Below are 72,089 nucleotides of genomic sequence, written 5' to 3'. Positions count from 1 at the left end.
TCATTCACGTTACTTCACTGGGATTCCAATCTTGTCCGTAAATTAATTTGTTTTTTATATTAGAAAAGAATAAGTCGATATGAACGTGTACTTAAAAGATTTGTTAAACACGAGTTCACACGGATATAGATATAACTTATTATCGTTCGATCAGTTTAATTTCAAGGCTGATAAACATGTACTTCTGTCAGATACTGCAAGCTGTGAAACATAGCAGCATTAGCACTACCTGTCTACAAACACATGCCTCACCATACACATAGAGAAATATAGTATATAACGACAAAGTTCGACAACCATCTTACTGACAGCTTTCACCTTGTAGTCGGCTCTTCAGGTAAGGTTTATTTTCAAAGGACACCCAACCCCAACCCCCAAATAGCCCCCATCCCTTGCTATTTTAGATACTGTTTCATGATTGTTCCAAGTTAACTTTAATAACAAACAATATTGATAATCCTTTCCTACAACTAACCATGGGTTTATCAATAGTCCGAGTTTCCTCTGTCCCTGACACCATGTTCGGGGGCCGCGGTGGCCGAGTGGTTAAGGTGTCCCGACACTTTATCACTAGCCCTCCACCTCTGGGTTGCGAGTTCGAAACCTACGTGGGGCAGTTGCCAGGTACTGACCGTAGGCCGGTGGTTTTTCCCCGGGTACTCCGGCTTTCCTCCACCTCCAAAACCTGGCACGTCCTTAAATGACCCTGTACTGTTAATAGGACGTTAAACAAAATAAACCAAACCAAACCATATTTGTACCAGACATGATGTCAGGGCAAGAGGAAACTCGGACTAGAGTTTGTCTTTTCATATCCCGCTAGTTTGGTTTTTGCACTGCCTTACAGCCCATCCACAGATTCTTGTCCTGTCTCGCTAATCAACGCTACCTCACCCTCTCATATTTAGTTATTTCCATTTGCTGTATTAGTTAACACACTTATCTTATTGCCCACTGTTATTGCTCCGTAACCCTGATTGTACCTTACGTCTATTATAATGCTATACCCGGCGAGGGCTAGGTAACTAGTCTAGCTATTTTTATTTAAATTAGATTCTTTAAAAAAGTAAAAAAAAAAAGAAAAAAAAAAGATTTGTTATTATTCGGTTGGTACCAGTGTATAGAAATACAAATGTAAATGGATAGTTTCTTAAAATCCTTGTACTATAAATAGAACAATGTATGTTGATTACGCCACGATTTAGACATGTTGGGGTTTAAGTATACACGTGAGATCATTATCCGAAAACGCTCTATGGTAAAACGTGAATTACTGTAACAATAGCGAGAGAATACTTTAAAAGGTGTTTGACATTCTTTAAACATTGAAGACACGATTTTTATTCATGCAATAGATATAGACAACAATGTATTCAGTAATACCAAAAATATTTTTAACGAGTGTGGCTAATATTTTAATATATTTCACGAGTGCGTAGCACGAGTGAAAATATCAAAATATTAGCCACACTAGTGGAATACATTTGGTATTACTGAAGATACTGTTAGATATTCTGTTTATTACTGTTTATTACATTTTATAGCAGAATATACCGAGACAGCTTAATTAATATCTCCCATAATTCATTGCGGTCCCCTGTCAACGGCTCACAAATATACGCCAAATCGTGACGGTATGTATTCAATCTTGCATTATGACGTCATATAACATGACGGAGAGCTATATGCAAATCTTAATTTTCCCCATTGTCGTTGTTACAGCAGTGTTCTGATTGGTCAAATCAATCAAAGTGATTTTTTCACCTGTAAAAAATATCAGAAATAGTGATATTTTTCATCAGTAAAACAATCACTATTATAGAATGAATAATTTTCGATATTTCACAGGTAAAAATGTAATAAAGTATTATATTCTTTACATTACTGGCCTGTTCTACCATGTAATATGGCTATTCTTTTCTTCTTTTTTTTTTTACATTTTTACCAGTGGAACATCGAAAATTATTCATGCTATAAAAGTGATATAGCACTTTCTCGGATTGATAAATCATCGCATTCATCTGAAAACAGATCGATAATTGTATAATATCGTAAATACCTGTGTGATAACACCACTTTTATGACGTCACAGATGATCTATGACGTCACAATAGTTATATGTGTATGGTATCACACGATTTCTCTTTAGAAAAAAAACCCCATGCTATTCGTAGCAAAATTCGCAATTTGAACGTTTTCTCATAAATTCTCACAGATATGAGTTATTTGATACAGGTTTTCCACAGTTCACAAATCAATTCAATCAATACCTTGTAGCCACAACAGTAAAGTAATGGCTGTAACAGAGACTCAGAAGATACGACCTTCCTTTTAACTATAACACATCCATTTCGCACATCTAGAATACATTATTTAAGGATTAACATCAATTATTTTTTCTGCTGTACAGTCATAACAGAAAAAAACTGGAGTGTACTCTAAATAAACCGCGAAGCGGTTTATGAAGAGAGTACACTCCAGTTTTTTATTTTATGACTGTATAACAGAAAAAATAATTAATGTTAATTCTTATAATTTAATTTCGTCTTATACACACCAAGATATTTCACTTTCTTTGGCGAACTCTTTTCTGTGATAAATTATTACGCAACGTCATCAGCCAATCAAAAATGACGTTACATTTCGCAACGTCAAAAATTTTGTTATGGAAGTATAACAAAATTATTTCAGCCAATGAAAATGCGTGTTTCATACAAAATTAAATTATAAAGGAGAATCTATATACAGTAAATTCTTGTTTGTGTGGCATTTAATGGAACACACAATTTGATATTCCTGATTATAGAGCTGCCGGTATAGGCACGTAGAGTTAATTACAGAATGTACCATATATACAGCTTACACCGCCGACTATTTGTATACATAAATCCCTTACCAGGGTTTGAGTGACAGGTCTCGGTCAGGTGTTTATTTGTTTTCACTCCCTGAAATTGAATACGGATATGAATTTCATCACCCAAACCACACATGACATGGGCATACTGTACGTGTATGCGAAGCATTCTATGAAGGTCGGTGTAGAAAAATACACCGCAACAATGGCTGTTACAGGTCTAGTGTGCCTTTTGTTATTTTGTATTTTCAAAATAAAATCATCATATCCATGACAAGATATAACATACAATCTCAAATTGTTATGACTCGAACACGCCGGTGCTAGTTTTATCACTTTTTAGCACCAACATATGATTTACAATTCTCGATAAAACACCGCTCTCTCGCCAGAATGTCCATGCCCTTAGCACCCTTCTCCCATTCTTCATGATTTTTGTCATCATGTTCAAAATAAGACAAAGATGTCTACTAATATATATATTTATAAACAAATTAAATTACAGCTAAACTAGCACAGGTGTTTACCCGTCAATGACATATACACGTGTATCGTACCCGCTTTCCCACTCAGAAATGCTCGGCACTTTCCGCCACCCGATACTCGCGCGCCACACGGCGGCCCTCTCCGAAATAGATAAAAATCATTCTTATTCATTCTATTCAAAAGACTGAAATTGTATATCTGTATGAATTTGTAAATAAACTACATGATACTGGTCTTTCATTCCGACCGACTGATCAGCAATACCGGGGACCAAAACTGTGGAAATCCACAAAAATATATTACAAGCAGTGTTGAAGGGGAGACGAAATACTGCAAAGTCGGTAATATTCACGAGAGGCTTAATTTCGTTAAATTCTCGGTCATCACGTAAAGCGCGAAAATAATCATCCAGCCCATATTTATGTACACAAACGATTGTATTTGAGAGTTTACCACAGACTCTGTATATGGTGTGGTTGAGCGAAATGCAATACAATGTACATTTGACTTACTTAATTTGTAGCATGTCCGATTTCGGTAACCGTTTTATAATACCTGTACCCGCTCAGGGCCCCCCATGCAAATCTATAGTTCAAGTTTGTATTTTGTTTTATTTTGTTTTATTCTGAATACGAATAACGGTTTTGTTATTTTGTCGATGTTCTCTGTTATATTTCAATATCATGTACTTTAATACATTGACGGGTTCACTGGTGGTGTGTGTGTTTTGTGTGTGTGCTTTTTTTTGGTATAAAACATTTAACCTTTATTCCATAGATTATAAGGCACAGCAGAATACGGAGAAAATGGCCGGCGTAACATGATTGTAGTTTAGTCAGGTTATCGGTATTGATGGCTCCTAAAGTGTTCGTACGCAAATATAAATGTACATTGTTGTAAGTGGTACTGCATTGTTATTTTCAATGACGTTGGAGCATTGTCACCCTCCACCGTGACATTTTTTCTCTACATGTCATTCATGTTTGTTAATACCAAAGTCCTTGTCTTATGGCCATTGTTCTGGGTTTAGTTTTGACACGATTTTCAAACAATGTCAAACAATGCGAGACATAAATTGAATACGTGTATACAGCTGTATTAAATTATTTTTGAATGGAAACTTTTTATTGGAAACGTCTCTGCATATATTGACCGACAATGGATTGACAGAAGTCGTAACTATGACAAAACAATGCCTTTTGAACTATGATTTGATATAATTGGATTTTTAGTACAAACTATTGTTATCATATTAATATTAATTGATGAGTGTGTCTAATTTTTTAGACTAACATAATAAAACAACTTCCATAGACTAGTATCGTCATACTTGATACATTGTATGCATTATGATAATAAATGTATAGCATGGAATCATATCAATATTGTGTGATAATTGTGCTTACTTTGCATATTGCTATAACAAAATAACAATAGAACTGTCATAGACTAATATAGCAAAGGCATGCATATTTGTATTTATAAGTCTTAAATATACCATAACTGTAGATTTTTTACTCAGTGAACGGTGATTTCCCCTAAAGATAACAGAATTGGTTAAAGATATGATAATGGCCCCCGCCATGCGCAGAGCGAAAGTGCGCCATGCGAAGAGATATAGTGCGCCACGCAAACAAAATAATTGCGTAATGCAAAAGCGACAGAACAAAATTGTCGCCCTGACGCATTTGCAAGGTAATTGTTGTCGCGTTGGCGGAGTTCTTTGTCGCATGAAGCATTGGGGATGTTCGTGTGCAAAGATCGAGAGTGCGCCAATCCAGTAGCGGCAATGTGCCATGCAAAGAGTGACAAAGCGTCATGAGACACAAGTATCTTGCCAATGCGACAGGGCGAAAGAATTTTTATTTTGCACTATCGCGTAATTTTGTTGCAAGGCGCATGCGCAAGGTACATTATGACATTGGCGCAATGTGACAGTGCGACATGGCCAAAATCAGCTGTCGCTCTTCGTTGGCGCTGTGTCGCTCTTCGTTGGCGCTGTGTCGCTCTTCGTTGGCGCTGTGTCGCTCTTCGTTGGCGCTGTGTCGTTCTTCGTTGGCGCTGTGTCGTTCTTCGTTGGTGCGGTGTCGTTATTCGTTGGCGCTGTGTCGTTCTTCGTTGGCGCTGTGTCGTTATTCGTTGGCGCTGTGTCGCTCTTCGTTGGCGCTGTGTCATTCTTCGTTGGCGCACTGTCGTTATTCGTTGGCGCTGTGTCGTTCTTCGTTGGCGCTGTGTTGCTCTTCGTTGGCGCTGTGTCGCTCTTCGTTGGCGCTGTGTCGTTCTTCGCTTTGCACATTATCGCTCTTTGCTTATTGTCGCTCTTCGCTTGGCGTACCGCCCCTCTTCGTGTGCAAAGAGAGACAATATGACGTTCGATAAAAGTATCCTACCAACACAACAAAAACACCTTACTAATGTCACGTATTTCTTTCGCATGCCGCGTTCATTTTGTCTCATTGCCCGCAGTCGCTTTTTGCGTGGCGGGGGTGCCATTGTGACAGTGCCATATGCCATGACCGAAATCAGCCAACATTTTATTTATAGCGATACATCGTAAATGTGGTGCTTTAACTTTTAATGTCAAACCGATCATTGGTAATTTACACACGATAAACTTAATGTTATATATAATGATAGTTTTGGTGAATAAAATAATCGCTTCTATTATATCATTACCAACCAATTTTGTGACATGATAGCTCTTGTCCTTGATTTTCCATTTATAATGACTTCACAAACTGACATTCCAAGCTTTGTGTTTAAATATCATTAGTAGATTTAAGTTTCTAGTTTGTTACAATGTAACTGTTATGTTTTACATACTTTATCAAATCATCGGGCGACCCGACCGCGTCAACTGTCGCGAGCGTTGATGGTCGTTGGAGATTAGCTATTATTACGGGATCACGGGTACGTCTTTAACAGAGTTACATTTTAAGGTCCCTACATGTTAATGTTACTCCCTTGACACACAAGAGATCAGAAATGCATTACTCTTAACCATGTCACATTCGAGGGTTTGTATTTCGTTGTCAATTTTAGGAAAAGTAGCTTCCATGAAAGAAAAAATAAACAAACAAATTGAGTTTATTGTACGTTTTGTAAAAACTGCAGAAAACGTTTCCTTGTAACCGAGAAAATCTCATCCAGCGAAAGTAACACAAAATGCTCCTTAAAATCATATAGATGATTGTTTTTTTCCCAGCAAACTGAGAAATGTATTTTTTTTTTTAAACCCAGAAAATTTTCTCTTCTGTGAACAGCATCTGGTCCATTGCCAAGCTTTTATTTCTGTATCGTCGTTAAAATTGACAGTAAATATTGAAATTCGTTTACTGCTGGTGATATTCGCGGTGATTTTATTTCGCCATAATTGTGACTATTAACTCGCGAATATACTAAATGCCTAGAAGTGTTTATAAGGCGTTTTTGCGCGAAATTCAATACCCGCGAACTAGGTCCGCTTGGGGACACGGCGAACCAGGATCACTGGACCTAAATACGTCTTTGTCTCTTGACTTATTTACGTTTTGGCAAGGTGGGTATCCCTGGTGTTTCTGCTGTTGACTTTCTATGCACATATTCGCAAAAGATAAAACCCGCCCTAGCACATCGGTTGATTATCTAAGAATAAAATATCCTTGCGGCTATATGTAAGAACTTGCTGAACAAACAACAGGTAGACAAATTGATATTATTCATGTATCGCAATTTGTTTCAGTTTTTTTTTTTCATTCTATAATTCTATTTATCTTCTTTATATTACAGTTGAATTAACGATAAGAGAATTTGGCCAAGCTTGAAGCCTCCTTAAGATAAAGGTATCAATGAGAAAAATCATTACACTGTATTTGTCAATGTCAGGGTCATTGTCTAGAAAACTGTTTAGATATTGAAATCATATGACGTAATCAACCTTTCATGTTTTTTTTTTGTTTTTTTTTTCCATAATATATGCTTCTTTAAAGAAACTTTTCTGAAGAAAAACCTTTTCTGCAGAAACACATTCATTTTTTACCGTTTGATGAAATAAGTTAATATTAACTTAGCAGCAGACCATAACTGCATACTAACGGACACCATTGTTTCATCGGTATTGCACAAATGCATGAAAGGAAGAAATCCAAATCTTTTAGGCACGCTTTTTCTTTTATGTACACCATATTTGCTGATAAAACATATCGGGTGTTCGAGCATTCTTTCATCTTAACTATGATGACCTCTAAGTTCTATTCATAAGCTAGGATCTTTAAATATTACAATAAGACTCGAATTTGTCAAGTTGGAACAGCTTCATAAAACATAAATAATAAATGGCAATTTGAATTAATTATTCAAAATGATCTTAAAATATTTTATATAACAAGATTTGAAATTAATTTTAAAAACAATTATCATTTGTGTTCCTATTTGTTTTAATGATTTTATTTGATATATATATATTATCTTTAAGTAAGGTGACAATGCTGTTATACTTAAGACGTTGAATGTTTTCGTTTTTATGGAGGTCCAACCAAATCAAACAAAGCCAGCGATGACGTAGGAACACTTGGCATTTAAATATAATTACTTATAGGCAACATATTCATAGAGTCACACCAGACTTCATACATTTGTACAAAGTGCGAACGGAGTTAGACCGATTAAAGAACGACATAAAGATGGAAGGATATAAAACAATTCTAATTGTGCTCATTATTCATTTAGCAGGTAAGTTCTCTTCATTATTTTATTACAACTATTTAAGATATAAGCAATTTAAATAGGAAATCAATAATCAAGATGAATGACAGGCAGAATTAAAACACATTGATCTTGATGCCCTTTTTAGTTTCAGTCGCTGTAGCATTTGATTATTGTTACGTCGTTGTCATGGCGACATGAAGATTGGCGTATATACAAATGTACATTTATGAAGACGTCATTACTAAACGGTATATTTTTTCCATTGCTCATATGAGGAAATAAATGTCTTTAATTTTACAATCTTTGGGTTTTATCTTAAAAAAACTACAACAAAAGACGTCGTTTGAGTATCGATTATGAATTTTGTGAATCATTTTTTAGACTGACCTCGCATGAAGTGAATATCACTTTCTTTTTGTCAAACTATTACTCATGATGTTACAACATACACAACATTTAAAGTTTGAGAGTATTTCGATGACGTTAAGAAATAAATTGTTTCATTATCAATTTATTAGCATCAATGTAGATTCAAATAATGAGCGTTTTGTTGAATGTGAATGTATATTAACCTAAATATTCTGATATATAATATTTATTCCGATCTTTGAAAGAGATTATATAATCACCTGCAGTTAAATTGCGTGCGAGAGATTATGGAAAAATCTGCGAAATGATTATATCTGTATAATTTGTTATCTATGGCAAGTAATACCCGTCGTATTCAGTGTGACAACTTCATCTTTAAAGTATGGAATCGAGGAATGTTACCACAAAATGGTTGTGATGAGTATTTTTCACTCAAATACCTGATTATTGATATCATTTTTCTTAATCTTATAAGTTTTTACAAAAAATAGGGTCGGCCATTTATGGGTACAGCGATCTGGTCAACAAAATGAAATTATTCCATCAAGGAGTTTCCTCTAATTTGAATATCAAAATAAACCCAGCAAATCACAAAATTTCATCGCATTTTAATCTAACGAATAGAAACCCATATCGTTTATTCGTTAACACCTAACACTTTTCGAAGAGTAGAAAATATGTATCGACTGTAGAAGCTATTACGATATCAGTTTGATTCAAAAAGCTACATTACTACGATTCAAAAGACTAGATTTGATAAAAAAAAAACCACAATCTCATAGAAGCCGCCGCAACTTTTCATTTTAGTCTGAAAAATCAACGACCTTATTTTTTGCAAGCAAATGCTTTGTACCAAATAATATCTGGTATTTGCTTGCTTAACGATTTACTTTGTTTAAACCTTATTAATAGAAAATTATTCTTCACTTTTCCATATTTGGTTGTTAAAAGCATCTCGTATACGCAATAACCATCCTTTTACGATAGTTCAAGGTATCACGTGGGTTCAACAGTACGGGCATTTTGATGTAACCTTGTCTCTGCAGCGCAATTATTAACTTACTTAAGAAAATGTGTAAACTCCATAAAGAAGTTAATCTTCAGACCATGGAGACCGTTTTAAGATTTTTTTCCCACCTTTGCTATGACCATGCTAGCCATGTCTGAACTAAGGGTCATCCCGATTGCCAGCCACTTGATATATTACAAGCCTATCAATCGTTTCTATCGTGCAATTTTACAGAAGTAACTTGATCATGTGTAAGAATTATCATGGCTCGCCATAGGCTTTACCGTTGACATATGTAATTTGTTATTTCTTAAGCTTGATGTATTTTTGATAACACATGTTAAAAATGCATGGTCCAGGGGGCTCACAATTGCCTCATGTGTAACAAAATTTTGACACAAATAACCATGTTGTTATGTAATGCAATTGACACAAATATGACACATCAAGAGGCATTTCAAATATAAAGCCTACTCTAATAGTATAGTAGGAACTCTGAACATGGCAAGAAGTTTGATTTTAGGAAAATTGTGCAACTGCTGAGATTAAGGTAAAATATTATTTCTGAAAAAGCCCCAAACTCCACTGTTAAACTATTTGTCTTGAAAATACTCATCTTACTTTGATCAGATGTATTAACCGTACCCAATCGGAGCATTTTTTATCAGTTGAATTGCCTTTCTCTATGCCCTATTGTTTAATATTACATATATTTACAATCGCCATTTACATTTCAAGGTCAAAGTAGTGTCAGTGTTAATGAGTATGTCACGTAAAATCCGGTCAAGCAGTTACTACGATTGTGTGTTATAGACATTTGTGAACATAACGGACTGGCTGTTTTTCTAGTTTGATTATTTTGTATGACTCATCAATGTTCGCTGCTGCATCTTTCAACAAACTAACTTTACAGAGGAAACGACAAATTATTGATGATTTTGAGAAAATTGTGTTCAGATAATGTTACGATATATTACAAGAAAAGTTTTATTTAAAAATATTTTGAGTTCAGCATTATTTTCCAATATTGTTGACTTTTATTATGTACCATCAGAAGTGCCCTTATGAAAGCCGCTTTAGATTTTGTTAAAGTCTTTATTTGAACTTCTCTTCACTAAAGATTTCTAGCCTGACGAACTACCTGCATGTTCAATGTTTATTAATAATTTGGCACAAAGGGAACCTGTCATTATATTTGTATATATCTACTTGTTTGATGCCGTTCACACCCATTCGATCGTGTACACATGCGGGCGTCGCCCCTAGCAAAGCAGTGTAACAAAATATGTCACCAGCCCCCATATAGATTTAGACCGTATCCACAGTACAAAATCGCATGTTCAATTTTAATACTAAAGCTGTTAGTTGTTGGTCAAGCTTAGGGGTCAAGGGTAGGTAGCACTTGACCTCATTTAGGTTGGGCTGTAGTGTGTCATATGCGAACCCCTGCTCATATTTTTGTATATTATTTTGATAACTTTAAACATGTCGTTATGAAAGCGTGTTTCTAAAAAATAAAAACCAAGAATTTGCACAAAAAATATTAATGTGCATGTATGCAACGTTGCATTCGATTTCAAGGCCAGTAAACCGTGAAATATCATTAATATATTTTTTTCAACGTACTTACAAAATGATGCAATTCATAAAATTTATTTATTTTCAATACACCGCTAGTTGGTCTAAAGAAATATCATTCTCTAGAGAATATATGTCTATAAATGCACTACGTGACATCTTGGTATGTGCTATCCTATAAATATCTACAATCAGTCTAAACATGTAAGTACCGCTCACGTGAAGATACGTCTGTGTGGTGGAACTAGGCCGGGCCGATCACCGGCGACCATGTAACTCAGTCAGTAGAGAACTGGCTTGTGTTCTTTCAAGGTCCCCGGTTCGAGCCCCGGTCTGGCCGTGCATTTATCTAATCCTCTTACATTCTATGTCTGTGACCAAATCTTTATTCGTGAGAGATGAATACTTGACAAGGGGATACCCAAACCGTGGTTTTGAGTTGTTACGTCTTCGGGGCTGAACACTTCAAAAAGGAAGGGAGAGTGTGGCGGAACTGGACCGGGTCGAGCACCCGGCTAGTGTTCGAAGGTCCTGGGCTCGAATCCCGGTCTAGCCGTACATGTTCTACTCCTTTTACATCTGCATCTACATTTACGATTTTTATATGGCTGTAATGCCACATTTGATATGCTTTAAAATTTCGTATTTGTCTCGTTCAATTACACACCTATCTACTATAACGTCACTTGGAGTCAGTTACTGGCATGATAGGCTAAACTTAATTGTTTGTTTAATGCCATAAAAGGTAAATTATGTATTTTATTAAACGCGATATATCTAATTCTAAACGTTTTTGTTTTGTTTGGAAGCGACTTCGTGGCACCGTTCCGTGTACTTTGGGCAGTGTTGATTGAACTCGTGGCGATTTGTGTTTCTTTAGAATCCAAGAAACTGACCTGTCTGTGTGGTCGTGGTTGTGTTGTTGGGTAATTAACACAGTCAACCGGGAATATGTTGACACGTTGTTAAGTGATAATATAAGATATGTGCATGTAAGGTAGTCACCAACTACTACAAGGAAAACGTCGCCTCCTAATCAAAATGACTTTGACTGTTCACGGGGGATAAACCCAGCAAACCAAAATGAACTTTCTCCGATACCTCAGTGTTTTCTAATAAAGCAAAACAAGAGCATACTACCGTTAAACGTAATTATAATTCTAGCTCTTAATCGATAAATCGGCGGAAATATGAGCAAAAGATGAAACCGCCTTAAAGGAAGACAAGTCAATCTTGGTCACATTACGGTGATGTCAGGTCCTCATAGTGAGAACCAGAGCCATAACAACGGAGCTTTCTCTGTTCGTATCGTAGTGCTCATTTACATAATATAAACTTTGAATTTTGGGCTTACATAATGTAATTTTCAACCATGCCACCCATTTTTGGATGCGACAGAGGATCTTAACGCGATTGGGGATCTTCTTAAGTTTAAAAGCACGAGGTTTTCCGAGGCAGCTTCCCGTCTTACTCAGATGGTTGATGCCTCAATGCCTCACCTCAACCCAAAGGATGAAAGATCTTTTTCTCTCTACTGTATCTAAAACCGACGGTTAAACAACCATGCTAATTGCCTATCACCTAATTGTTGGTGTGACGCCAACGTATTTTTGTCCTGACTTCATACAATGGCTTAGAAAGTGCAAAGAGCACATGGGTAAGATCAGATATTCTCCCACCGATAAAATTGTGAACGTCTCTGTCCAGGGTCAGAGAAAACATGATCCAAGTCCCTGTCATGTTGCTATGTCAAGGTGAAAATATCATTGAATGACAAATTTATTTGATCTCACATTATCACTTAACAACGTGTCAACATATCCCCAGGTGACCGTGTTAACCACGCTATAACACGCATGTGAAAATGAAAATCTGGTGGGCGGGTATTACGGATAAATATTATCTCTATTTTTATGAATAAATACATAAAAGGATCGGTCATATCCGAAGTTATGTTTGATCTTGCTGCAACCTTTAGCTAAGATACGAGGTTATTTCTTAAATTGCATAGAATACAAATGTACATATAAATAACATACGTGAAGGATTATCACCAAGGATGGGCTGGGTTTCTCCTACTGGGTTCAAGCTTGAAGTGGGTTAACGTGACATTATACCTGAATTCTTTCGAGCATGACTTCAATTCGATTACTTTGCACTATATGCTCCTAAACCACCGTATTGACAAATGCAATGTACATGTCATTGAGAAATATGTTGGAAATTCCAAGTCATTCATATTCTTACGAGCGGAAAAATCGAAAGAAAGAATAAGCGCATGTTAGATTTCTTTTAAGTAATACTACAGGTATTCGGTATATTTTCATGAAAGCAAACTTTGAAGCATAAGCGACTTTTAACAGAGTTGATTTGTTATAATGTGTAGTGCCCCTTTCAATCAAAATTACAGCTTACTAGTTAATTTGTGATAGATTTTACATTTCATTGATAAAACAATGCACATAATGTTATAATATGTTTGTGTAGATTTTGATCAATAATGATGTCATCATTAGATATTTTAAGTTAGATTAATACTGTTATATTTCATATATTGAAATTTTTGGATAACTTATAGTTTTATTTATCTTCAATTTCATTTCAATTTCAAAAAAATTGAAATTGAAATATTGAAATTTTTGGATAACTTTTAGTTTTATTTGTCTTAAGTGTACTATCAAATTAGGGATTTGATTAACAATCAATATCAAATATCCTTATTAGATTGATGTACATGTATTGTGTTATATATGTGTTAGTCCATATACATTACCATATGTAGATTATATATACAGTAAATGTACCTAATTAAGCGTATTCGGAATTTAAACAAATTATCGCTATGATCAATATTTGGAACCGAAATACTTGTTATAGAAAACAATAAAAGAAATAGTTATTGGCCCAATCATACATTAACGGAATCATTTCTGAGCAAAAAATGTTAAGATAATATTACTACACATATTTGTATGTTTTCAGTATTGCTTTATTGATATTTTCGGTACATATTTGTAATGGAAACTAAACCCTTTTCAAAGATGCTATATTAAGTTTTAATTGACATTTGATATCATTTATAATGGTATATTTAGTGTATAGGAATGAGTAATGATGCAGATCCTTTCGTATTGCTGAAAGACAATTATCATATAATTCGCATTCTACAAAAATATTAGATAGCCGAAGAAACAATCGATATCAATTGCTAACGTTATTTTCTTTAACTGTTTTTTTTATTATTCAACTACATTTGTAGATATATTGCTGTGATATTATTCGAGTGTTAAAAAGCGGGGCTACAAATCTAAACTGATCCACTGAGATTCATCACAGTATATGTTACTATCCACAGACTGTCATGAGGACAATGTTGGTTTAGTTACCACTAATTTAAAGAAAACAAGGCATTGTGTATAAAGGATTTATTTTCCACAGCATGTCATCCATTCGCCCATATTATACTATAAAACAAGATGAAAGATGACAGTGGGATTTCTGACTCTGGACACTGCTTAAACAATTACTAGAGAGAAACAAAGGACAGAGGTGTCAAATCTCATCTCATACGGACCCAGAGGATTCTTCCCTCATCCTTATGTTCCCGCGAACACGACATTTGTGTTAAGGGACTCAGAGGTGTAAACAATTGTAAATGTCCAAATCTACATATTACTGATTGTCTGATCCATTCTATCGTTTTGTCCTGTCTATGGTTACACATTGATTCGATCGATGCTATTTTTTTCTATTGTTCATCGTAATGACTTACTGTTTCATAATTATTAATACGGTATAGTTAATATAGAGTAGTTAAACATCCTTAAACCATATTTCATGGTTCTGGTGCAATACGACTATTGGCACACCGTTTCTTAATATGGCATAGTTATAAGATTTAAGATTTAAGATTTTTTATTCACTCAAGACAAACAAAGTGTGTAACAAGAGGTCAATATCACAAAACAACGTGCAATGCTTACAATTATATAATAAAATTATAACTACATAAATAACGAGTTTAAAAGGAAAGTAACGAAGTCCAGTATAATACATTGTAGTAAAGCCACTTATCAAATTTCTGTATTACCCAAGTAGGTCACTAGATATATAAATAAAGATAAGATAAATAAGTGGACAATGATGTTGTAATAATATTTACTCTGATGAAAAAATGTTCATGGAATTAATCTTTTATTATGAATTTGATATCGACTTTTTTCGTATTACAAACGGAATGTTCAAAGACTGACATCTCAACATGGCGATATTTTAAGTGGATCAGTGCGGTCCCATCCCGTCTGCATTCATGGCGTAGGATCTGTCAAAAGGATTTATCAAAAACTGCGTGCGAATTAACCCAGGTCATACTTTAAACCGCTTTCACCTATAACAAGCCTGGGGATAGGTCAACAGAAGTTGTTTGCATAAAAATAACCTGAAAAGCAAACCAAATATTTGGAGAACAAGGAGGCAAAAACTTAGTTAATACCTAATTTTATTATTTTCATTAAGGTGGTACAGATCTGGTTTCTTAAAATTGTGTTTGGTTTTAGTTAGAAAATTATTAATGAATTCTGAGTAAACATTTATTGTTTAAGATCTTATTTCGAATTCCATCGGCACGGATGATTCGGGTTGGTAGACAATATTGCGAAGGGAGTCTGCTATTGGTAGTGAATACATCGTTTATTTCAAACAAACATGCATGAAAACTCGCTACGTCTGATAGATATACTTATATCACCTTGATTTTTATTTGACTCTTTAAAAAATGTCGCTATTTAATCTAAATATATATCATGTGAATTTCGTTGATTGTTTAAAATGTTTTAAATACAATTAAGGCATGTTTAACACGGATAAAGAGCCCTACTATTGGCAGAGAATTGTATGTCTGATTTGTCTTATAAGGTGTACAATGGTTCATGCGGCCGCGGTGACCGAGTGGTTAAGGTGTCCCGACACTTTAACACTAGCCCTCCACCTCTGGGTTGCGAGTTGCCAGGTACTGACCGTAGGCCGGTGGTTTTTTCTCCGGGTACTTCGGCTTTCCTCCACCTCCAAAACCTGGCACGTCCTTAAATGACACTGGCTGTTAATAGGACGTTAAACAAAAACAAACAAACAGTGGTTCACATACGAATAAGATATAAAATAAATATTGAGTATTATAGTGATATTATAATGAACTTTACAATGAATATTATAAAATTATAATGAGTATTATAATGAGTTTAAAATTAAGAGTTTTAATGAGTAAAATAATGAATTTTATTATGAGAAAAATAATGAATTTTATTATGAGTTTTATTATGAGCATTATAATGGGTATAATAATGAGTATTAAAATAAGATCAAAGATGGTCACTTGTTTGGCAAAAGCAATAGTTTTCAATTCTTTTATTTGATTTGTTAATTCCGCGAAACATAGAAATCAAGCAAATATCTCAACAATGTAAATTCAATTGATACTTATATGTTAAAATGTTCACATTAAAATAAATTGAAATTCAATGCCAACAAACAGCAAAATATCACGATATTTAACAGCTATTCAGTTTTAACTTTCAATGTAATTTTTGATTTGAGGATTTCGTTAACATCTCACAGACATGTCCAGTAACAATTATTCGTAATTTGAATCATACCAGCTATTGAATTAATACGGCTTCAATTCGAAAAACCTTTTGATTAGCGATTTTTTTATTTGCACGTAACACGTGGTTTAAATACTAATTATTATACATTGTACCTCTTTTGAATGTGATGGGATGTAAAGTTAGCTGATTAATGCTTTTTCGAATTTCGCTTGATAACTATTCAGTAAGTTATTTTAAAAGTATATATATATATATATTGAAGATGCACTCAATTGAAAAATACTCTATAACAAATATTCAATTTAAATGTGTCTTTGTATTTTTTTATAAATGGCAGTTCGTGATTGATTCACAAAAGGGCCACTCAATGACGATTATTGATGAATAAGTGTGTACTGTGTGTATTTGAATTTGTACCTATTCAGCACATACGCATAATGGTATATCCCTAGCCTTTCATTATCGTGTGATTTTCATCATTATGCTACTATTGGATATAAATAACTACGGTAGGGGGGATACTTCTATTATATTAATAGGGAAAGGTCCTACTTTCTCACCCAGATATACAGATTGCGCTGAAAAAGATGACCTTCCTTAGGTGACACAATGAATCCAAAAGTGTATCAACACACACCTGAACAATGAAAAGAAAGACATTTCCGTATCGATTTCCTGTGCTAACCCATTTAAAATCACACAAACTGAATACCTCACCTGTCAAACTATCTTAATAAAGGAGCTGTATTAATGTAGAAACTATTTAGAATTCAAGATTTCTCTTTCGTGTAAACTCCATTTGTAATACCAACCATCTAATTTCTGTATGTCGTCCGAGAGTATGATGTTCAATATAAACGTAAACTGCAATAGAAGATTGTAGCATTATGTAGACACTGTCATGTAGGTAGGGCGTAAGAATTGTGTATTGCATGATTTGTAAATTTTTTGACCTTATATTTTCCTCCTTTTACTAATCAACTTCATTCCGGCTAATGTCTCCTTTGTCACTGTCTTGCTTTTGACCTTTAGTTGAGCGTTCGCCCCTGTGAGGAAGGCTTTTGGTTCTGTCCCCTAGCCGAGACATACCAGAGTCCTAAAAAATGGTAGTTGCTACTCCTGCTTAGCGCTCAGCATATTTGGAGTGGGACGACTGGTTTGCCCGTTGTCAGTATAATGTGACCGGGTGGGATGTGCTGCTGGGTGTCTTCGGCAATATGCTTCAGTGAGGTAGCACTTTAAATCGGCAAAAGTTCCGGCCTATCACAAGGAGACTTAACACGAACATACCACAGCCTCCCAAAACACACATACGCACCCACCACACACATGCATGTCGCACGCACAGGAGGCCGTCCTTAAATGACCTTAGCTGTTAATAGGACGTTAAAGAAAATAAACCAAACCAAACCTTTCACCTTGTGTGGAAGGGTTGGGTTCTGCTCCCTAGCTGTCACATACCACAGGTTATATGGCATTTGCCACTCCTGCCTACCTTATCAGTAGTATGCTTCAGTGATCATAATCATGCAAATCTGCAAGGTTAATTAAGGAATATGCGACCTTTGACCCAATCATGACCTATCGCAATGAAAATTTCCCAGGAAACCACATGATGGACTAAAACAGAGTTATACTGGTATACTGGTCATAATCGTTATGACCTCCTTATGGGGGTAACATAAGGGGCGTAATGTTGTGAGCAATTTCGTTCTGTAAATCTACGTCGCCAAAGCGTTTGCAGCGGACCTCGTTTCACTACAGTATACAGTGATTATCACTAAAATGTCGGGATCCGTTCCGCGCTACTACAAGGCGACACAAACTTTTCTACCTCCTCCCAAAACACAAACATTCATCTCGCAAACAGCGGTGGCCATCTTTAAATGACCCTAGCTGTTGATACTATAAGCACAAAAAAAAACACGCCCATCATATAGACAATGTTGCATGCTATAAGCATCCTTCAAGGGAATAGAATTATTAAACATATTAATTTGTCCATGCAGTTTTTTCTTATTTCTTTTTGTGAAGTTTAATAACCGGCACCTGGTGGCAAACCAGGCAAACAAAAACCTATAACATGGATTTGACAAGCACCGTACGGAAGTTTCATGTTTTTTTGTTTTTTGTTTTTGTTTTTTGTTTTGGAAAACATTTCGTAAGATAACCTGCTTCATCAGATAGCCCGTATATCTTTTTTAATGTTTTAACTCGTATAGCCCACGGAAATGTCACAGGAAATCAAGGTGTATCAAATAACACTTTAAGGCACAAGTATATATTTAAGCGACTATAAATGTATAATGCATTCTTATTAAAAGATTATTTCTTCTGTAAGATAGTGGGAAGGGTTTAGGAAATATCGATACCCGAGCCTATTCCGTAAAAATCCATACTGTACAGAATACATATGTATGTTTACGAGTTTTAAAACACTGTTTACTTCAGATGATGTTTGTAATGCCACACTAACGAAGCCGAATATAGTCACATGCGAGTGGGGAGTCCGTACAACGTTCTGCTTACTAGCGGTTATATAGACATTCTTGCAGGACCTACCGAACTGTAATGTTTTTGTTCTGCACTGATTTCGATATTTACCAAGCATGGTCGCGACACTTCGTGTAATCAAAGGAAAGCCTTACTTTAATGAAATATATATTTTTGCGATTGCACTGTTCAAAGTGATCTTTACTGTTATATTCGTTTAAAAATATAACGGCTCAATGATAGGAAATTAACAGTCGTCCTTTCTTACTACTCAAAACACAGTATACTCTTATCGGAACGATTACATTTGTTGCTCTTCTATCTATTTGCTCAATTCATAATAAAAGGCAAACAATTATGACGAGTCCTAATGTAAGCCTTCAATCACAACAATAAAGGACTCCGGGCCTACATTTATTAACACACGAAATATACTTTTCCTATATATGTGTCTATTTGTTTATGTACATTTGAACCTGATAACCGGACCTAAAATTGTTGAGAGAAGAAATAAAACTACAGCCTTCTGTCTGAAATAATCGGAATTTTGAATAGCCATGAATAAGTCATACATTTCAATGTAAATTTTATTATATCATTTTTCATATTTGATATGTATCTACGGACCTACGTGATCATCTCAATGATGGCTTTTGTAAAAACACACATCACAAGTAAAATCAATTCATCTGATAATTGGGTTTAAGTGATTAACCTATATTTACAAATTTCCTTTTGCCATGATATATCAATTTCGTGATAAAACATAATTCATTATAGAAAGTTTTATTCAGTTTTAATTACATTTAATTACTAATAATTTATTAACTACAAACGTATGCATATGTCTTGAAGAACTGATTGAAACTTTATTTTTGAAAGCATCAATTATCAGCTGATATATCTTTATCAAGGCTACTAGGACATAATCGTGACATAAACAACCATGAACCTCGATATTCCTTAAATCTGGCTATCTTCGATTTCACCATAACTTTTTTTTTCAATTCACATGTTTCCTTGATATTATTTCTCCTGTATCGAGTTCATGGACGTATACATGACATTCTACATGTCCTTTATGAGACATGGTAATGATCCAGTGTTTATTGCTTATGCTATTCACAGTAGAAATGTTAAGGTTTACAATACTAATAGCCTTTCGAGATCCTATCTCGTTTTCTCTTACTTTCTTTGTCAGTGTCTTCTTTAAACGTCCCCAAAGAGTTTGCAGACAGATAATACTGACTATCTACCATGTTATAGTATGTGTTGCTATTTCATTAACACTGTTACCCGGCCGAAACCAATATACTAGCATCTATGCTTGCATTTGATATCTTTGTATTTGTCTTTAACTTAATATTTCAATGAGATGGCACGCACCAAGTGTTACCAGTCATAATTGACCAAACAGTCTGTGGACCTCTGTGTAAGGATCCAACCCATGCAGAAATAAACAAACAAACAAAGGTCAAATAAGAAAACGAAATAAACAGCAAACAAGCAATATTTAATAAAGATATAAAATAAATAAAAAGTAAATATATATAAACAGTGAAATAAATCCACCGCACAGAAATGAATAATCATCTCTGAACATGAAAGTGGCATGTCTTCAACGATTGGGACACGCAGCATATCGTAAAGATGGTAAAAGAAGATACAACATATGTACGTTGTAAGTCGGTTCAAATTTCTAAACGAGCCGTAAAAATAGAGTTAAATACCTGTTCGGCCAAATCAGTTGCAATCTAGTGGAACTTAAGAATGCTTAGGGTATTACTGTTGATATAGGACATTGTTGTGTATTGACTTACTGAAAATCGAAAGGAAATACGATATATCTTTATCTGATAGAAGCTAGACACGAGCTATCAATTGTACGTATTATTTATTAACCGAACAATATCGATAAATGACATATGGTATCACCTAGTCTGGTATTTATTGAGTTCGGACGAATACTCACAACGGATTGATCTTAGATAATAGATTAAATATCCTATATCGTCAACATGATATAAATGAATGGGGTTATTTAAACCCAGAAGGTAAAATATTTTCAAAATCGTTTTGCGAATTTCTGATAATTATAACTTGATATTGGGGTTTGTATTTCATACCGGGGTGTCTTATAAGAAATCGTCATTCTGTTTTTTGGGAACTCTCATTTTCACAATAATTGCAATTCGAACAAAGGCACTATGAACACAGCGAATACGTGAAATTTTAACAAGGAATAATTATGGTAACATGTACATGTATTAAGATATGCTCCCAGAATACAACTGAAACAACGTTATCATGGTACTGAACACGTAATACTTTATTGTATGATATGAATACAAATATTGAAATGCAAGATTATTTGTCTAATCAAAGCGGAGAAAGTACTATTTCAAGTAGGAAAAGTCTCATAGTTGATTAAGAAATTTGTTTCAAATTAAGGGTAAGGATCAACAGAAATCAACATGGAAGGGAAAACTATTTTCAACATTAAACGAATAAAAACGCCTTGCAAGAAAGCGCAACGTTATAATACCATGAGTATAAGGCATTCTAAGTTTCAAGCTAGGAGATCGATTAAAACATGTAAGAGACCTAAGGTCAAAAATCGAATACTACACGAAATGGGCAAATAATTGCAAAAAATATTGATTTAAAACACCGTTCAGTAATACACACCTACATATCGATTGTTTAGAGGAACATGGACGTATCTCCAACATGACGTGCTTAGAAGTAAAGGGCCGTATCTCAAATTTTTCAATTTTTAGATTTTGATAAATTAAAATTACGACTGAGCTTTTCTTATAGAATATGTACTTGATATCAATGGAAATTGTCAATTTTTTTTAAATCACAGTATTTTAACATAATTAGACCATTTCAATTGATATAATGTACAAATTATATAAGAAAATCTCACGCATAGTTGTAATTTATTAAAATCTAAAAATGGATAAATTTCAGATACGACCCTTTACTTCTAAGTACTCCATGTTGGAGATACGTCCATGTTCCTCTAAACAATCGATATGTACAAGAGAAATATCAGGAATAAATCAAACAGATAAATAAACAACGGGCAATACCTGAAACAATAGTAACGCCGGGCGGTAAGCAGATTGGGCTGACGACGCCATACCATGATACTTTAACTGACAGTAAGAAGAAGGCTAATGAGACATCAATGGCATGAAAGTATTCAAGCAGTCCTTTTAGGAATGGGTAATGTTAATACTGATGAAAATTTTACCTAGTATTGCATCACGGGTTTGTCGTCTCAATAACATACGCTTACCCTTCCGAAGCTCCTGTTCATATTCTTCATAGACAAAGTACCCTTTAAGAGTCTCCATGCGTATCTATATTATGTATTTTGCTATTATTTAATATTTTGATTAGCCATGAAAACATGAAATCGAACAGGTAATATGATATCTTATTTACTACCTTAAACCAAAATTACAAGTGATACCAAGATTCTACATCAGACAAAATTAGTCAGTTTTCTCCTACATGACTCCATACATTGTTCGGATTCGCCGCAATGTACACATATCAAGCATTGGCAAAATATTTGTCCAATGAAATGCTATCTCCATCAATCGCATAGTTGGTAATATTCTTTAAAAATTAAAGTGTTCACTGCAGAAAGTAACAGGGCTTGGTTGCGCAAAATTGTACACCCGCGAACGAGTAGGTCAGTCTCAGACAACCGCGGAATATTAGCCCGGTGTCTCGAAAACCGCGAAATGTTAGTTCTGAGTCCATTCATCATTTAAGATATTTCGTGACAAACAGCAGTTTTACAACAGGAAAAGCAGCTAAGGATTGTAATTCAGAGAATTGATTAAAAAAACTTTTAATTTTATTCGTGGAAAGTGATCAATTTGCAATAGAGGCATCGAAGGTTTTTGTTCTACAATATTATCTCGCATAGTTCTCAAACAGTTGATCCGAAAGAAAAAGGCATAAAGTTTGGTATCGAAATGGCCGCAATGCTAATGTTTTGGGAATCGTCGTTGATGAAAAGATTTTTATTCTAATGAATATAAAGCTTTTGCATCATTTTTTGATAGAATTTACTCATCAAAATAACTCCGATATGAAATATGAAGGTTTACTTTTGAAATGACAACGGTATATGATGCTTTATCTCAAATCTCTGCTCTCATTCTCGGTAAGAATGCACAATATCATATTTATCTATTTATAGACGAAAAATTATCTTGAAATCATGATTTTAACAGTACATCAATGACACTTTAATCCGCCAACACAGTTATGATGTCATTCTTTTTCTGCCGTAGAACTTCGACCTAGTAATAACAATTATATTCTTACTTTATCTTTTTTAATTTCATTTATGTCATTCTGTTTAGCTGGCATTTTATTGTGTTTGGCCTATTGACAACAAACAATATAAATACATCAGATCACCTTGTACAATACTAACGATGGTACGTTAAGTCTACTTGTTATCATAGTAAATTCGGAACACTTACCCAGCTGATTGACTATAGTATTACTATTTGATTTGTAAACGTCCCCAGGGCAAAGTCAAGTGTTTGTCCTGTAAATATCTACTTAAGAGCCAAACGAATTTTCTTTTCACCTTAAGATGACACTATACATTTATTTTCAAGGGCTGAAGCCTGTTTACTGTATTATGTTTCACTATAAGGACATCTAATCATCTCTGAGGTTCTGTACAATGCATCTCGTCACTGACGTCGACTGATGAGAATTAAAACTACCACGTAGCGATCTAGAAGTAGTAGTTGATCGCGGATCTCTTGAACAAGTATAATGCCCAGTGATTATGTAGTCAACATCCCAGATATAATTTTGAGAAAAATACATAAGGTCGTTTTGATATTAAATTATGTGGCGGGTATTATCTAAGAAGGAGACGGTGCTCGTCCTTTAGTATCGCAAGGGTTATATTTTACTTCCATTTCTTGTTTTGCGTTACAATTTAAGCTCGTTTCACACAAGTTGTCTTGTTGTTGTGATACGTTTGAAAAATACATGATATATAGGCTTGTAATCTTTTATGATGTATGTATTTCTCATAATATTTTCTTAATCATCTTTCGGATAGTTGGTTGCCTTCAGTGAGTCACAACACATATATGATAGCAAATGGTTTCCCGTTCAATATAACACATATCTTAGGAGTTAGGATCATTAACACAAATGTTACGTATATGGTTGGATTTTAACTTGTGAAATATTTTGGGTACATTCTGTCATATGATTGCTTAAGCACCACCTTATTCAACTAGGTAGAAACTAACAGAAATTAATATATGCACACTGTATAGTTGTTTATTTTTACGGGGATAATATTTCGAGGTTGTCATTGTTTTGCCTAGTTCAATATAAAACATTCTGCAATCTTGTATGTGTTTGTAAATCCATACCACCTGTTTAAATATTTACTGGGTATATATTTTTGCGCTATTTTTGATGACCGCCAAAATAGGGAAATTTCATTAATCGCGAAATTTATCTTCTATGCAGTTGTTTTATTGGGGAGTAATAGGTTTGGTTGGATTGATGTGAGGTTTTGGGTGTAGTATGGTTAGATAACAAGTAAATATGTACGAACGTGTCGGTTAAGTTGGAGTTGAGCCTCGGAGCTGGAAATACATACATGTATCGGTCGGAGATGGTTGAGTGGAAAGCTGATATGCCAATAACCATTTGTCTTAAATATTGCTGTACAAGGTGAAATAGACAAAGTGTACACGAAAATGGTTTTATTTACACTGTTGTCCCTAGCTATGCATGATTTCTATTCAATGTTTCTGCCGACCTGACCTTGAAAGCATGACCTACTTTTTGACTGATCGTGTTCAGGCATCAATACTGCTGCTATAAATAGTTTAATGAATCGCCATTATCAATTTCAAAGATCAGGCTAGCACATATTTATTTAATCCTATTGATATACAAACAGGTGTCGAGTTATTATACCTACTAGAATAAGCATGGAGCACGACAACACTGGTCCGCTAAAGTATTCAATTTTTTGTTTACTTTTAGAACGTCAATATAAAAAGTTCAATATCTCAAATGAAAGAAATGGTAAATGGACAAAATATATGGTTATATTGTAAAACTTCAGCTCGGTCTATATTGAAATTCCAAGCGCAAACACATAATTGATAACACAAATATTGGAGTTTCTCGGTGAATGGAGTCGATTTCAAGATATAATCAATATTGCTAAATTCTGAACTTCAAAATTAACATTTTAGTTCTATGTATACGTGATTTAACAAATGATTCAAAAAGCTTATAAACATATCATTCGGTATATTTCACTACATTTTTTCTGGTGGAAATATATTTTGCATGCACCTCCCCATTCAGACTTAAAACAAACTTCTGTTGGGATCCTATTCATCAATTTTCCATAGAATGAAAACAAATGCCATAACAAACAACAGAAGTTTGAGATATAAACCATTTCCTTAAGCGGAAGTGAGATTTATTTTTTTCTGAATTTTCTTTCCAGGCGTTTTCCTATCAAAGACATCATAATGTAACTGTGCTCCGATGGAATTACTTAGAGTACAACTTGAAATGTCTGTGTGTACATTCTTTCCTGGTCTGAAGCTTTCCAATTTTGTAAGAACAAACATTCATGGCTAGCCTATACAACAGGTATATAACAATAATACATATATTATTCGTTTTATTTATATTTGGGGTTCCATAGCAACCACGAAAACAACGAAAGTTTATACACCATGAAAGTTCATACAACACGAAAGTTTAATAATCACGAAAGCTTATAAACCAAGAAAGTTTATACACCACGAAAGTTTATAAACCACGAAAGTTTATACAACACGAAAGTTTATAAACCATGAAAGATTATACAACAAGAAAGTTTATAAACCACGAAAGTTTATATACACCACGGAAGTTTATAAACCACGAAAGCTTATATACACCACGAAAGTGTATACACCACGAAAGTTCATACACGTTGAATATGGACCCCATAACCTACAGACCCATTTCCATATCATTTGCTGAAAATGACCCGGTTCCATATTCAACGTTGAAAATGGACCCAGCGACATACTGACCCATTTCTATATTATTTTTTGAAAAATGACCCCGGTTCCATATTCAACGTTGAAAATGGACCCCACAACATACTGACCCATTTTCATATCATTTGCTGAAAATGACCTCAGTTCCATATTAAATCTTAAATCCATAACCCTTCAGCATTAAAGCTTTTTGTATCATAGTTCGTACCGGTGTTAAATCCTATTCAAAATGTTCTAATTCAATAGCCAATGTTGTCACAAACACGGAATGTCTTATCTCGGTAAGTCATTAAAACAAACAGTAACCCATGTCACTACACTGATAAAGACCTGCCAGTTGTGTAATTCCAGGGTCATAAAGGACATATCACATTACTCTAGTGAAGAAGTCAACGGAATCGTGACGGCTGTGCACGCTTCATTTAAAGAACGGAATATTTTTTTTCTCGAAATAGACTTAATGATGATATTGTAATTTGTGAAATGTAAGAAGTATATATGCTGATACTATCACTGGGAATAAGAAAAACAAACCTTGTACATCTATAGTTATCTTGAAGCTTTTTTTAAATGCTGCATGCGCAGGATAAGATCGTGGAGATATCGAATTTGATACTACAAAATCCTAGCTCTGTGATGAGCTGCCATATCTGAAAGACTGTTTTACTTTCAGACTTACTGTTAGACACTATCGTATATATATCTCTCTCTTATAAGAAATATCAGTTACTTTGAAAAGGAATGTTTAAACCGACAATATTGATATTTCTCCCGTGAACACTGCATGCAAGATGACCATCAGCAATTGCGACCGAGTTGCATTATGAACCATCAATGCAATTCAACAAACGGCCAATCACTACATCTCAAACTACGATCAATGTACTTTTCAATGGTCTAGTGCAAATTGATATTGTTATCGATTTTGAGATAGAATGATGATTTCATTATTCTTCATGTCGGTATATTATCTGTAAGTCATAACAGGCGAGTAATCGTGGGTACCCCCTGTGAAGATTGTCTTTTGTGTCTTTTTTTAGGTGTCATTTAAGTAACCAATATAGATTGTGACAAGAAGGATCTGAAATATTTACTGTAATTTCGCATTTCTCTTTCTGCGCGTTGTTTTCTTACATTAGGCGACTCAGTCCACATATGTCCCTGGCTGTTACGATGACGTTACCCCCCCCCCCCCCCCCCCCCCCCCCCCCCCACCCCCCCTTGCGTTACCCCCCCCCCCCCTCTGATGAAATTTACATTACATGAATTATTATATGGAAGTCAAATATATATTATACGTTACCTTAGTTTTACATTTTATATGTTACAGGGATTGGCACAACTGCACAGACCACTGACTCCAGTTCGTCCACACTTGACCACACTAGCGAAACACTATCGACACCTACACAAGACTCCGGAGGAACAGCCTATGCTGATATGTCAACAACAGAAACATCACCAAAAAATAATATCAACCTAACGACTACAATTCCGCCTGTCTCAAAAGCATCAATGTCCACGGGAGGATCAACTGAAGGATACAAAACTGGCACTATGCCAACTTTGTCACATGAATCAATGCCGACATCAGGATCAACAAACACCAAGCCAACAGATGGGTATATGCCCACGGGAGGTTCAACTGAAGGTTTCAAAACTGGCATCATGTCAACCATATCACATGAATCTATGCCAACTGGAGGATCAACCGAAGAATACAAAACTGGCACCGTGCCAACTTTATCAGACGAATCAGTGCCCACGGCAGGATCAACAAACACCAAGCCTTTAGACTGGTCTTTGCAAACGAGAGGATTAACCGAAGGATACAAAACTGGCACCATGCCAACAATTTCAGATGAATCAATGCCCACGGGAGGATCAACCGAAGGATACAAAACTGGCACCATGCCAACTATGTCACATGAATCTATGCCCACGGGAGGATCAACCGAAGGATACAAAACTGGCACCATGCCAACTATGTCACACGAATCTATGCCCACGGGAGGATCAACCGAAGGATACAAAACTGGCACCATGCCAACTATGTCAGATGAATTAATGCCCACGGGAGGATCAACAAACACCAAGCCTACAGACTGGTCTATGTCGTCCATGGGAGGTTCAACTGAAGGATACAAAACTGGCACCATGCCAACTATGTCACATAAATCTATGCCCACGGGAGGGTCAACCGAAGGATACCAAACTGGCACCATGCCAACTATGTCAGATGAATCAATGCCTACGGGAGGATATACAAACACCAAGCCTACAGACTGGTCTATGTCGTCCATGGGAGGATCAACTGAAGGATACAAAACTGGCACAATGCCAACTATGTCACATGAATCTATGCCTACGGGAGGATCAACCGAAGGATACAAAACTGGCACAATGCCAACTATGTCACATGAATCTATGCCCACGGGAGGGTCAACCGAAGGATACAAAACTGGCACCATGCCAACTATGTCAGATGAATATATGCCCACGGGAGGATCAACAAACACCAAGCCTACAGACTGGTCTATGTCGCCCATGGGAGGTTCAACTGAAGGATACAAAACTGGCACCATGCCAACTATGTCACATGAATCTATGCCCACGGGAGGATCAACCGAAGGATACAAAACTGGCACAATGCCAACTATGTCAGATGAATTAATGCCCACGGGAGGTTCAACAAACACCAAGCCTACAGACAAGCCTGTGTCTCCCACGGGGGCATCAACAGAAGGATACAAAACTGGCACCATGCCAACTTTGTCACATGAATCTATGCCCACGGGAGGATCAACCGAAGGATACCAAACTGGCACCATGCCAACTATGTCAGATGAATCAATGCCCACGGGAGGATCAACAAACACCAAGCCTACAGACTGGTCTATGTCGTCCATGGGAGGTTCAACTGAAGGATACAAAACTGGCACCATGCCAACTATGTCACATGAATCTATGCCAACGGGAGGATCAACCGAAGGATACCAAACTGGCACCATGCCAACTATGTCACATGAATCAATGCCTACGGGAGGATCAACAAACACCAAGCCAACAGACTGGTCTATGTCACCCACGGAAGGATCAACCGAAGGATACAAAACTGGCACCATGCCAACTATGTCAGATGAATATATGCCCACGGGAGGATCAACCGAAGGATACAAAACTGGCACCATGCCAACTATGTCAGATGAATTGATGCCCACGGGAGGATCAACAAACACCAAGTCTACAGACTGGTCTATGTCACCCACGGGAAGTTCAACTGAAGGATACAAAACTGGCACCATGCCAACTATGTCACATGAATCTATGCCCACGGGAGGATCAACAAACACCAAGCCTACAAACTGGTCTATGTCGCCCATGGGAGGTTCAACTGAAGGATACAAAACTGGCACCATGCCAACTATGTCAGATGAATCTATGCCCACGGGAGGATCAACCGAAGGATACCAAACTGGCACCATGCCAACTATGTCAGATGAATCAATGCCCACGGAAGGATCAACAAACACCAAGCCTACAGACTGGTCTATGTCGTCCATGGGAGGTTCAACTGAAGGATACAAAACTGGCACCATGCCAACTATGTCACATGAATCTATGCCCACGGGAGGATCAACCGAAGGATACCAAACTGGCACCATGCCAACTATGTCAGATGAATCAATGCCTACGGGAGGATCAACAAACACCAAGCCTACAGACTGGTATATGTCACCCACGGGAGGTTCAACTGAAGGATACAAAACTGGAACCATGCCAACTATGTCAGATGAATCTATGCCCACGGGAGGATCAACAAACACCAAGCCTACAGACTGGTCTATGTCACCCACGGGAGGATCAACCGAAGGATACAAAACTGGCACCATGCCAACTATGTCAGATAAATTAATGCCCACGGGAGGATCAACAAACACCAAGCCTACAGACTGGTCTATGTCACCCACGGGAGGTTCAACTGAAGGATACAAAACTGGCACCATGCCAACTATGTCAGATGAATCAATGCCCACGGGAGGATCAACAAACACCAAGCCTACAGACTGGTCTATGTCGCCCATGGGAGGTTCAACTGAAGGATACAAAACTGGCACCATGCCAACTATGTCAGATGAATCAATGCCCACGGGAGGATCAACAAACACCAAGCCTACAGACTGGTCTATGTCACCCACGGGAGGTTCAACTGAAGGATACAAAACTGGCACCATGCCAACTATGTCACATGAATCTATGCCCACGGGAGGATCAACAAACACCAAGCCTACAGACTGGTCTATGTCACCCACGGGAGGATCAACCGAAGGATACAAAACTGGCACCATGCCAACAATTTCAGATGAATCTATGCCAACGGGAGGATCAACAAACACCAAGCCTACAGACTGGTCTATGTCGCCCACGGGAGGATCATCCGAAGGATACAAAACTGGCACCGTGCCAACTATGTCAGATGAATCTATGCCCACGGGAGGATCAACCGAAGGATACAAAACTGGCACCATGCCAACTATTTCAGATGAAGCTATGCCCACTGGCGGATCAACAAACACTATAGCTTCATTTGGGTCTATATCAACGGGAGGATCAACAAACACCATGCCTTCATCTGGGTCGATGTTCACAGGAGGATCAACAAACATAATGCCTACATCTGGGTCGATTTCGACGGGAGGATCAACAAACACCCTGCCTTCATCTGGGTCGATGTCCACAGGAGAATCAACAAACACCATGCCTTCATCTGGGTCAATGCCCACGGTAGGATCAACGGAAGAATATACGATTGGCATCGTGCCATCTATGTCAGATGAATCCATGTCCACGGGAGGGCCCACAAACGCCGTGCCTACAGATGTGTCGATTTCCACGGTGTCAGTGACTGTACCGACATCATCAGATACGTCTCTGTCAACAGGAACACCATATTCGTCTTACCATTCTTCCACGACGGTACACGATACAGACGCAACCTTACCAAATACATTAGTTACCTCACAAAGCACATCGGAGACAGCAACTCAGTCACCTTACTCGCAATCTACATCAGAAGGAGGAACACCGCTGTCATCAGAAGTGACACATTCCATAACTACAGCAGCACAGGGATCAGTGTCAACGACAGGAGCATTGAGTGGCTCAACAACGGAGACTTATTCGTCGAATGCAACACCGGCATCAGTAATGTCATCTTCATCGCAAGTTACAACTTCGCAATCAGCAACATCAACAGCTTTGGTATCATCATCACCAACATCATCATCACCATCATCATCATCACCAACATCACCATCACCAACATCATCATCACAGTCACCAATAACTACAGTATCGACAGGCACATCAAGTTTTACGGATTCATCAGGAATAACCTCATCAACGACAGTACCAACGACAGTACAAACGACAGTACCAACGACAGTACCAACGACAGCACCATCAGCAGCAGTAACAACGACAACCACTACACCACCAACAACTATTACAAATACTAATACAGCAGCAGCATCAACGACAACTACAACGGCACCAGCAGTAACAACAACAACCACTACACCACCACCAACAGTAACAACAACCACAACACCACCACCAACAGTAATCTCTACAACCACTACACCATCACCAACAGTAACAACAACCACTACACCACCACCAGCAGTAACAACTACAACCACTACACCACCACCAACAGTAACATCTACAACCACTACACCATCACCAGCAGTAACAACAACCACTACACCACCACCGGCAGTAACAACTACAACCACTACACCACCACCAACAGCAACAACGACAACCACTACACCACCACCAACATTAGTAACAACAACCACTACACCACCACAGGCAGTAACAACAACAACCACTACACCACCACTGGCAGTAACAACTACAACCACTACACCACCAGCAGTAACAACTACAACCACTACACCACCAGCAGTAACAACAACAACCACTACACCACCACCAACAGTAACAACAACCACTACATCACCACCAACAGTAACAACAACCACTACACCACCACCGGCAGTAACAACAACAACCACTACACCACCACCAACAGTAACAACTACAACCACTACACCACCACCAACAGTAACAACTACAACCACTACACCACCACCAACAGTAACAACTACAACCACTACACCAACACCACCAGCAGCAACAACTACAACCACTACACCACCACCAACAGTAACAACTACAACCACTACACCACCACCAGTAACAACAACAACAACCACTACATCACCAACAGTAACAACAACCACTACATCACCAGCAGTAACAACTACAACCACTACATCACCACCAGCAGTAACAACAACCACTACACCACCAACAGTAACAACAACAACCACTACACCACCACCGGCAGTAACTACAACCACTACACCACCACAGTAACATCAACAACCACTACACCACCACCAACAGTAACAACAACAACCACTACACCACCACCAACAACTAACAACAACCACTACACCACCACCAACAGTAACAAAACAACAACCATACACCACACAACCAACAGTAACACAACAACCACTACACCACCACCGGCAGTAACAACTACAACCACTACACCACCAACAGTAACAACAACAACCACTACACCACCACCAGCAGTAACAACAACAACCACTACACCACCAACAGTAACAACAACCAACAACCACTAAACAACAACCACACCACCAACAGTAACAACAACAACCACTACACCACCACCAGCAGTAACAACAACCACTACACCACCACCAACAGTAACAACAACCACTACACCACCACCAGCAGTAACAACAACAACCACTACACCACCACCAACAGTAACAACTACAACCACTACACCACCACCAGCAGTAACAACAACAACCACTACACCACCACCAACAGTAACAACTACAACCACTACACCACCACCAACAGTAACAACTACAACCACTACACTACCACCAGCAGTAACTACAACCACTACACCACCACAAACAGTAACAACTACAACCACTACACCACCAGCAGTAACAACAACTACAACCACTACACCACCACCGGCAGTAACAGCAATCCCTTCCTCAACAGTAACAACCATAACTACACCAACAACCACAACAACAACTACACCAACAACCACAACAACAACTACACCAACAACCACAACCACAACTACACCAACAACAACAACTACACCAACAACCACAACAACAACTACACCAACAACAACAACAACTACACCAACAACCACAACCACAACTACACCAACAACAACAACTACACCAACAACCACAACAACAACTACTACACCAACAACTACAACTACACCAACACCAACAACTACACCAACAACCACAACTTCAGCCGCTCCACAAGCTTTGGCTGACGTTGAGTCTAGTTTTGATTCCGGCGCAAACCGAAAATTCCAAGACATACTAACAATGTCGGTATTGTGTATATGCTCTATATTAATTTACAATATACCCATTGTACTTTAACTTGAACATCATCCAGTCCGCTTACCACCAAGTTTTATTTTATTAGCTTAAAATATTAGCTGCAATGTAAAATGATCAGTGGGCCTACTTATACATATGCTTACAGAAAGACTCTTTTACCATAAAAACGATATCAGTTTCGTTTCGTGTATTGGTTAAGCATCGAAGTATGATTATGCAGGATATATATTCTGTAACTGAACATGAAAAAAAATGTATTCTAACATCAGGATAACAGGACTATATAAAAAAGTAATCTACAGACCTGTATATGACCCTTTTATTTCGATTTATTTTCATCGTCACATTTGGCTTAAGAGTCTTAAGAGACTTTGAGTAGATGTGCAGGTTAAAAGGGTCACTGATATCTGTATCAAAAGGGTACCGTTCTAGATAAGTAATACTAAGCAACGCATGTGTGAGGTGTCACCGCGGTAGTGTCGTTTGTGATATCATTACGATAAGAATAATGGTATTTTTTTTGTGTGTGTGTGTGTGTGTGTGTGTGTATTGTGATAATCTGACATTGTACATTGTAGTAGAAATTACCTCCTGTTCATATTTTCTTTGTTTATATTCAAACCGACCTAGAGGTATCCCTCTGTGTATTTTTGTTCGTTATGATAATTGACAATTCTACCTAAGCGTGGTGGATGACATGATCAAAGTTATATAAGGCTCACTCTTTAACGTTATTTATGATACTTTTAGTTAATGTTCAGCTATATATATGGGCCACGTTGTTCTAAATATAATTAGCCTAATCAATCGATAGTAAAAATCTCTTTTCTCCTTTACGTCACGACCTTAGTATGATTTTTTCATAACATAGACAAGTGTGAAGAGCCTGACAAGTGTTTCAGTCCTAAAAACTTTTGTCAAGCTAGCTAGTTTCACCACAAACGATTTTATCAAGAAGAACAAGTTCACTCAAATAAGCAAAGGAATAGCTGCTGCAAACTGAAAATCTGATAGCAGCTCTCGATAACGTCAATAAAACAAGATGATCGTGGATTGACTAAAATGTCGTTGAGAAAAAAATGTATGAATGAAGATGACGGTACCGGAAACGGGAAGTAAGATTCGAAATACAGAGGGCGCATTCGACTGTTACTGAAAAATTAATCTTAAGGATACCTGCGCCTAGTATGGTTAACCTAATATATAAAACCTAAGTAAAAACATTTGATAGTAGTAAACCCGTTGGTTCCTCATTTGATAAACGCTAATAAAAATTGTTGTTTAACTGTGATTAGACTAACCACATTTTGAACAACTGAGCCCTGATATTCAAATGAAACATTCACATGGTACAGACTTAAGTCTGCAGTAAAAATTCAAAAAGTATCTTTTATTTGAAGTGAGTGTATTCAAGTTATATCTGAAATGCGGTTATCTTTAAATATAACTCTTATAGAAGATTGTGTTCCCTTTCATATTTCTAGAATATTGTAATTCATATTGATAGGATGTTCCAATGCATATTCATAAAACATTGTAATGTATATCTATAGGATGTTCAAGTGAATATTTATTGGAAATTGTAATATATCTATAGGACGTTCAATAGAATATTTATAGAATATTGTAATGCATATTTATAGGGTATTTAAGTGATTATTTATAGAAAATTGCGAGCATATCTAAATGATGTTCAGGTGAAAATTTATAGTATATTGTAATGAATATTTATAGAATATTGTAATGAATATTTATAGAATATTGTAATGAATATTTATAGAATATTGTAATGCATATTTATAGGATATTCAACTGAATATTTATAGAATATAAAAAAGCATACTTATAGAATGGTCCAGTAAATATGCATTTAATGCTCTAATGAATATCTATAAAATGTTAGAATGAATGGAAAGTCTAAAGTGTATATATAGAAATGAGCTCAGAGCCTCATTGTTTAAGTACAGTGAAGTTAGTTTATATCGTCAAGGAATATCAGATTGTAACCAGATTGTAATTTTTTTTTTCATTTATTTTATTTTATATTTTATTGATTTATTTTTTTTATTATTTTATTTTTATTTTTATTTCATTTCCTTTTTTTCTTTACATACATGTATACTGTCATCTTACGCGTAGTTTTCATCGTGATCATTTGTTTGTTTACTAAACAATCTATAGCAAATTTTACTCCATTTAACTAAGCTGTGTAAGTTTTCACTTATTGCAAGATTCATAACATACCTTATACTGTATTCTGTTTGAAACTCTATATATGGTAATATGATATCTTAAAATAGTATTATTTTATTTTCAAAACGGAATTCTTCGGATAATTTTGTACTTTTAGGCATCAAGCGTCAATGTCCATGATTTTAACTAATAAAAATAAATGTGATTTTTCTGATTATACACTGTTTCAATTATAGTAAATTATTGTCCATATTTTGTTCATGACTATACATCACCAGGGTCAAATACACAATTATATCAATTAAGGAAAATTAGAATAGATACACTAACCTACAGTATAAATATCCCCTACAAAGATATTATTTATAAAATGAAACACTGCCAAGAAAATTTACAGCATTAACGATTGCAATAGATAGTGACAGAGGCTAGGCCTGTGGTACATTGATAAGTGGTTAAACATGATAATGAATACTTAAAATAGCAATGATGTTATAGAATTTGAAGACATATACTCAATATCAAATATCATTTTCTAAACTTTTGATGATGAATACTTCACAGTTGAAATATTTTATAAACATAGAGCAATATTTACTAAACATTTTATAATATTTACTAAACATTTGACAATATTTACTAAACATTTAGAAAATATTTATCAAACATTTGACAATACTTAACACATGATAATATTTCCTTTACACTTTACAATATATAATAAACTTTTTACAACATTTAATCAACATTTTACAATATTTACTAAACATTTGACAATTTTTACTAAACGTTTGATAACATTTAGCAATATTTATTAGACATTTGTCAAAATTCACTAAACATTTGACAATATTGATTACATTTTTGTCAAAATTCACTAAACACAAACAATATTGGATAAACATCTTGCATTATTTACTGAAGGTTTTATATAGTTGCTAAATATTTCACAATATTTACTAGACATTTGACATTATTTTCTAGACATTTGACAATATTTACTAGACATTTGAAAATATTTACGAAACATTAGACAATATTTATTAAACATTTGACAATATTTACTAGACATTTGAAAATATTTACGACACATTAGACAATATTTATTAAACATTTGACAATATTTACTAGACATTTGAAAATATTTACGACACATTAGACAATATTTATTAAACATTTGACAATATTTACTAAACATTAGACAATATTTATTAAACATTTGACAATATTTATTAAACATTTGACAATATTTACTTAACATTTGACAGTATTTACATAACATTTGACAATATTTACTGAACATTTGACAATACATTTGTATTTACTAAACATTTGACAATATTTACTTAACATTTTCCGAGATTTATTGTATATGTGTTATATATACTTGACAATCGTAATAGTTTAAGTATGAGAATGCTATTGCTGTTTACATGTATGTGTTTTTTTCTGCTTAACATGTTGATGTGTCAATCACGTATTTTCTCCCATCATTCAAAGATTTTTCTCCCATCATTCAAAGATTTTTCTACCATCATTCAAAGATTTTTCTCCGACCATTCAAAGATTTTTCTCCCATCATTCACAGATATTTCTCCCGTTTAACCTATTCAAGATTTCTCTGATACCCCCTTGAGTTTGACAGCCTGTCAACCCCTAGTGTATGACATATATCACGTGCTGTCAACAATACAATGACGTCACGTCGACATTTTGATCAGATCACTTCAACATTATATTGCATTGTTTTTGTTTAATATTGGAGGAATCGGGCCCTGTGAAAATATTTCTATAATATAAGTACAGTGGGAGAGAAATCTCTCATCCTTGGGGTGATATGTTTAATTGTCTAACCCTGGGCCTGATGGTTACATAATCAAGCATATCATCCCTCAAATTAGACATTTTTTGTCACGTCCTTCTGGTAGAGGACGATTGTATTCGTCATTTGTATCAAAGTACCTTTCTGTTAAATTTCCTCTGTGATTCGCCATTTTTTTTTTTTTTTTTTACATATCTAATATTTTATGTGCATGCTTTGTTTAATTATACGTCTGCAATATCTTTTGTCCCGACGTCTGTCTTATAGTCAACAAAAAAATAGTATTTCGAATGAAAACAATTTAAGTTGTTTTTCACGTGCGCACATCTACATTTTTTCAAGTTTTATATATTTTATACGAGTGTTTAGTCTTAGTTGTTTAACATATTATTTTTTCTTATATGTATATTTGTTCACTTCTATTTCCGTGTATACAAATGTGTTGTTTGGTGTTTATATGTGATATTTCACACATTTGTATGTACGCGTGTCATTAACCATTGCACAATCTATATGTAATGAACTCCATAGTGGAGTGTCATTATCACTTTGAAGATTGTTAATGAATTCCACACCTGTGAAATGACAAAAGAACCATTTTCTTTCTAAAAACCTGTTACATGTCGCTTCAAATCTTGCTTTGGTGATATTCTGTAGGTTAACTTATGCATGAATATGCATAAAATGTACAAAGTGCGAAATCCTACAGGATGACATACATTTAAATACCTTGAGATTTTATTCCGTCTGTACAAATCCGTTAACAGATTGTTTACTGTGACCCTGACCTCAGTAGTTAGATTTGACCTTAAATTAAAATCACATTACAAACAATTTATAAACTACTATTTTTAAAACTGTCAATAACAATAGATATACGAATTTTTTTTTTACCGATCTCAAAACGACATCAAATACGCTTATCTGCGAGAAGAAACGATTATGTTTCCAGAGTACGGTTATAATTGTAAAGTTCCTGTTTACGGTAGAGGATCTCTATCGACAAGTACCAGCAGGAAAATTGATTTTTTATACGTGTGAACGCTACATTAAAAATTCCGTCTGAAGGGTTATTACATTGCGTAATTGGCCTGTACATGCATTTAATTTCGATTCTTTTTCGTAGGTTTGATCTTTTTATTTTAACTTTTCATATTCAATAAGAAAACTTTTTTTTTTTTTTTTGGCGTATATCTTTTCATCTTTAAAACGTCCATAGGAATTGCTGTGATATTTTAAAGAAACCTGGAAATGAAATGTTTCTAAGTTTGATTTTCTAAGCATATTTAATACAATTTATTTAAATATTTTGTAGATACGTTCCTACCATTAGTTGAATAATTTACGCAATCAGTATTATTGTTTATAAATCAGGTTATAATAATTTAGAAACATGCAGGAACATGTATTACTCGTATCTAGTTTTATTATAATATGTTACTTTTTTATACATTTTTATTGGCAAAAACCGTGTCAAGTGACTCACAAAAGTCATATTAGCCGGCCATGAAAAAATGGTGAAAATGTGGGAAAAAACTGGTTACCTAGGTGTTTCTAAATATAGATTATAAAATGATTTACCCTTGGTGTTGTTAAGTATTGTCAAATATCTAGAATGCTAGTGAAACATAGATACTCACAAGTATTAGTAGTATTTAGAGTATAGTCTAAATGAAAATAGCCATTTGATTAAACAAAATGTATTATCGTCAACTGATTTCGGTTAAATCATGTCTTATCTAGCTGAAAAAAATCTCAACTTTGGACTTAGTTCTTGGTTAATATATTTTCCCGGGCATACGGTTACCAAAACCATGTGACGCCCTCCTCAAAGGGCTATATTTATTTCGTTTCGCATTTGAAACCTATTTGAATTATAAAGGTATACACAGTGTGATTTTGCCATGCAAGTTAAATATGTCACATGAACATGTTGAATTAAGTCTATGAAGACATTATGTAATGCCTTATAATAATATAGGTTTTTGTCATTGGTGTTTAAATACAAGAAATATAGATTATTGAAAATGACAAAGTGAGCATTATTATATTGTTGAAACTTAAGCTTCTATATGCGTATGGTACAAGTATGTTGAGGTTCATTAGAGGGACAAACTTTTATTTTGCAAACTTTGATCGAAATGGCTGTTTTTTGGAGCTGATAGATGATCTCTATGTATATATTTTTCTTATATAATTGAAGGATCGTTTTCTCCTAATTAGAATCTCAATGAATGACAGAGCCTGTGAATAACAATGAAACATACCAAAGAAATATATTATTTTGTTCTGATGTAGAATTGTTATTGTATTCCTGTATTGCTATGTAGAATATTTTAATAGTAGTTAATTAATTCTAGTGAACATGTACATTCAAAACATGACGTGAATTTTGATATTTTCATTCGCAGTATATAAGATATTCAATCGACTGATTTTATCAGATACTTTAAGAGAACAGGGTTTCGACACGGTCGAATATTAAGCATGACATACATTGCATATTTTCAGAATTGTTATTTGTCATTAATAACTGTCTTTAACACATTGTTTACGAAGCTGGATTAAAATGTGCTTTATCAAAATCTGTGTAATATCCACAGCGATGTTGAGGTCTGGTTAAGTTGTAAATTTGAATGAGGTAATGACGCATCGCTTGTCGGCGATGTTTATTTTTTCTTTAAAGTAATTAAGCTCACCTGCTGATTTTTTGTTTGTTTGTTTGTTTGTTGTTTTTTTTTATTTCTTTATTTCATTATTTTTTTTTATTATTATTGAATCGTTGAACATTTCAGTGCTGGTTATTCCATTCAAGTGTTTACAAGAACAGTCGCAGAAATATTATTGAAAAATTAAAGTATATTTATGTATACGATCACTGTATATCTTGTTGCAATGAATAATTTCCCGGTTCTAATTTGTTTCCGTCCAAGAAGAAATAGCTAAGATAATATTTTTTGTTTTCAATGAAAAAATAACACGTTTTCTGAAACATATTATAAACTCGACTTTATACATTATTTTTTTTATTATATTTCTACATGTCCCTCATATTTTATTCTGCATACCATGCACAAATGTTGCAAATGCTACAAAAATGTTGTCATATACTCTACAAAAAAAGAAACGAAATAAAGTTTACATCAATGCACAAATTGTTAAAATAACTAAAAAATAAAGTTATTACCAAAATGAAATTTTAACAATTTTGATAATTTAACCACCTTGATGCACTGTTGTTACTTTCTAGTAAAACATGCATCCCATGCGACTTCGGTTCCGGATTCCTTAATACACTATTTGAAGGTGGTCTAATTTTGTATTGGTCAATTGCTCTTGTCCAAACTGACCACAGAAAAGATTTGTTTATAAGTTTACAATAGTTTTAAAAGTCCTCAGAAAGTGTTCTTAAACGGCAAACAACAGCCTATGTATTCAATATATTTTTGTCGTATTTTACTTTTAAAGAAAGACAACTCTTACTGTAACGGGAGCTTAAGATAAACGGAACTCGGAACTCGGAACCAACTTCAGGCTCCCTACTGTAACTTGTTTTGAGTAAACATTGTTATTCCTTCTCTAACTATCGTTAATAAGACTTTACTGTATTTCACTGCCTCGTTTATTAATGTACGCGTTTGTTTATTTTTTGAACAAATGTGGTGTTAATGCAATACATCATTCTAAAGATTTTTTTTTAATCTGATTATTTCGCTGCTTTATTTGTTTTTATTTTAAACCCAAGAGAGTAAAAATTTAAACTGCTCAAAAGACAAAACAATGACATAAACAATTGCCGAGTGCAACTATCTTTGAGATATAAACGAGTCTTATGTTTTTTTTTCCTCTCTATACTTTACTCTAGTTAAATAGATGTACATGTATATCGTGACGCGATTGGCTGGCAAATCGTGTTATGACACAATGTGTAGAGGTCTAGCAACATCCTCGTTAGCCAAGGGCGACAATTTACCTACATCTCTTCTCACATGGGCTTGACACGTATCTTTGTCTCTTTTCTTTCGTTGGAAAAAATGTAGATAATATAATGTAAGCACAGGGATTTGACACAAATTCCTCCAACACGGTCCATATAAAATGTCTGTTAATGTACATGTATATGCATGGACTTGGGGGCCGCGGTGGCCGAGTGGTTAAGGTGTCCCTACACTTTATCACTAGCCCTCCACTCTGGGTAGCGAGTTCGAAACCTACGTGGGACAGTTGCCAGGTACTGACCGTAGGCCGGTGGTTTTTTCTCCGGGTACTCCGGCTTTCCTCCACCTCCAAAACCCGACACGTCCTTAAATGACCCTGGCTGTTAATAGGACATTAAACCAAAACAAACCAAAGTATGGACTTTGGATTAGGTATATCTGCCAAGTCCCTGTTAATGTATCCCTTGTCTATCGATGATGGTCCGGAATCCCCCACCGGGATTATGTTTGTTTTCTGTCTTCCGCATTCCGTCTTCCTATGAATCCGTCCATGGTTCAGTCTAGTATACTTCACCTGTGAAATAAGATGACATAATATTCATTGGTCATATTGACCGGTAATTTGGTACCTAGTCCAAAACATAACCGTATTTTTCTGACCTAAGCAGTAGTTAAAGGCATATATAAATATATATCACGGATTGCGAATTACTCTGGTATGCTTTGCGACCGGAAACGTAAATACTGACCAAACTATACGTTTTATGTCTGAACGGAATCAGTAAAAGCGTCTTTTTCTAATTATTTGCACCTACCCAAATATAATCAATGTACATGTAATTCTCTTTTTATTTCTATATTCCAAGGGGTTTGTTATTGAGCTAAATGTACGATATACCGGTGGGGAACTCCGGAATACCTTGTGATAGATCGTGTTGCTTTTATATAATCTTACACTGCGGAAGTTAATCATCTGTTATATGTCCAGTATTAAGTTTGTTCTTTCTGTCGATCGAAATAAAGATTCTTCTAAATTTGCAGAGTTTGTTTTCCCTTAGAGAATGGACGAATATTGAGCACAAGTTGTACCACTTATACGGAGCTTCGTCGGTCTTTCTGTTCGTCCTTCATCTTTAAAATGGCGTCTATGCATTTTAGTTCACTCGTCACATCTCGGCCGATTCCGTACCTACATCTAACGAAGGGTACCGGAATCGGCCGAGGTTAGCCGAATGCTTTTAAGTTGTTACTCTCGATATGAAGAAGAAGACCATGAAAAAGATTTACTCTTTGGAGACTAGTAATATCTATATGATTGAAACGTGTCTAATTTGACTTGACGAGAGAGACTAATTTAGGGATGCGATGAAAGGACCGAATTTTCTATAGGTAATTTATACTTTACACACGTGCAGTGAATAGTTTACAGTCTGTTAAACATTGGGTGACATTTTTTTATGTGGCTCAATATATGTCGACGCGTATGTTACCTTGGGAAGAAACCTCATTACAAAAAAAAAAAAAACTCTCAGAGATCCACAATATATTGTATTCGTCCTAAAAAAAGGTTGATAGAAAAATTAATCCCGTGGACAAATCAATGCGTTTACTTAGCTGTGTGCCCTGATCAATAACTTTTTTCTTATTTAGTTTACCAAGGTAACCCTATTTTTCAATTAAACGCGAGGGTAGAGCGATGCTTTCAATTTCGGAATATGGGTATCTAATTAAGGGTACTACATCAGGCTATTCTGTAATGAAAATGATAAACTAAATTTCTTCGTCTTAATGGGAAATATTATCTTTAGTTCCGTTTTGATGATTTAGCAAGTATCCTCTATATCAACGAGAGAGAAAAGTGGAAGCGGGGGAGTCTTTAGCATTTATTACTAATATAAAAAACAATCTGATAAAATATATCTCAAATGCTTTTGAATAAACCACATTTAACGAGTTGTAATCGATATATATGGGATATGTTGCTGCTGCTGACTCTAGACACCAAGTATAGAACAATCGTATGCGAGGCGTCACGTATCTCAGACAAACTCGTGCAAAAGCTGTTTAAGTGTTTGATAAAAAGAGAAGAATGGAGTAATTTTGAAAATTAATCCGAAAATGAATAAACTATTGTATTGTATGAATTGTCAGGATTCGGCCTCGTAGCGTGGCCTGTGTAATTACACATTAGCGACCTGAGAGGGAGGTCTGTGCTGTGGAAACTGTCTTCGACATTAACTGTGACTGTTCATCCATTAATGGGAAAATGTAGGAATCTTGTCTGATTTTGGTGAATGTCGGAAGATGTTTGATTTGGGGGTTTGGATAAAAGGAAAGAACTTTGTATAATCATCATGAATCGCATGCCAATCCCTAAGTTAACAAAATTAAATTTGATTGTAGGCTTTGATTATGCATATGCAATGTTTATACAATGTAGTACGATTTTTGACGTGAACGTGGGGGTGGATGTCACGTGGTATCTGGCTATATAAGGCGATCACGTGTTAAGTGCATCCATTCAAATTCGTCGCTCTCAACGACTAAATGCATGCAATGATTTTATTCTATGAACTTATACGAAAGTTTCTGTTAGGTCTCTGATAATTATATATACATATATGTCGGTTAGCAGGGTATATATTTGGTTGATTCTTGGAGGTTTTGGTGTTTTGTACTCATGGCAAGTTGATAGTTCCGATAATATAAATGAACAATAAGCTATTATCGCATTTATGCATTTGTTTCTTAATTTGAAGGTAATTATTTTATATTTGGACGATTCAATCAGAGAGAATGCATGTGTAAGTTTATGGTTAAAACCGGGGGGGAGGTAGCACATTCGTTTTACTTATTACATTTAACATATGCATGCATTTCACCACTTTTTCAAATTTCACATGAAATAAAAATGAAATAAGAACCCGTTAAAAAACAAAACAACAGCAACTCAATACAGCGGATTAAAGAGCCAACAGTTCTAAAGTATGACTTTAAAACATTGCTGAAGGGAGATAACTCTGTATGTATGCAACTTAAATAGAGAGAAGACGGGTCTTTATGACGTCGATTGAATACACATGTAACCTTTAATCTAAAGTCTAGTCACGTGTTATCACTTTCCCAACACATGCGCACTTCATTACCTGTCTAAATAGCCATTACAGATCTCGGAACACATGAATAGCCACGCGCTAGTTCAGTTAATGGAAAATTGATTCATGGTAAACTAGGCACCAATAGCGGAGTATACTCGCCTAATTTTGTCCAGTTATTATTCTTTATGACGGAAATTGCAAAGTAATATAAATAAAAGAGTATTTGAAAGAAAATATTTGGTTTTTTATCGAATTACTGTAGTGATACATTTCAGTCGAGGCTGGATATTCGTCCTATATCTGTATTTGTGCTCTCTTTGTCCTATTTTTCATGTACATCATATTTGTCAACAAACAAATAAATTGTTCATTTATCGGATGTGGCCACCTCGTTTTGAAATTGTATTGTTATACTTTATCTATTATCTATTAGACTCATTATTGATCGGTCTCTTCGTTTCAATCTATTTTATACATTATATACAATCATTTACCTCTTGGGAGAGAAAAACACGATTAAGTTCAAACAAGAGATAGGATTGGTGTTACACATGAAAAGCAAGTATACAACTTAACACCACTTACTGTCAATAATGATGAGACAATAGAAATGTATTGTTTTCTTGTTTATTTGTTTGTTTTTGTGTGATTGTTTTTTTTTTTTTCGCTGTTGTTTTTCATTATCTATTATTCAACAATATACCATTCCAATGCAAATATTGTTAACAAGAGGTGAGCCATTCAATTAGTAGAGTAAAACTCCACACCGCAGTTCTCACTTTGATAACTTGACCTTACTAGAATATATTTACATTTGCTCTGCATTTCCCCATTGACAAAATGCTAAGAGGCAGTTGCAACCATACGCATATAACACCCACTGCCACAGGCTATAATACCCAGTGGGTCAGGTGACATTAAAAAAGGCGGGTTTTTTTGTGTCGGTTTAGTTTTTCAAAGTTGACGAAAATGGTAAGACAATGTAAATGTAACAGAGCGCATGATACATTAAATTTAAATCACTGCCTCCGCTAGGGATCGAACCCGGGACCTCTGGCTTATGTCTTACGCTCAACCGATCGAGCTAAAGAGATCTCTCTAGCCGAGCGGTATATTGCGACTAGTATTTACCAGTGTTACATAAATATGGTAAGACATATGTATGAGCGAAGGTCCGATGCCATAATTTATACCAATCTGCACAGATAACGAAGTTATAACAAATAATAAGTAAACTATATGTTTCGATAAACGTATTTTAAATGGCGCATTCAAATTTAAGCGCATTTCGAATATTAACGGATTAAATGGCGCATTGATGAATTGGCGCGCAAAAACTATATTCTATAGAAACAGTGCATATAAAGTGCAATTTACGCAGACATATTTAACGGAATGATTCTAGCGAGAAAATAAACTGCTAAAATAAGCTTACCACTAGAATATATAAGTATATGGGGATACACATATATGTGCAGTGGAACCTCTATAAACCGAACATGCATGGGACATGACTATTTGTTCGGTTTACAGAGGGTTCGGTTTGGAGAAGTTGATCGAAAAATGACCGGTCGAATTCCGGATATAATTGGTCGGACGATGTTTTATTAGAATGCACTCGATTACAAACCGGCACGTACACACGTAGACAATATTTGGTTTGTCTGAATAATATGCATATTATGAAAGTTAATCAATGTATATATTGCAGAATATATAAGAAAGGCAAATGACTATAACTATAGTTTTAAACAGTATTTTTACATGTACAACTACACTTTACGATCGACCTACATTTTGTTACATCCGGTGAAGCTTCCGTCATGTGGTGGGGCCGATAGTCCAATACGGAATATTTTACATATCGACTAATATTAAAGGGTGTGAAGATGTTTTTTTCAATATCAATTACAATTGATCAGATGATACTGGTCGTATTTCCCACATCGCTGTTGTCTAAAAAACATCACAGGCTTCATTTACGAAAACAAACCCCTTTGGGTCTCATTTAAATTAAATGCGAAACTCAGGCTTCTAGCTCTACTTGCATTGAGAAGATAAACGAACCGACGCGCTTCAATGAAGTGCGACATTGTTTCATAATTGTCGTGTTGATTATACACTAGGCCATCCGTCATAATGCCCCCTTGGGGTACACAGGCAATATTTCTTCACGTGAATTTCACGTGAAATTTTTTCACGTGAAATTCACATGAAATTCACGTGAATTTCACGTGAATTTCACGTGAATTTCATGTGAATTTTTTTTCACATGAATTTCACGTGAAAAATTTCACGTGAAATTCACGTGAATTTTTCCATGTGAATTTCACGTGAATATTTTTTTCACATGAAATTCACGTGAAATTCACCTGAAAAAAAAATCACGTGAAATTCATGTGAAATTCACGTGAATTTCACGTGAATTTTTTCATGTGAATTTCACGTGAAAAATTTCATGTGAATTTTTTTTCGAAAATTTTTTTTCGAAATTTTTTCACATACAAAAATAATTCTAGCAAAATGTAGTTAACGGCTCCTCCACCACGACAAAAGCGTAGAATACATTTCCCAATGTTGTGAGCAAGCTAACACAAGATATTTCCGCTTATGCCTATTTTCAATGTAGGCCTATATATCATTTTCATGTTCGCAGGGAAAAAGTTAAAAACTTGATTAACGTTGTATTTGTCCTATTTATCTGAATACATTAGGCATTATATGAATTCAATATTACTTGTTATGTGTTATGAAGAGGATAAATTGCAGTTGAAAACAAGATGATTGGCCCTTTTTCCATATACCTGTAGCTAATGGGTTTTTTTATTTTATTTTTTTTTTATTAATAAACCATCCTGAGCCTAAGTCTCTTTGAAATCAATGTCAGTTTATACACAACAAAGTTTAAAAGAAAAAATGTAAGATCTGATTCTTATTTATTTATAGATCTATTTATTGTTATATACTTCTCGTCGCATACATGATTGGCTCTTGGGACTTCTCAAAATCTTATAAATATTGAATGTGGTAGGCTAAGCCTAGCTATATCCCGTCATCTGCCCAATTATTCTCACATTCTTGAAATCTAAGTTTTGTATTTTTATGGTTAGAAATTACAATCAAGATGCATTAGTGTTCTGAAAATATTGGTTTGAACATAGGTCTCTGGTTTGAATTAAATTGTTGAAATGTTTTGAATACAGCAGAAATTCGGGTGCTTAACATAAAAATTAAAAGAGGAGTGAAGATTTGTTCCACAAAGATATTTCAGCTTTTATTTTATTTAAACCAGCATAGAAGTATAGTAAATTATATAGGCCTAATATCATTTTGGAGCATTCAAAAAGTCGAGTCTCGCTCAAAACGCAAAAGAGAGGTGAGTACAATAGTCGACACGGCCATTTTATCCGGATTTTGTTTTCCCTGTGATACACATATTTAATTTATTTATACATGGTGAGATAATTATTTTATCCTCTGCCAATATCATCTTTTTAAATTTAATTTACAGTTCTTATTTTAGCGACGAAAAAAGTGTTATGATAACAAAAACCGAAAATAAAATGAAAGGTTTGATTTTTATAATAATTTCCGGACTACGTCGATTAAACTATTGGACTACGACCTCGGAAAAAATGTAAACAACGCGCTGCTGCGTTGCGGGTATTTTGATGCACAGAAGAGGATTTTTCGTCAGTTGCAGCCGGACTATTTTATAATTGGTAGGTTTTTATGTAAATACACATGTTTGTTCATCCAAAATCTAGAATACAGTCTTTTAATATCGATGTTAGGCGAGTTTGACAACTGGCCGGCCCGACCCGAGATCTACAAAACCAGACGGGCAGACGACAATCCTACTCCAACAATGTTAGAGGTTTTACACGGCGAGATACTTTTGACTAGCGCCGTCGCAGTCGGCAAAATAATATCCGATAGAAAAAGAGCCGACCAGCGGCCTCTTATGTTATAGGAGTAACGACAATCCTACCTGACACGTTTAGATTCCCAATGTTAACCCTTTCGCAACCAAATGTGACAAATACTTCAAAAATACTACAAAACACGTCATCATTCCAACTTAATGGTCTTCGCGTTGATAGTTTTCCTCAAGTGTGCGCCTTGGTGGGCTTACTAAAGGCGAGATGGCTGAAGAGAATTGGCCGGAATGTTCAATAAGTACTCTGTGATTTAAACTTGATAGGATTGTTTTTTATCAATTCTATCGATTCTTTATTAAGGCCCTGCGTAAGGATAAACATGTTAAATAGAGAGGATTTCACTTAACATGATAGGTACCTTCAAGACGTGTTATATTAATTTATTACGCATAAATGGTTGGAAATTTAAGACTTATTCATAGTGAATTGATTGAAAACGACTCGTTCTCTAGTATTTTTTTCATGTAGACTACATGTCTTTGTGTCAATTACAAAAAGATAAAGGTCACACGTTACAGCAAGGCTCACTTTGTGCAGAGATGTGGGGATTTTTACCCATGTATTTCAAAAAAATCTCATTAAAAACTTTGTACCTCTTTATACAGACAAATCTCATAGGAATTTTACTAATCTCATAAAATCTCCCATAGGTTTTAAGAGCCAGATCTAGAGTTATCCCTGTTACAGTGAAACATTAACATGCAGTAGTCGGGTGTTGTGTGTATGTACCCTATATGTTTGCCAGCGACCTAGCATCTTCATACATGTACTGAGATATACCTTAATTGAGATCATATTTAAAACAAAATTCACACAATGATAAGGATGTTAAAATGTGCTCATGTGGTTTAAATACCAGCACTGCCTGAAGGGCCACCTTGCGCAATGTCTGTTATCCATTCTCATCCATCAATATTTCCTTTAAATCTATACTGTTTCTGAATTCCAGAATGGATCTGATGATAAACACATGGTATGGCTCCTATATAGGGCCAGAAAGAGGGGCTCAATAGGGTAAAAATAGAAGAAGAAAAAACTTTAAAAAAAATAAAAACAATTTAAAATCCTTCTTGTTAAAGAATAACAGGATTTAGTCCACCTTTGAGTTAGAACCATTGTTAGGAGAGGCAGCTCAAAATGTAGGAAACTATTTGTAGTACAACTTTCATGATAGTATTTTGCCATGATTACTGAAATATCCAGGTGTAAGTAATGCAGGCCCTCTGGGCCATTTGTTATTTGAGCAATATTTCTGGTCAATCAAGTATCCAAATAGTAGTTTTGTAATTTCAATTCTACAATTTCTTTGAAGTCTCAATGTTTGCTTACTAAGATTAATGAAACCTTTTTTAACATAATCAGTATGTAAGAAATACTGATTTATTGGTTTAACACTTTGTGCCAAAAATATATAATGTAAAGTTTCTCTTCTTTTCCAGACTGAAAAACAATTTGCCAAAACACTTTTGTTGTGTTGAGGTGTAGATCTGATGCCTCAGCCTGTAGTCCTAAAGGAAAAAAAACACTAAAAAGAAACTTCATCGACCATCATCGACTGAAAGAGTTGTGGTCAGCTTGTCGAGTGAGAATGGCTTGATCAGATCAACTGGTATTATCATGGAATAGCAGTCAGCGTGTCTTGAAAAATTTCCAGGAGGCAGATCCGGATTTCTACCCAGACTTACAGTGTTGCTTCTCGGGCCCTGGAATCTCTAAAGTCTGTGGAACTGAACATCAGTTCAACCAAACGAACCATAAGAACTGTGTACTATGAAGAAAACCATCAACTCCGCAAAATCTATTTCTGTTGTGCTTTCTCCTGTAACACAGGTATTGTTTTATGTTAGCATTTAATTAACAGTTGACAGTAGATGCTACATGCCATGAGTGAGGACTGTTTAAAAATATTACAAATTGCAAAAGGATTCAAGACTTTTTAGGGGGATTTATTTTATGGCTGGTGTGTTGAAAAAGGAAGAGAAAGAGAAGTGGGAGAAGATAAGAATATGAGAGGAAGGGTGAATAGAGAAACATGTTAAATGCTAGTGTTAAAGAATAAGAAGGAAAACAGAGAATTTAAATAGTGTTGTGAGAGAAATGAGAATGGAAGGGAGGGTAGAAGATGTTGGAAGTAAGTAAGGTGTGTAAATGTTGTTATATTGTTAAATATTGATTGAATAAAACATTATGAATCTATTTGATGTTTTTTTTGCTTTGTTTGCTATATTTTTGAAAGGCTTCTTTATAAATTATAACATATTAGCATCTTGTTTATCAATACAATGATTATTAGTTCCTTTTCAAGTAAAACTAATGTAAACAGCATGTGAAATTCATGTGAATTTTTTCATGATCGCTCAGGTAAGGCCGGTTTTCAGAAGTAATTTTTTGTATATTTTAACAGGAACCAGACACAAAATCAGTCCGGTGTTCGGAATTCAGAGGGATCGGTATTTGGAAGTTTTTTAATACTATAATAAAGAAGGACCAATTCTGTACAATGTCAATTCGTTCGGTATTCAGAGGTGTTCGGTTTTTAGAAGGTTCGGTTTTCGGAAGTTGCACTGCTCTGTATATGCTTCAGTTCCCGAGGGAGTTAGCTGAATGGACCTGAATCGGATATTAAAGTTTAAAAGGCAAACTGATAGTAAAATGTCCATTTGACCCAGTACATCACTACAGCATACATGTTTACTCGGTCCGTTTATTGTGCACCAGAGAGTCTGACACTGGTCATATACCGATTCCACACCAATATGGCGGTCTCTGGGGTACACTATCTAGACTCGGATATCACGTAGGTCCACGATCAATTTAATCTGTACACACAACACCGATGCATTTTATTCATTTTTGTCCTGGTGTGAGATTATATTGATCCACGATTTTATCGACAAGACTAGTTTATTTACATCGTTATAATTGTGTTGACTCTGACACGCTGACCGTATAATATTGACACACGGAAACTCACATTTGGGAGACTGTAAACAATCCAAGCTATGTTGTCTCTTCTTATTTGATATACGCGTTTTAAATGAGACAATTCTAGGAGCATTTTGGTGCAGCATCAACTGAATGTAATTGGTGTAGCACAACGTAAAATATCTTTAAAGGCAATCGGGTTGGCACAGGGAGGTTCTATTAAACTAAAAATTTCCGGAACTTTTTAGTTCACGTGTCGAATCAGCAGAATTAGTCGCCGCAGATATATTTCACAGGAACAAGTGCTACAGTGTTGAGGCATGCTGTACAAATGGATCTGGTATATATAAGGTATGTAGCATGTTACTTACTTTAAGATTCTTGTATCCGATAATGTCCATCACTAGTTAGAACTTTATCAGAATATTTTGGCCACGTGGGGGATATATATGACGTATGTGGTGTCACGTTGTCTACGTCTGTCGAGTCCGAGTTTCCATGTTCATGCTTAATGGCCCAAAGGTGGTGCTATCATCCACGGGGACTTGATACGAATTCCCAACGTCATAATGGCCATGGGTTTGAAATCCGTGCCATTTGGTTTGGTTTGGTTTATTTTGTTTAACGTCCTAGGTCATTTAAAGACGGCCTCTCGTGCGGGCGACATGCATGCGTGTGGTTAGTGCGTATGTGTGTTTTGGAAGGCTACGGTATGTTCGTGTTAAGTCTCCTTGTGATAGGCCGGAACTTTTGCCGATTTATAGTGCTTCCTCACTGAAGCATACTGCCGAAGACACCCAGCAGCACACCCCCCCGGTCACATTATACTGACAACGGGCGAACCAGGCGTCCCACTCCATGAATGCTAAGCGCTAAGCAGGAGCAGCAACTACCAGTTTTAAAGACTCTGCTATGTCTCGGCCAGGGGACAGAACCCAAAGCCTTCCTCACGGGGGCGAACGCTCAACTAAAGGCCAAAAGTTAGGCAATGTCAAGGGAGACCTTGGGAAGAAGAAAGTTGCTAAGAAAGAAGAGAAAAGATAATATCCCAAATTTAGTCGCCTCTTACGATCATGCAATGGGGGCAGCAGGTACAATTCTTACGCCCTACCTGCAGGGCAGGAAATCCGTGCCAAGTCCCTGTGCTACGACCATGGCTATATATAACATTGGTGATGTGACTAGCTGTTAGAATAATTTTATTCCTATGCTGTTGGACATATGGACTATCGACAAATGTTATTGAAGGTTATTTGAAAATATTTCACACTGGTATTGCTTATATTATATTTTCATTCTTGCAAAAGTGAGCCGTAAATTATCTCTTCCGGGAAATGCGGTTACATAGTAGTAACATTTCTCTAAATTTACACCGTCACAATACAGTAATTAATAGTGTCATCACAATGCATGTACATTTTTTTGCACGGTGTTTAACGTCGCCGCAAAAAACACGGCCATATGACAAAGTCATGATGTCAAAGAAGGCACCTAGAAGAAAACAGAAAAGAAAGATAAAAAAAAAAAAAGGAAAAAGCAATGATTCCAACTGTCGCTATGGGGATAGCAGATCAATATCAGTCTTCCAAATGATCCCTCAATCACACTCTTGCTAGCTCAAGGTCTCTGGCTAATTATTTGTTATATTGCCAATCGGCCTTTATCAACAGAAATCTATTTGACACCGCATAACTTGCTTCCTGAAATCAGAACGGAGAAGAAAAAAACAATGTCAGTTTGTACAGCTCTAAACTTTATGACAAACATCTTCACTTAAGGTTAAGGGTATCATATTTCTCATTTAATGCCTCTCTGTTTTCGTTTAAATATGTAAAACTTAATGAGGCTAAAGTTCATAATACCCTGTGGAATTATCTGCATGTAATTCCCTTCAAATCTGTTCATTAACGTCATAAATTCGTAAGTAAAATATGTAATAAACATCTATAAATAGAACAAAAAACAGGTAAAAATTGACTTCGCAATGTGAATCCGACATGGGAAGCAAGAGATTACCAGGCGCTCGTCATAAGTTTCTCGCCGAGTAATCCTTGTCATCTCCTCTCACCTAGGATTACGATTCAGCCTTCCTCAGAAACGGAGAGTATCGTTTTGACCACCATTGCCAAGCGGAGATGAACTCTTGTTGGAACATTTCAAAGACACATTTATAAGAAGCAATCCGATTCTGCAGGAATCACGATTTCAATCGCATAGTATGATTAATATGTAGCCGAATACAAATCTGATCCTAGGATTCTCCAATGTTTATCTACTAAACAATAGACGTTGGAGATAGCAACCCTGATCCTTTATAGCGATTCCACAATAGTTCACCTCCTACGGCATGCAGAGAGATCCATCGCTATCAATATCTCTGGCCTGGAATTTTCTCTAAGTACCAATTTATTTGGTTTATTTTGTCATCACTTTGTCTTAAAAACAAAACTTTAAAACTTTCTTGTCAAAAATTTTCTAATTATTCTTCAAAAATTGTAAAATAAATTGTAAATGAACGAGACTTCTAAATTCTCTTCTTCAGTTTCCCTCTAATTATCACCCTATCTCTACTCTTCTTAGACTCGCATTTTCAACAATAAAATCACTTTATGTAAATTCTAATGTCATTTTGTGTAAATATTTATGTTGTATACTGTTTTTGGGAAAGAGTTTTATATAAGTTGGAAAACTTGTGCCCGATCCCTTTGTATTAATATGTTTAAACTAAATTGAATATGTTTGTATCCCATACCGTACGAAGAAAATAAAAGTCGTGATGTGTTGCGAAGTTTGTAACTACGGCAGCCGTGGTTGCTAAGATAAAAGTGTTCCAGTGAATCTATGTAAAGACACCAGTATTGTTTACAAAATGAAAAGAAACAACTCAACATTTTGGTTTGATACATTGTACGTTTTCAATTCATTAATATGTTCACAATCCACAATTTCCGTCCCGGATTAACTATGGTTCTCTAGCACAGCGTGTGTTGACTGACACAGATCAAGAAGTGACGTGGTCGATTGTTCTATATGAACTGTACGCTTCAGCCATTTGTTGTTTGCTTATCTCGCGTTAAATATTCACTAATTTCCGTAATTTTCAGTTTAGTTTTTGACAAAACACTCACTTGACATCAACTTTTTGTACAGAGATCATCGGGTAAACAGGAAAAAAACGCTAAATTTACGTAGATCAGTCCTTTGAAAATAGCACCATCTAGTTCACGTTCCGGTAACGTAACAAAGAGACGACGTCATGATTATGTTACCGATTCCCGCGCTAATTACTCCGCTGAGCTTTTTTCACTGCTTTACACTGATTTTAACGCAGTCAGAGGTTACTAAGCAGAAGAAGGGAGAGATGTAAATATATACATTTATATAAGTGAACTTGCTTTTGTTTATCTCGGGTTTAACGTCTTTACAACATCAAGGGTCAGATCAATATGTGGATATGGGACGCCAAAGCTGTCTTAGGTGATCAAATAAGATTATATTCGGTGGTTATGTCTTTATATGCTGTAGTTATACCATTATATGCGGTGCGTTTTACTTTATATTCGGTGGTTATGTCTTTATATGCGGTAGACACATCCTTATATTCGGTAGATACGTCTTTATATTCGGTAGACATAACCTTATATTCGGTAGATATGTCTTTATATACGGTAGATATGTCTTTATATTCGGTAGACATTTCCTTATATTCGGTAAACATTTCCTTATATTCGGTAGACATTTCCTTATATTCGGTAGACATTTCCTTATATTCGGTAATTATGTCTTTATATTCGGTAGATATGTCTTTATATTCGGTAGATATGTCTTTATATTCGGTAGACATTTCCTTATATTCGGTAGACATTTCCTTATATTCGGTAGTTATGTCCTTATATTCGGTAGTTATGTCCTTATATTCGGTAGACATTTCCTTATATTCGGTAGTTATGTCTTTATATTCGGTAGATATGTCTTTATATTCGGTAGACATTTCCTTATATTCGGTAGACATTTCCTTATATTCGGTAGTTATGTCCTTATATTCGGTAGACATTTCCTTATATTCGGTAGTTATGTCTTTATATTCGGTAGATATGTCTTTATATTCGGTAGATATATCATTATACTCGGTATACATGTCCTTATATTCGGTAGTGTTATGTCCTTATATTCGGTGGTATGTCCTTATATTCGGTAGATATGTCTTTATATTCGGTAGTTATGTCTTTATATTCGGTAGATATGTCTTTATATTCGGTAGATATATCATTATACTCGGTATACATGTCCTTATATTCGGTAGTTATGTCCTTATATTCGGTAGTTATGTCCTTATATTCGTTGGTTATGTCCTTATATTCGGTAGATATGTCCTTGTATTCGGTAGATATGTCCTTATATGCGGTGCGTTTCCCTTTATATTCGGTAGTTAAAATGAAACTTTATATGCTGTGCAAACTTCCTTATATGCTGTGAAAACTTCGTTATATGCTGTGCAATTTTTTTATACTATGTGCAAACGTCTGTATGATGATGACCAAACCCGGAACTTTTTGAGTGGATGAATCCTACAACGACACCGTACAGAGAAGCGTCAAACCAACCCAGACTCCGGAAACTCCAAACAAAATCTTGCTTTAAGATTTGAAACATGGTATATAATCATGAAATAATATGAATTAAGGTAAAGTCTTAGAAGAGCACAGCTATAATCACCTCACTCACCGTTAATCAAGAAGGAAACACAGGGACCTGAGAATAACAGTCTAAGAACATGTACCACATTTTCAGATTTTATTCATTTTTAATTTTTTTTTTTGGGGGGGGGGGGGGGGGGGGATGTTAATTTAAAATAATGACACAACGCATCTGCAAAATATGCTACAAACTAGGCCAATATTAGGGCCTAATCAAATACATATAGACTGTAAATTATACATCCCCCATTAAAAAAAAAAAAAAAAAAAACATCAACATGTAAACACAATGTATTACATCTATACGTATATCGGCGGAAATGTTTATTGTTTGTCAAAGCATTGTCTTCACTTTACAATGTCGGATTCCAGATGATCACAAATATCATATCCGTGATGGCATGTGCACTGCATAATGACATCATTATTCTACTGCCACATTTCATATGCTACTAACAACGTAAAAGTGCGGAGGGATCGAACCCGCGACCCTTGCCTACTGGTCCGCCGCTCTACTGACTTAGCTAAAGGGACATTCCCCCATCACCGACACTAGAAGCAAGACGGCCGTATCACAATGTACATTATTTAGAATTAAAACCTGCCCCGAACACACATTAACGCAGCTTTTATCCCGAACGAAGTCTCTCATTTTCCTATAGCTTTTTACACTTGGAGTGGTCAACGGCACCAAATGTAACAGAAAAGCAAGTAGTGTGCTTCCACCGGGATCGAACCCACGACACTCGGTTCAACTAGTCAGCCGGTTCAGACAGAACTAAAGGGCTAGAAGGCAACCGTATTACTATATAAGCTATTTACAATTAAAACTTGCGACGTTTATGTATATTATCTTTTGTTTTATGCATGTTTTTGGTTTTGTTTTTGTTTTTGTTTTGTTTTTGAAGAACGGACACATATCAGTATGTACATTCTCCGTGGTTGAAATAACAAGAAGCAAAATCACTAACTTACTGACTATTATTTGAGATACGTGTATATTATAAACATCGAGGTTTTTATTCTGAAGTGTATGGTGTGCTGTAAGGACCGAATTTCCAATATCGCTCCTTCGCTTCATCTACCTAAACGCGAAGGAGCGAAAACACGATGGCGAAGGAGCGAAAACACGATGGCGAAGGAGCGAAAGAGCGAAATTACGATGGCGAAGGAGCGAAAACACGATGGTGGAGGAGCGAAGGAGCGAAAATACGATGGCGAAGGAGCGAAAACACGATGGCGAATGAGCGAAAACACGATGGCGAAGGAGCGAAGGAACGAAATTACGATGGCGAAGGAGCGAAAACACGATGGTGGAGGAGCGAAGGAGCGAAAATACAATGGCGAAGGAGCGAAAACACGATGGCGAAGGAGCGAATTTCCATCGCTCCTTCACCTTCGTTATTTTTCGCTCCTTTGCCAACGTGTTTTCGCTTCTTCGCGTTTAGGTCGAAGGAGCGATATTGGAAATTTGGCCCTAACGGAACCCCATAGAAGTGAGTTCTTAATGGAGAAGTTATGAAAAACAGGCTTCATTTTCCACACAACGAAACAAATTACAAAGTCTGTTTTCTAGTGGGAAAGTTTGGTATACTTAACGTCCTCACTGTATGTTTAGACAATTTAATCATGATTGTTAATATCATTTCCATTGACTTAGAAAGAGGTATGGTCGCTTTCCGATTATTCTGACCTAAGCCACGTACAGCGATAGTCTGGGCTAAAAATACAGGTAAAATATCACGTGACCCCAGTGATTTCCTAAGTTCATTAAGATTTTACTTTGAATGATACGGAGTATATAGGTTATGATTTCACTCTTTTATATCCAAGTGAAAATTTTCTATCTCAACATTTCTATCTTTATACTAAATAATTCATATCAAATATGTGTTTAATGTTGAAAATATCTTTCAAATATGATCAAGAAAAATTGAAAGTTATCATTTTTAGAAAAATAACAAAATATTAATAAGATACATCTTAGTGATTCGAACTCAAAACCTTCGGGTTGATAATCGATCGTTCTACCATATGAGCTATGCGGAATAACGTTTATGTTATCATTAAGAGTCAGTCTAGTTAATGCTAAAATTAAAATGCTTTATCAACTGTATTTTTTTTTCAATTTTTCTATACCAGCGCATCGGAGGACCACTTTTTAAGAAAATGATTTTAGTTGTCTTTTGATATATAGAATAAAATTAGACATTGTAAAAGTTGGTCTTCCGATGCGCTCTATGTAAAAAAAAATGATATGAATGCGGGAAAACTTCCCTCGAAAGTTGCAAATAGCCCGATGATGCAACTTTACGGTCATTTCATGAAATAGCCATTGCAATGAACAAACAAATTTTTCGCAAATAAAAATCTTAAAAATATTTGTTATAGATTTATGGTCTCAGTTTTTAACATTTATTTTTTTGATTTTGAAAACGGTGACCGTTAGGTCGAAACATGCCAATATGCGCCATACCCCTTTAAACAACAATGAAACAACTTTTCTTCAAAATAGTTATACAGCTAAGGAAACTCCAGTATTTCATGATTATATACCATGTTTTAAATCTTCAAGCAAGATTTTGTTTGGAGTTTCTGGAGTCTGGGTTGCTTTGACGCTTCTCTGTACGGTGTCGTTGTAGGATTCATCCACTCAAAAAGTTCCGGGTTTGGTCATCATCATACAGACGTTTGCACATAGTATAAAGAAGTTTGCACAGCATATAAGGAAGTTTGCACCGCATATAAGGAAGTTTGCACAGCATATAAAGTTTCATTTTAACTACCGAATATAAAGGGAAACGCACTGCATATAAGGACATATCTACCGAATATAAGGACATATCTACCGAATATAAGGACATAACTACCGAATATAAGGACATAACCACCGAATATAAGGAAATGTCTACCGAATATAATGACATATCTACCGCATATAAAGACATATCTACCGAATATAAGGTTATGTCTACCGAATATAAAGACGTATCTACCGAATATAAGGATGTGTCTACCGCATATAAAGACATTACCACCGAATATAAAGTAAAAAGCACCCCATATAATGGTATAACTACAGCATATAAAGACATAACCACCGAATATAATCATATTTGATCACCTAAGACAGCTCTGGCGTTCCATATGTAGACATGTTATCCATGGACATGTAGGAGCAAAACGAAAAAAAAGGGGGAGAATTTTTTTTTTAAATCAAGTGATGTAGTGGTGGCAACATGTCCAGAACTTTGGTATGTTTTATATTTCCTATGTGGAAGGCACTAAAGAAAACCCTCACATGAATGGCACCAGCTTTGTACATCATCATTTAGTTACATAAAGTAGGTCTTCATCATCGGGTTCGCAAATGCCCATGGCAGATTTCATTGTAACGGAAAACTGTCCTGTCGTGTATGAGGGTCTCAGTCCTTGTACATACGGTATATTGTAGCATCTCAGGACTAGGACATTTAGGCGAGGGAGGAACCCGATTCTTTCAATGGCCGTAGCTACATCTTTCTTGTTTGACCTTGACCTTTTTAAACGAATCGCCATCTTCGTATAGCGCCCTAATCAACCGCCCAGACGACCATTTGTCACGTGGCATATAAACTCTCACGTGTATTGATTTGTCATTGAAATGATTTATGGAAAATGTCAATTTCGTACCGAGACCCTACGTAAATTATCGAGTTAACTTGTTAAAGTTCCGTAGACACGACCTGTCAACAGCAGCCATGACAAGTGTCTGATCTCATTTCTGATTAAACACAGACTTAACAAACACATCCGAACTGACTTTGTACGTAATTAAGGACTCAATGGCTGGAAATTCCCTATGACACAAAAAATACTATTCTGTCATCAGTACCGTTTCACCCATCACATAACTACCGTCTGTCAATATCTGGGAAATTTCTCATTGTACCATGTATTGTTCGAGGTGCATGGATCCTTTTCCTGTGGTATGAAGTCTGGGTCGATAAGTTAGCAGATGAAACAGGAATTTCAATCCAATAAATATCCACATGTTTGACAGGGAGCGCATCTCCTATCATCGCCGGTTGATTGAACCACAGTACGTACATTGAGCTTAAACTTATCGCCCGTGGGTCAGCTCAGTGAATCAAAGCTCCTAGTTCGATGATGGAAGATAAAAGATATGGTTTATCTGCGGTTAAAGTACATGTGATATAAATTTAGCAGTTGTAGGCGAGGAGAGGTCAGATGTAGGTAATTCCCCCTGTGGTCAATGTACACAGTTGGAGGGGAGGAGTGGTCAGATGTAGGTAATTCACCCTGTACACATGGTCAATGTACACAGTTGGAGGGGAGGAGAGGTCAGATGTAGGTAATTCCCCCTGTACACATGGTCAATGTACACAGTTGGAGGTGAGGAGTGGTCAGATGTAGGTAATTCCCCCTGTACACATGGTCAATGTACACAGTTGGAGGTGAGGAGTGGTCAGATGTAGGTAATTGCCCCTGTACACATGGTCAATGTACACAGTTGTAGGGGAGGAGAGGTCAGATGTAGGTAATTCCCCCTGTACACATGGTCAATGTCCACAGTTGGAGGTGAGGAGAGGTCAGATGTAGGTAATTCACCCTGTACACATGGTCAATGTACACAGTTGTAGGGTAGGAGAGGTCAGATGTAGGTAATTCACCCTGTACACATGGTCAATGTACACAGTTGGAGGCGAGGAGTGGTCAGATGTAGGTAATTTCCCCTGTACACATGGTCAATGTACACAGTTGTAGGCGAGGAGTGGTCAGATGTATGTAATTCCCCCTGTACACATGGTCAATGTACACAGTTGGAGGTGAGGAGTGGTCAGATGTAGGTAATTCCCCCTGTACACATGGTCAATGTACACAGTTGGAGGTGAGGAGTGGTCAGATGTAGGTAATTCCCCCTGTACACATGGTCAATGTACACAGTTGGAGGGGAGGAGTGGTCAGATGTAGGTAATTCCCTCTGTACACATGGTCAATGTACACAGTTGTAGGGGAGGAGAGGTCAGATGTAGGTAATTCCCCCTGTACACATGGTCAATGTACACAGTTGTAGGGGAGGAGTGGTCAGATGTAGGTAATTCCCCCTGTACACATGGTCAATGTACACAGGTGGAGGGAAGGAGAGGTCAGATGTAGGTAATTCCCCCTGTACACATGGTCAATGTACACAGTTGTAGGGGAGGAGTGGTCAGATGTAGGTAGTTCTCCCTGTACACATGGTCAATGTACACAGTTGTAGGTAAGGAGTGGTCAGATGTAGGTAATTCCCTCTGTACACATGGTCAATGTACAGAGTTGGAGGGTAGGAGTGGTCAGATGTAGGTAATCCCCCCTGTACACATGGTCAATGTACACAGTTGGAGGGTAGGAGTGGTCAGATGTAGGTAATTCTGCCTGTAGTCAATGTACACAGTTGTAGGGTAGGAGTGGTCAGATGTAGGTAATTCCCCCTGTACACATGGTCAATGTACACAGTTGTAGGGGAGGAGTGGTCAGATGTAGGTAATTCCCCCTGTACACATGGTCAATGTACACAGTTGGAGGTGAGGAGTGGTCAGATGTAGGTAATTCACCCTGTACACATGGTCAATGTACACAGTTGGAGGTGAGGAGAGGTCAGATGTAGGTAATTCCCCCTGTACACATGGTCAATGTACACAGTTGTAGGTGAGGAGTGGTCAGATGTAGGTAATTCACCCTGTACATATGGTCAATGTACACAGTTGTAGGGGAGGAGAGGTCAGATGTAGGTAATTCCCCCTGTACACATGGTCAATGTACACAGTTGTAGGGGAGGAGTGGTCAGATGTAGGTAATTCTCCCTGTACACATGGTCAATGTACACAGTTGGAGGGGAGGAGAGGTCAGATGTTGGTAATTCCCCCTGTACACATGGTCAATGTACACAGTTGTAGGTGAGGAGTGGTCAGATGTAGGTAATTCCCCCTGTACACACGGTCAATGTACACAGTTGTAGGTGAGGAGTGGTCAGATGTAGGTAATTCCCCCTGTACACATGGTCAATGTACACAGTTGTAGGTGAGGAGTGGTCAGATGTAGGTAATTCCCCCTGTACACATGGTCAATGTACACAGTTGGAGGTGTGGAGAGGTCAGATGTAGGTAATTCCCCCTGTACACATGGTCAATATACACAGTTGTAGGGGTGAGGAGTGGTCAGATGTAGGTAATTCCCCCTGTACACATGGTCAATGTACACAGTTGGAGGTGTGGAGAGGTCAGATGTAGGTAATTCCCCCTGTACACATGGTCAATGTACACAGTTGGAGGTGTGGAGAGGTCAGATGTAGGTAATTCCCCCTGTACACATGGTCAATGTACACAGTTGTAGGTGAGGAGTGGTCAGATGTAGGTAATTCTCCCTGTACACATGGTCAATGTCCACAGTTGTAGGGGAGGAGAGGTCAGATGTAGGTAATCCCCCTGTACACATTGTCAATGTCCACAGTTGTAGGGGAGGAGTGGTCAGATGTAGGTAATTCCCCCTGTACACATGGTCAATGTCCACAGTTGTAGGGGAGGAGAGGTCAGATGTAGGTAATTCCCCCTGTACACATGGTCAATGTACACAGTTGGAGGGGAGGAGTGGTCAGATGTAGGTAATTCCCCCTGTACACATGGTCAATGTCCACAGTTGTAGGGGAGGAGAGGTCAGATGTAGGTAATCCCCCTGTACACATGGTCAATGTACACAGTTGTAGGCGAGGAGTGGTCAGATGTATGTAATTCCCCCTGTACACATGGTCAATGTACACAGTTGTAGGGGAGGAGTGGTCAGATGTAGGTAATTCCCCCTGTACACATGGTCAATGTACAGAGTTGGAGGGTAGGAGTGGTCAGATGTAGGTAATTCCCCCTGTACACATGGTCAATGTACACAGTTGGAGGGGAGGAGTGGTCAGATGTAGGTAATTCACCCTGTACACATGGTCAATGTACACAGTTGGAGGTGAGGAGAGGTCAGATGTAGGTAATTCCCCCTGTACACATGGTCAATGTACACAGTTGGAGGGGAGGAGTGGTCAGATGTAGATAATTCTCCCTGTACACATGGTCAATGTACACAGTTGGAGGTGAGGAGAGGTCAGATGTAGGTAATTCCCCCTGTACACATGGTCAATGTACACAGTTGTAGGTGAGGAGTGGTCAGATGTAGGTAATTCCCCCTGTACACATGGTCAATGTACACAGTTGTAGGTGAGGAGTGGTCAGATGTAGGTAATTCCCCCTGTACACATGGTCAATGTACACAGTTGTAGGTGAGGAGTGGTCAGATGTAGGTAATTCCCCCTGTACACATGGTCAATGTACACAGTTGGAGGTGTGGAGAGGTCAGATGTAGGTAATTCCCCCTGTACACATGGTCAATGTACACAGTTGTAGGTGAGGAGTGGTCAGATGGAGGTAATTCCCCCTGTACACATGGTCAATGTACACAGTTGTAGGTGAGGAGTGGTCAGATGGAGGTAATTCCCCCTGTACACATGGTCAATGTACACAGTTGTGGGGGAGGAGTGGTCAGATGTAGGTAATTCCCCCTGTACACATGGTCAATGTACACAGTTGGAGGGGAGGAGTGGTCAGATGTAGGTAATTCACCCTGTACACATGGTCAATGTACACAGTTGGAGGGGAGGAGTGGTCAGGTGTAGGTAATTCACCCTGTACACATGGTCAATGTACACAGTTGGAGGTGAGGAGTGGTCAGATGTAGGTAATTCCCCCTGTACACAAGGTCAATGTACACAGTTGGAGGTGAGGAGTGGTCAGATGTAGGTAATTCCCCCTGTACACATGGTCAATGTACACAGTTGGAGGGGAGGAGTGGTCAGATGTAGGTAATTCCCCCTGTACACATGGTCAATGTACACAGTTGTAGGGGAGGAGTGGTCAGATGTAGGTAATTCCCCCTGTACACACGGTCAATGTACACAGTTGGAGGGGAGGAGAGGTCAGATGTAGGTAATTCCCCCTGTACACATGGTCAATGTACACAGTTGGAGGTGAGGAGTGGTCAGATGTAGGTAATTCCCCCTGAAGACTTGGTCAATGTACACAGTTGTAGGTGAGGAGTGGTCAGATGTAGGTAATTCCCCCTGTACACATGGTCAATGTACACAGTTGTAGGTGAGGAGTGGTCAGATGTAGGTAATTCCCCCTGTACACATGGTCAATGTACACAGTTGTAGGTGAGGAGTGGTCAGATGTAGGTAATTCCCCCTGAAGACTTGGTCAATGTACACAGTTGGAGCTGAAGAGTGGTCAGATGTTAATCGATATATATTTTTTGAAACACATTTTCGCCCCCATTGTTGTTGACATGCAGCTTCTGTCAAGTACATTTTAACTTGACTCTGATTGACTGAAGTTCAGATAGGAAAATATGAAGTAGTGAATCAATTAGTGTCTATTGAAACGAGGATTTTCCGCAAAGCTTCACGACCCATGGTTGACAAGCGTAGTGTAGTGCAATCAGCCGTCGGTATCCGGTATCCAAAGTGGTCCTCCGAAAGGTCGAAAGGCCATAAAAACGGACATTAACTCTATTAATAAATTAATTAATTAATTAATAATAAATTAATTAATTAATTAATTGATAGTAATAAATTAATTAAGTAATAAATCATAAATCTGCTATACAATTTATTATATTTAACCAATTATAAAACCCATGACATCTGCACGTGGGCATCACCAGCTCGTTTTCGATCATCGAAATGAGACAAAGGCGATTATACAAATACATGTATAATATCTCCTGGTGCGTGTAAGATGATATCAATCAGTTCTCTTTACTGCTTTATAGTAAAAACTCACAACACTTACGGTGTTGTTTTCCGATATAAAATGACCATTTGACGACGATCATCACTGTGTTTGTTTCACATGTAATGAAACATGAAGACATTAAACGCAAAAGAAACCCGGATCATTCGAGAATTCAGATCGACTGTCGCGTTTCCTTCGTGTTTATGAATTGTATGTACGTAAATCAAAGTGACATTTTATGTCCGTGTCTGGCTTTTCAGGTTATTTGAGAATTTTTGATTTGTATATTTTTTTTCTGTATCTATTCTGGAACCACGTGGACAATACCGATGGCACAAGCTTCTGGCTTGCTACTAAACGTGTTCTCGTGAAATAAACATGATCATGTTAACTTAATTGTCAACATGGAAGCCGGATAGATGGTTACTGACGTCAAGACCGTGAGTATTATTCAAATATTGCGTGTTACAAATGGAGTTTTAAACGCCCATATTGACGCTAACGTTTATCGATATTGGCATTTCTTTAGTTAACTTGAAATTGATTTATTTTACAACAATTGCGATACAAGTTATACGATTTTGCCCGGATGAAAGCGCGCAAGGGAATATTTCTGTTTCAGTATAGCTAGCATTGTAACGTAATTTTATTAGGAAAATCTCAGCATTAAAAGTTAGAGATTCATCGAACGAAAGGGAAACAAATTCCTGTGCCATCTCCAGCAATTATCGGCTACGGGGTTGTTATTCAGTGTCTAAATCAGACAATCACGACCGGCCTGGGTATGTTTCAGTGAATACTTTATACGTCTGTTTCAATATTATAGTTTTTGATTTTCTAATACAAACATGGAAAAAGTAATTTGCTGTTTGCCATTTAGTACATATCTTTGACTACTAAATGGTTTGGAATACCTGCGGCATATTCCAATATTTGATTTTGAAGTTTTATTGCCGTTAATCAGAGTGTAAATCCTTCCCGTCGCCATTAGGGGATTTCTAAATCAAATCAGCGCGTTGCTGATATTCTAGAAACGAGAATTTTAAGAACGCGTGGGACCAGAATAGGTTAGGAAAATGATATACCAGTCGAGAACCTTTCAGGCCGACGGTTGTTTTGAGAAACTGTCACATTGTCGAAGTAGTGGTTTATATCGGTCAGCACGTGACAGGATGGACATATTGTAGTCTCCGACAGAACTATGACGTAAACAGACCATTCGATCTCCGTTTACTGTTCCAGTTTGTATACAGCAGCAGCCCGAGAAAAATATGTAATCGATATCATCAAAACGCTTGAGTTACGTACAAATAAAGAATAAGAACTTCTCTACATGTACTCCACGAACGTGACGCACATCACATGACCTCGTACGTGGCGCAGAGAGTAACGTTTTGTAACTGGGAAACAAATTCACTTTTATTTCTTTAGCCAAAGTTAAAACTGGCGGATTTAAGAGGGGGGGGGGGGGGGGGGGGGGGGGGCCCTCAAGTTGTATGGATCTATCGTGAAATACACTAGAATGCAGGATTTTGCATTTAACTGCTTAACTGAAAATCCTGTATCCGACCTTGCTGACAGGGAATCGCTTCTAGCTATTCCATCTATTATTTTTTTAGAAAAGCTCATAACTTACACCAACTGTGTTTTTGTCTCCATTATTTGGGGGTAAATCCGACGAAGAAATAAATGAAATATTTACATATCAATACATAATGTACATTCGTAAACGGTGCGGTGTGGTGGGGTTTGTATATATATTGTTAAACACGCGGTCTCTGTCGCTCAGTGGACAGAGCATACTTCTTTGGCTCAGTAGGTAGAGCCAGGGATTATCAATCTGGATACATCGGGACGATTCTAGTTGGGTCACTCGGCATCCGAGGGGTTCCGATTGATGACAGAATGCAACTGCTATTTCAGTGCTGCCGAAAATGTCTTCATTTTAATATTACCAAACTGCTATAATGGAAGTTTTTTTTCAGCTGTACTGTTTGTAATTCATCGAATCTTTCCAGTTATTTTTTCATTGCTGAGCATTGTACATCATCGTTAAAGAAAATCGAAGTTCACCATGGCGATGATGGATGGTATGGCATATAATTGATCAGGGAACGTTCATCTGTTAACTCCTGAAGTCTCGTTGGCGAGATTAGCCCGTGGGAGCCAAGGTTACAGACGACCTTTTTTCACCACATTTTTCACCATTCCGCGTGCAGATGTACATTATGCATACGCCAAGGTGATGTGTGTCTCTCTCCCGTATCACCCTTATATTCCCGTGTGACCATTTGTCTGTTTGTTTTGTAGCGAACGCGTTATAATGAATGCCTGCTTAATGACCTTGAACTTTTATTATTATTTACAAAACAGATACTAATTTAACTTATCTTACTTCTAGTAATTGATATGCTTGTAAAATGTTATTTCTGTTCTTTGGGTCCTGGGTAGTACATTTCGTAGGGTTTTGACTTGTGGACGTCTGTGTACACTCAAGTTCGTCGAAGTCCCATTTAGTCATGTGGGGTGTTGAAGGGGCGGGGTTTGTCATCACTCCTATGGCGATCCGCAAAAAGCTACCTGTTAGTGGACCAACTACATCAAGGACTCTCAAATAGGGTGTCTTCTATCTGCCATTTTCTCTTTTCGCTTTGTTGCCCGCGAAAAGACGCGAGGTTAAAGAGCACAATAAAGAAAAAGCAAAACATCGCCAAAGTTAAAAGATGAAATTACGAAAACTGGCTTTTCGAGGGAACAAAGCGATAGGGCATATGACAGATATAAGCGACCATAATCAAATTTCTATATGCATGCATACGGGGACGATGAGGATCAAGACGTCTCACTCTACGTACTCGTCCCCGAATTAGCACCTTAACTGGAAAATAAGATTTTGACAAATTTTATTTCGCTCGTTTCAATACAACTTCTTCGGAGAAAAAGAACCAGTTCTAATTTACACATTAACCCAGCAAGGTGCCGAAGATCTTGAGTTCGAGGCCCAGCCAGGGTAGGAGCATCTTAGCTAACCAAGGGTTACTCTACGCTAAGCTCCGTGAAATGGAGATTAGCGTAGCGTAACCCTTGGTTAGCAAAGATGGGGTAGGAGTCATAAAACTGTCCTTCTTTGTCATTGGTGTTACTACATTTATCGTAATTGTATTGTATCAATGTATACATATGGGACCAAGGCCCTTTGAAATAAGACTGGAATTGATTTGAATTTGAAAAGCCATGATTACTGTTATCATAACTATTATTACTGTCTTGTATTTTAATTATTGACTCATTCTTGTGTAATCAACTGGTAAATGCTTGATGAATTCAAGGATAGGTATTACTGTAAGCGCCTAACATGTCCAAAACCCTCCGTGCGAAATTCAACGCCAAATAACAACATCTATCAACTTTCAATTTAATAAATAATTAACAAACCGCAATGTGTTATAACGAATATTTTTTCTTTCGTAAATAAATGTTCTAAAAACTCTTTTCTTCATTAGTTTGTTCCGATACTTCTAGAACATTTTCTGTAGTTATGAAGTTTAAACCAAATCCAAAAAACGAATACTGGCATATGCTCTTTAAAATACGAATTCTTAATCATTTCACTTTATTAAATGTACAAGTAATATTCCCATTTTACGATGTTGTCTGATTAAAATGACAACACATTTGTTAACACAACAGTTTCGTTAATATGTACGTGCTTCGGATTATCGATATTCCGTATTTAGCTACCTGTAGTGTCTAGGATAAATAAATCCCACCAAGGTCACAGATACATTAAACGCGACAAAAATAGAACACCCCATTTTCTCGCATCACATAAATACATCTCGTTGGCGGAAGCAGTCATTATCAGCTAAAGATACATTCACATGAGAATCATTAGCCCGAGTTTTCTCTGGCCCTGACACCATGTCTGGACATAGTGTCAGGGTCAGAGGAAACTCGGGCTAGAGAATTACGTGTTAAAGTCCATAGACAGTTCATATACAGTAGTATAGCCCTGAAATTATGATGGGATATTTGGTATGCTATATTTACACTCATAGTATTATGTTGGCCGATTTCAGCCATGTTGCCCTGTCGCTCTCATTGCGTTCGATGAGCGAAAGTGCGCCAAGCGAATAGCGATAGCGTGCCATGCAACAAGATAAACGCGCCACGCGACAAAATTACGGAACAGTGCGATATGAACATTCTGTCATCCTATCGCATTGGCGGGGTACCTTTAATCGCATGACGCATTGTCGCTCGTCACATGGCGCGCTGTCGTTCTTCGCATCGCGGAGGCGCCAATGCGACAGTACGAATTCCAAAGCCGAAATCAGCCACCATAACTTATAAAAGTTCTGAGAGAATTTGAATGTTTGTTTATGGGAAAGTTTTTTTTTCAAATAAGATTTAAAATTCATAAGGAATTTGAATCTTTGATAATGAATTATATCATCACTAAATATAAATTTCAAATTCATGGAGAATTATAATGTTTTATAGTTATATCAACATGTATAGGATGTTACGCCTAATTCCGAGTGTGGTACAACACATACTTCTGTTAAGACTCGACCTTGTGGTTGTGACGTCAGTTCCTGTCTATTAGCCGATGAGTTTTCGGTCTGTTGCTTGCTCAAGGACTATCGTTCTCCTCATTCATCATCTTTTCCCCAGTGACGTGTCATGCTAGAGGTCTGCGTTTTTCATAGAGCCTGCGTTAGCTTAACAGATATCCCGTTAATAATATTTTTAAAGACTCTGAATAATAACCAAAGAAGAAGTTGTTTTCAGTATCAGCATTAAAAATGCATTCTGAAACGAATCCCCTGAACTTTCTAATGGATTTTTACACACAAATGTGTTTGACAACGAATCGTCCAAGAAAAGAAGCTTGGATAAACGCGGATGAGAAGATACTGTAAGTGGTATCATGATCAACAGTTATTGTGCAATAGCTTTATCTATCACGGCAATGTGTTCCGCTCGAGTGCGGCACGTGCTCGCGCTATGTTTGAGGATTCATCACCACCTAGACACTTAAATTAAGTCCAAGGACAAATGTCCAGATATAAGATCACCCCATACCCCGACAATAGTGTATACGATATTATTGTATGATACGTGAAAAACTAGCTCGAGTTTCCTCTGGCCCTAACACACGTGTCCTACACCAGACATGGCGTCAGAGCCAGAGGAAACTCGGGCTAGTGATAAACGTATGACTTCAATAATACTGTATGGTATAAAGTGTAATGGTATGGTATTAAAAGAGTAATACTTTATATTATTATATGATACAAATGGGTGGGTTGTGCAGTAGTGTATATGTCTGTGTATGATTGTTTGGTTAATTTAATAATGCATACGATACCATCGTATGATATGTTAAGGTTAAGGTGTCCCGACACTTTATCACTAGCCCTCCACCTCTGGGTTGCGAGCTCGAAACCTACGTGGGGCAGTTGCTAGGTATTGACTGTAGGCCGGTGGTTTTGTAATAGTCGTCTTATTTCTTCAATAATACAACTCCGGGTTCTTGTTTCCAATATTTATTATTATACAAATAAACCCTGTAACATGAAATACATCATATTACCATATATTTATACATAATGATAATTCACGCAATTATACAATGAGACAAAGTATCTCCCTGACCGTAGTCAGTTACATTAATTACAATTGGCGAATATATACATTAAAACTGTTTTAATCAATCTATACATTATATAGAAATAGCAGCTCTTACATTATTTATACAATTATCATTCATTTATCTTAATTACATTAAAATACCCACCTCTTCAGTATGAAGAGGGTTTTCCCGGACTATGTCCGCCGAGTCCTCTGTACTCGTCTTAACGTTCAGTTAATAAGCTATATGAATAAAATAATGCACACATTAAAACCATGCTTCATTGAAATCACTCGCGTAATACGACCACGCCCGAAATCTGAATTAATTTCCAGAATATCAACTTTACTTTTAACAAAAATACTACCTTTAATCAAATATATTATATAAAAGATACTATATTACATTACGCTTATATATATTTTTACACAGGTACTTACGTTTAATGACTCTAGTGTTCGCTACATCTTTTCGTCTCTATGCTGGCTATGATTACCAATATACGATGTTGTCCCTCTGACCGCTCTGTTCATAAGTGACCAGTGCGCCAGGTAAAACTACCCAACATTCAACACTCGCATTCCATAAATAGACAATACGTACACTACAAACAGGTTTACATACACGTTACATCACATCCGCTCATTAGCTCGCTCGCATTCTCACGTGCTATTCTACCGCGCGCGCTAAAACTATTGCCGCATTGCGTACCGTAGAATGCTTCGCGGAAAGCTGACTTCCGTTTCATACGGCGCGTATATTTAAAATACAAAAACATATTAAAAGTATATTGTCAAATAATGACACTACTACATTCTCCCCTCCATGGATGGAAGATGTCCCCATCTGCATATTCAGGACAGACTGTAAATAAAACATAAAATTAATACAACGAAAATCCATACCTAAAAAAAAATCATACAATGTAAAATCTGCAACTGAGGAAAAAGGAAAAAAATCTGTCTACTCCTCAATTTCATCAGGTATTCCCCCGCTCAAATGAAAGATGTCCTCATCTTCCAAAGGGTCCCAATTGCACCTACAACTACATCTACAAATGAAATATATAGTTATGCAAAAGTACACATACTTAACAAGTTAAAATATTCAACAGTGCCTGTTGAGCTGGAGCTGTCATATTTCTGAAGGATACTGAAGATGTTATATCCATCAGGAACATAGCTTTCACCTTCCATTCTGGTTCTGCTCCAACAGGTTGCTGTGAACAAACAAACTCGCCTGATGTCATCCAATTAGGCTGTCGTTTGTTCCTGGTAGACCGTCTTGGTATTGGAATCTCCGGATCAGGCAAAGTAATATTCCCCTGTACTGCAGTTGCAGGTTCATCTTCCGGTTCCGATTCCGATG

At 36.7% G+C, this 72,089-nt stretch overlaps 1 protein-coding gene and 1 long non-coding RNA gene across 2 annotated transcripts; both read left to right on the top strand.

The window, feature by feature from the left end:
* Positions 1 to 27,675: 27,675 nt before the first annotated feature.
* LOC117340556 (mucin-2-like) lies at positions 27,676 to 34,228 on the top strand. The gene is given in 2 exon segments (XM_033902315.1): positions 27,676 to 32,590; positions 32,593 to 34,228. Coding segments are annotated over 2 exon segments (6,018 nt in total). The 3' UTR covers positions 33,696 to 34,228.
* Positions 34,229 to 48,295: 14,067 nt separating this feature from the next.
* Positions 48,296 to 50,844, top strand: LOC117341133. Its single transcript, XR_004535555.1, has 2 exons — positions 48,296 to 48,429; positions 50,088 to 50,844. It is a non-coding gene; the product is annotated as an uncharacterized LOC117341133 (long non-coding RNA).
* Positions 50,845 to 72,089: the final 21,245 nt, after the last annotated feature.

This window comes from Pecten maximus, chromosome 13 (genome assembly GCF_902652985.1).
Source record: "Pecten maximus chromosome 13, xPecMax1.1, whole genome shotgun sequence".
Classification (NCBI taxonomy): Eukaryota; Metazoa; Mollusca; class Bivalvia; order Pectinida; family Pectinidae; genus Pecten; species Pecten maximus.
The sequence above is the reverse complement of the archived record's forward strand: the minus strand, read 5'-3'. Positions and strand labels throughout refer to the sequence as shown.